At 48.6% G+C, this 70749-nt stretch overlaps 3 protein-coding genes across 3 annotated transcripts; 1 reads left to right on the top strand and 2 right to left on the bottom strand.

Annotated features, from left to right (window-relative positions):
• Positions 1 to 6151: 6151 nt before the first annotated feature.
• Positions 6152 to 6487, top strand: LOC127196975 (60S ribosomal protein L7a-like). The gene has a single exon (XM_051154671.1). It carries the CDS (start codon positions 6152 to 6154, stop codon positions 6485 to 6487), a length of 336 nt encoding a protein of 111 aa, XP_051010628.1.
• A 12370-nt stretch (positions 6488 to 18857) lies between these two features.
• Hmces (5-hydroxymethylcytosine binding, ES cell specific) lies at positions 18858 to 36822 on the bottom strand. Its single transcript, XM_051154870.1, has 6 exons — positions 36545 to 36822; positions 33056 to 33199; positions 29655 to 29783; positions 26881 to 27059; positions 23050 to 23242; positions 18858 to 19420 (listed from the first exon to the last, which is right to left on the bottom strand). The coding sequence occupies exons 1-6, from the start codon at positions 36725 to 36727 to the stop codon at positions 19184 to 19186; spliced, it is 1065 nt and encodes a 354-aa protein (XP_051010827.1). The 5' UTR covers positions 36728 to 36822; the 3' UTR covers positions 18858 to 19183.
• A 1982-nt stretch (positions 36823 to 38804) lies between these two features.
• Copg1 (COPI coat complex subunit gamma 1) lies at positions 38805 to 65445 on the bottom strand. Its single transcript, XM_051154869.1, is given in 25 exon segments — positions 38805 to 39271; positions 40948 to 41046; positions 41320 to 41458; positions 43189 to 43200; positions 43202 to 43287; positions 44431 to 44602; positions 44857 to 44999; positions 46802 to 46870; positions 47141 to 47266; positions 47977 to 48080; positions 48864 to 48939; positions 49785 to 50028; positions 54248 to 54343; positions 56690 to 56878; positions 57050 to 57117; positions 58664 to 58797; positions 58886 to 59043; positions 60114 to 60200; positions 60515 to 60607; positions 60810 to 60885; positions 63271 to 63350; positions 63514 to 63585; positions 63815 to 63895; positions 64207 to 64259; positions 65286 to 65445. Coding segments are annotated over 25 exon segments (2625 nt in total). The 5' UTR covers positions 65323 to 65445; the 3' UTR covers positions 38805 to 39140.
• Between the last annotated feature and the right edge of the window lie 5304 nt (positions 65446 to 70749).

Here is a 70749-nt window from a genome sequence, read left to right as displayed (position 1 = left end):
GGGGGCTGCTCCAGTTTGTTCACAGCTGGTAACGGCCCCTTGCCTGGTGTGAGGGCACATGATGTTTGTCAGCTGGGAACTGCCCCATGTGGAGGGGGCGTGGTCTTTGCCAGTTGGGATAAATATGAAAGCCCCGATGGGTGGGCGGGGCTGGAGGGGGTAGGGGTAAGGGGTAAGGGGACGGGTGGGGGGGGGGGGGGGGGGGGGGGGGGGGGGGGGGGGGGGGCTATGAAAAAAGGCTTGGAGGAGACTGTCGGAGGAGAAAGAGAAAGCTGCTGCTGCATCTGCTGTTGCTGCCTGACAACAGAGATTGGTGTTACCCCAAAGAACCCTATGACCCTAAACAGCAGGAAGTAGCCAAAGAGACCTACGTCCCTTCTCCCAACTAACCTTCTTTCTCTCCTTCCTACCTGGTGTTGGGGTGTTGGAAAGGGAGATAGAGGCATCAAGGAACCCCAAATAAAGTAGGTTTAAAAAAGTCAAAGCCTACAGGGTGTAGTACAGTCTTTTGGTGACAGTGCTATGCAGGTGAAGTGACACCTGTAACACACAAAGTGAAACTGTTGGAGTAACTATAATCCTACCCAAAAATGTGACTAAAACCAGCTGCAGCGGGGAGTGGGAACACAGGCCTTGAATCCCAGCACTCGGAAGCAGAAACAGGTGGATCTCTGTGAGTTTGAGGCTGCCCCGCTTTGCATAGTGAGTTCCAGGACAAGCAGGGTTATGTGGAGAGACGCTATCTTAATAAAACCAAACCAACCAACTCAACAAAGTCCAGCAGCTTCACCCTTTATTAGAGGAGGAGGAGAAGCAAGAAAACCATCTAGAAACCTCCTGCACCTGATAGCTGGAAACCCTGTGCTAAATGTACTACCAGGGAACGGAAAACTCTTCAACTAGCTAAAAGAATGTTTGCCTGGCATGGTGCCTTTAATACAGCAGTTGAGAGGCAGAGGCAGGCAGATCTCTGAGTGTTCAAGGCCTGCATAGAGAGGCTAAGTTCTCAGTCACCACATTCACAGGATTAGGTCTGGTCCCCCAGACACGAGTCTTGTGGCCATGGGTGATTGTACAAAGTAAAACCCGGGGGGATTTTACTTCCCTCCTGGTCTATCAGAGAATGGCTTCTGACCTTCCCCCAAAGAGAATGGGACCCCAACTTCACCTAGGCACAGTCGCTAGTGACCCTAGCCATCGCAGAACACAACTGATCTATGGGGGCAGGGCTTCCTGCTGGGATGGAAGGCCCAAGGGCACCATCACACTCACTGATCTCGCCTGTAAACACTAAGCATTTAATCGGGGCTGGTTTTGAGGTTCAGAGGTTTAGTCCGTTGTCATCACAATGAGGAGCATGGTGGCACACAGGCAGACATGGTGGCATGCAAGCAGACATGGTGGCATGCAGGCAGATATGGTGCTGAGGGTTCTACATCATGATCTGCAGGCAGGGAGAGTGGTGCCGGCCTGGCCTCAGCATGTGGAACCCCAAAGCCCACCCCTAGTGACATACTTCCTCCAACAGAGCCACACCTACCCCAGCAATGCCACATGTCCTAACAGTGCCACTCCCTAATGACCAAGCATTCAAATATATGAGCCTATGGGGGTCATTACTATTCAAACTACCACATGCCACATGCTGAAGGAAGCAGAGATACTTCTTGTAAGTCCAAGGGCTCCTCTGAGTGTTTAGTCTGTGTCGTGAAGCCAGTCAGCAGTTCCTTCCCACTTCAGATGGCTATGTAGTATCATATACGCATACTTGAAGTCTTTCATAGTTACTGTTCTACTGTTGTGAAGAGACACCATGACCAGGGAGACTTAAAAAAATAAAGCATTTACTTAGGAGCCTTTCTTAACTGTTTCAGAGGGTCAGTCCATGACCGTATGGCAGGGAGCATGATGGCAGGCATGGCACCAGAGCAGTAGCTGAGAGCTTACATCTGATCCCCAAGCCCAAGTCAGAGAGAGAGAGAGAGAGAGAGAGAGAGAGAAGAGAGAGAGAGAGAGAGAGAGAGAGAGAGAGAGATAGAAGACTGGGCTTGGCTTGGGCTTTTAAAACCTCAAAGCCAGCCAGATGGTGGTGGCCCACACCTTTAATCTACCACTCAGGAGGCAGAGGCAGGTGGACCTCTGAGTTTGAGGCCAATCTGGTCTATAGAGTGAGGTCCAGGACGGCCTAGGGCTTACAGAGAGAAACTCTTATCTTGAAAAAACAAAAACTAAAATTAAATACATATAAATAAAAAAACAAAGCCTCCAAGGCCCTCCTCAGTTGCACACCTCCTGATCCTAAACAGTTGACAAAGTAGAAACCGAACATTCAAATATGCGGGCCTATGAGGGTCATTCTCACCAACCCACACAGAGTCTATATAAATATTTACCTGTTCCCCTCACTGAAGATCAAAGCCCCTGTTAAAGCAATAAGCTCTGCCAATTGAGTTCTTGTGTTGCCTGGGAGGAGGCTAGACCCAACAGCCACTAATCTGGTGATCACCACATAGCCAACCCTCTGGGTTCCATTGTACATGAACTCCCAAACTCCCATCTGGGTTGTCCAAGGGTTCTTTAAGGTGAGGTCTGGTAGCATAAGCTCCTAGAGGCAAGACCTCCTGACATGAGTCATGGCATTCCCTGTCAGGAAGGTATGTCTCAGGGTTGAGCGAGGAATAGACCTTAAGGGTTATTTTAGGCCCTTCCACTAGGAAGGTCTTGATATTTTATCATCCTGCCATGTGATAGTCACAAGTGCTCAGCAGTTAGAAACACCAGTTGCTCTTGCTGAGGACATGGGTTTGATTCCCAGCACCCACATAGCAGCTCACAACTATCTGTGACTATGGCTATAGAGGATGTTCGTGATACAGAGACATATATCCAGGCAAAATACTTATACACATAAAATAAAAATAAATAAAACCTTTAAAAAGTTAGTAAAGGGGCCTAGCAGCTCTACAAACTAGCTCCCCGTGTCACCGGAAGGAACCCCCCAGTTGCTTTATAGTCTGAGGAAGGGGGGTATATTAGAACAGGCTGGATCCATCCAGAACTCAGGCTATGCTTTCCCCCCAACATTCCCAAATGTGAAACTGGAGCATAGCTGATTTTCCTGAGACCTTATGCACACACACCCCCTCCTTACACTAAGATGTTGAGAAGGGGACTCAATGCCCTGGGAACTTTCCTCTTCAGATGCCCCCACAAAGTAATGTCATCAACATACTGGTCTAAGGTCACATGGAGGCTTGGTCAGTTTGTGAGAGCCTGGGCCAGTGCCAGTCCAAACAGAGGCTGCCTCCAAATCCCTGGGGTAGGGCTGTCTAAGGGGCTCGCCCAGCCCTAAAGAGTTGGATCTTCCAAAGCAAATGAGGTCTGACTGCCAGGATGCAAGGAACACAGAGGAAGGTGCCCCCCCACCTCCTCCTTGGGATCTGAGTTGGGAGTGTAGGGAGACTGTGTATCACATGGTGCAGCCTCCCTCCATTGCACTAACTTCCGTTTATCAGGTCTCCTCTGAACTCCCTACATAGGGGAATTTTCAAGACTAGAGTCTTTGACTTTGTGTGGTGTGTGTGTATGTGGGGGGGGGGGGGGAGGGAGAGAGGAGGGGGAGGGAGAGGGGGAGGCCTAGTTATGATGAAACACCATGACTTGGAGAGGAAAGGGTTTATTTGGCCTATGCCTCCATATCGCTGTTCATATCGAAGGAAGTCAGGACAGAAACTCAAAATGGCAGGAATCTGTAGGCAGCCGCTGCTGAGGAATGCTGCTTACAGGCTTGCTCCTCATAGTTTGCTCAGCATGTTTTCTTATAGAACCCAGGACCACCAGCCCTCCCACATCAACCACTGAGAAAATGTCTTGCAGGCCTGCCTACAGCCCAGGAGCATTTTCTTTCATTATTAATATTAATATTAATATTTTATGGGTTTTTTTTCATACAGGGTTTCTCTGTGTAGCCTTGGCTGTCCTGGACTCGTTTTGTAGACTAGGCTGGCCTTAAAGTCACATCAATACACCTGCCTCTGCCTCCTGAGTGCTGGGACTAAAAGGTGTGCGCTACCACGTCCAGCGAGGAGCATTTTTCTTAATTGGGGTTTCCATCTCTCCAATGACTCTAGCCTATGCCAAACTGACATAAAACTAGGCAGCACACAATTCTCTCCATGTATCCCTATCTAGCCTGGAACTCTTATGTAGACCAGGCTGGCCTTGAACTCACAGAAATCTGCTGTCTCTGCCTCCATCTTGGGAGCACAAAAGTCCTGTGCCCACAGCTCACCAGAGAAAGCGGACATGTTAATGACACCGAGTTGTCTCCTCAGGGACAAAATGAATACCTATGTTCTAACTGGAAGGCTGGGCGTGGATGTTAATGATCTGGTGACCTTTGCTATCTATACAGGCAGACCTCATCCAAATCCCCCAGAATGCTTATTATAGGGGGATTTACTTGGACCTACCAGTGGATGAATAAACATATGGAAACACTATTTATAAAAGCTGAGGCACTATAGCTGGGCAGATTCTCAGCTATTCTTACCTGACTAATTCTGGCCCATGTCCCGCCCCGTGGCCATTACCTCTCTCTCACTCAGTCCTGGCATCTGTTCCTTTCCTGTCTGGAAGAATTCCAAGTCTGAGTCTTCTCACAGAGACCCTGTCTCTGCCTGGAAGCCCCGCCTTTCCTCTCCTGCCTAGCTATTGGCCCATCAGATCTTTATTAAGCCAATCAAAAAGTGAGAGAGGAAGAGTATTCATAAAATAGGATGCTGGTGATGACCAAAAGAATAACAATACTGGCCCAGGAGTGATAGCGCTCGCCTTCAATCCCAGCACTCAGGAGGCAGGGGCAGGTAGATCTACGAGTTCGAGGCCAGCCTGGTCTACAGAGCAAGTTCCAGGACAGCCAGAGCTATACAGGGAGATCCTGGGGGGTGGGGTGGGGGGATAACAATACTAAAGTCTGGACAGTAGTCAGTTCTCTGCTGGTTTAGCAATCAACTTTTGAATATCCAGAGACACCCTTCACACAGTGTACAAAAAATCACCCCAACAGGTTACCCCAGACCCCTCCCCCCCCCACACCTCCCTAGACCTTTCTTTTTAGTTTTGCCTCTCAGTCTGTAGATCCCATCCTTAAGGGAGATAGCACATGTACTTTATAGCCTGATGACCTCAGTGCTATTTCAGTCACAGAGACCACGCCTAATCCTAGGTCTTTAAGCTATATATCCCATCTCCGTGGCCACATGTTCTTTGTGTTGGGGGCTCATCTGTGTACTCAGATGCTGGTTTCTGTGCCCTGAGATCTGGCTGCAGTCCGGACTCAGGCATTATCATTTCTATGAAAAATCCCCTCTATCAATGTAGTGTAAACATTGATTCCCAGTTATCTCGGACTGGTTAATAAAGAAGCTGGTCAGCCTATAGGTGGGCAGGAGAGGACAGGAGGCAGGACTTCTCCTTCCAGTCGGGGGTCTGAGGTAGAGACCATGAGAGAGGGAAAACAAAAAAGAAGAGGGGGCTGGAGAGATGGCTCAGTGGTTAAGAATACAGTCTGCTCTTCAAAAGGATCCAGGTTCAATTCCCAGCACCCACATGGCAGCTTGCAACTGTAAGTAACTCCAAGATCTGACACTCTCACACCAATGCACATAAATTAAAATTGAATAAAATATTGAAGAAGAAGAAGAAGAAGAAGAAGAAGAAGAAGAAGAAGAAGAAGAAGAGAGAAAGGCCGTGGCTATAAGGAATGGCCTGATGGGGCAAAAACAGCCCAGATGAAACCAATATGGCAAATAATTCTGGGAAGTAGCCAGACTAGCATAGAGGCTTAGAATAGATTAATATCTGTGCAGCTCTGGTGCTTTAAAGCTTGTAGAATACAGGCCGGGCGTGGTGGCGCGCGCCTTTAGTCCCAGCACTCGAGAGGCAGAGGCAGGTGGATCACTGTGAGTTCAAGGCCAGCCTGGTCTAAAAAGCAAGTCCAGGTCAGGCAAGATAACATAGAGAGACCCTGTCTTGGAAAAAAAAAAACTTGTAGAATAAATTTATAGGTCTCTGTCTCATTGCTTGGGAGCTAGAACAGGAGATTAGGAAAGGAGGAAAGGCCCCTTGCTCTCTCCTCCAGCCCAGCAAGATGCCCAAGGGAAAGAAGGCCAAAAGGAAGAAGGTGGCCCCTGCCCACGCCATGGTGAAGAAACAGAAGGCCAAAGACATGGTCAATCGTTTGTTTGAGAAGAGGCCCAAGAACTTCGGCATCGAGCAGGACATCCGGCCCAAAAGAGATCTCCCTCGCTTTGTCAAATGGCCCCGCCACACCAGGCTGCAGTGGCAGAGGGCCATCCTCTATACACGGTTCAAAGTGCCTCCGGCCATTAACCAGCTCACCCAGGTCCTGGACCAGCAAACAGCCACCCAGCTGCTTAAGCTTGCCTACAGGACAGGCCGGAGACAAAGCAGGAGATGTAGATAAGGCTGCTGACTCGAGCTGAGAAGAAAGCTGCTGGGGACGTCCCAACTGAGAGACCAGCTGTCCTTCCAGCAGGATCGATACAGTCACCACCTTGGTGGAGAACAAGAAGGCTCAGCTGGTGGTGACTGCCCATGACGTAGACCCCATTGAGCTGGTGGTCTTCCTACCTGCCCTGTGCTGAAAGATGGAGGTTCCCTACTGCATCATCAAGGGAAAGGCCAGGCTGGGGCGGCTGGTCCACAGGAGGACTTGCACCATGGTTGCCTTCACACAGGTTAACTCGGAAGACAAGGGTGCTCTGCTAAGCTGGTGGAAGCTATTAGGACCAATTAAACAAACGGCGGATAACGATGAGATCCGCTGCCACTAGGGAGGCAACGTCCTGGGTCCTAAATCTCTGTGGCTCGCATCGCCAAGCTGGAAAAGGCAAAGGCTAAAGAACTCGCCACTAAACTGGGTTAAATGTACACTGCTAAGTTTTCTGTACATAAATATAATTCCAAAAAATTTAAAAAGGAGAGCTGGGCATGGTGGCACACGCCTTTAATCCCAGTACTCGGGAGACAGGCAGGCAGATTGCTGCAAGTTCAAGGCCAGCCTGGTCTACAAAGTAAGGCCAAGAAACTAAAAAAAAAAAAAAAGGGGAGGTGGGGCTGGAGAGATGGCTCAGTGGTTAAGAGCACTGCCTGCTCTTCCAAAGGACCCAGGTTCAATTCCCAGCACCCGCATGGTATCTCACAACTGTCTGTAACTCTAAGGTCTGACACCCTCACCCCAATGCACATAAATTAAAAATTAAATATAATATTAAAAAAATGTTTAAAAAAGAAAAAGGCTCCTCATATTATCTTTACAGCTTTGAGTAGGGTTTCAATGTAATCATGTCTCATGTCTCCTTATGCACTGGGGATTTTTGTTTTGTTTTGAGACAGGGTTTCTCTGTGTAGCCTTGGCTGTCCTGGACTTGCTTTGTAGACCAGGCTGGCCTGGAACTCACAGTGATACGCCTGCCTCTGCACCCCAAGTACTGGGATTATGGGATTAAAAGCATGCGCCACCACATCCAGCTCATGCACTGGGAGTTGCATTGTATCAGGAAAGTGCCTCCCCACCACCACACCACCAAGTTGTATTGTGTTTTAATATGTTTCAATAAACCACCTGGTGTCAGACTCCCTAGAAGTTTGAACCAGCACCAACTAAGTCGAGATGAACTGAGTTTTCCTTTTTGCTTCTCTTAGCTTGTTTCCCTGCCAACCTTGATGCTTGCAAGGGTGCCACCCCTCCCAACTGCTGGCATTAAAGGCATGAGGCAGTACACCCAAAGGCATAAGTTTCCCCTGCCTAGCATTTGGAAAGGATATCACTGCCCAAGAGAGGGGCAGAGATCTCAGTTACTATGAGGAAAGAGCACTCCCTCCTCTACTGGCAGGCAAGAGGTTGCATAAAACAGCATTTTGAATGTTGGCTGCATATACCCAGAAAGACCATAGTGTGGCTGGACTGTGAGCTGGGATAGAAAGGCAATGCTTACTGCAGGGCTACCATGGCCACTAAGAAATTGACTGTATGCTGTCCTACTGCTGGTGGGGCTAGCCTGGGCTCCTTGAAAGTTGGACTAGGAGCCTGGGGAGGGTCTCCCGGGACCCATCAATGGTCAAGTGAAGGAGCGTCCATCAGTGCCTTTGAGCTACAGGGATGTGTGGCCTTCTGGCAATCACCTCTAGAATTAGGGTAGGGTCTGGTGAGAGCCTGGCTTTCCACGCCCCCCCCCCCGCCACCGCCCATCCCCCACCTCGGAGACAGGGTCTCTCTGTGTAGCCTTGGCTGTCCTGGCTTTTCTCTTATAGCCTAATCTGAGGACATTCATTCCAGAAGTGCCTGGCTGTCTACAGAAGAAACAAGTCCTATAGGAAACATTTGGGATACCCCCCCCCCCATGTGACTCTCATGACATTATTTCCTCCTCCTCTCCCTCCTCCTCCAGAATTATGTATTGAATACTTTGCCTGCAGAGGGCAGAAGATATCATATCCTCTGGAACTGGATGGAGTTAGGGATGGTTAGGACACACCCTATGGGTTCTGGAAATCAAACCTGCATCATCTTCAAGGGCACACGTGCTCGTAACTACCGAGCCATCTCTCCAGTCCCACATTTGTCTTTGTTTCTCTCCTCTTCCGGGTCTCAGTTGTAATATACAAAAGTGTATATTAGACCAATTGGTCCACAATCTTGCCTGGTTCAGCCACCAAGTTTCAGTTCTGTGGATAATGTATGATTGGACAGAAGTTTGTTTCTCAGAAGAACCTCCTTCTTGAAACTCTAGGACCTAATGTGTGTCCTAACTGCCTCATTAAGTCTCCAGGGGAAAGCACTAGGGGGTGTCGTCTCCTCCAGGCAGACAGTAGCCAGCTGGGAGTGTTGAGGGGCTTCTTGCCTATCCTCAGAGGCCCTCCCTTATGCAATAGGGAAAATGCTTCCAGAGCCAAGCCTTTACCTGATATGAATTATCGCAAAAGGGGTTTGGCTGAGGGTACCGTAGCTTGTGTGCCATCTGACTTCACTGCATCTTGATTGTCGCTATGGGGCACAGGAAGCCATTGCCTTCTCTGCCGCCTTGTTTCTCCACTGACGTCAGGATAGGGTCCAGACCTGGCAGGGCACCCCTGCAAGTTAAGTCATAGGGGGTGTTCAGCTGTTGGAAGGTTTCTAAATATTCGTCCAAATCTTCAGCGAAGCCCCTTTAGTTCCTTGTATATCTTAGTTTAGAAAGTAAAAATGCCACAAAGACAAAGCCAGGGCCGTTTTTGCTCTGTTCTAACCTACAAGGGCACTCTGGAGGGGTCTAAGAGCCTCTGAGTCCTGGAGCCTCGCAGGATATAGGACTGCCTAAGTGTGATATAGACTCTTGGGGGATGAAGAATCTGAAATATAACAAGTGTCAGTTGACATTTCCTGACTAATTGAGGGTAGTCCCAGAGAGTGAAAAATTATGCATGTGCGGCACCTTTGACCATTTTCCCACTCTTGTTGCAGAACAAAATCTAGTTGCAAGACAGCACAATTGAGTTCCCGCTGGGAGGCCATTTCTCACTTTCTCACACTCTCCTTTAGGGAATACTGAGGGCCAGCTTCCTAGCAGGAAAATATCATAGAAATTCTTAAGGTTTTGGGAGTCAGCCGGGCAATGGTGGAGCACACATTTAACCCCAGCACCCAGGAAACAGAGGCAGGCACATCTCTGAATTAGAGGCCAGCCTGATCTTCATAGTGAGTTCCAGAACAGCCATGGCTATTGTGAAAACCTGTCTGGAAAACAAAACAAAACAAACAGAAAAAGAGTTTGGGGTTCTAGTTTCTGCTTAGGAGGCATCTGAAAGATTGCAGAGGAATTCACTCAGCCTGCTCTCTCTCTCTCTTTTTTTTTTTTTTTTTCAGCCTGCTTCCTTCTAGAACCTAGTGTTAAGTTGCAGGCCTCTGGCTCTCACAGCTCAGGAGTAGTAATCAAGTAATAGCAACTGATTAGACGTTTGGTTTGAAGGTGTTTTGGATATGCTGTTGAAGAAATCTAGACAAGAAGTTTATAATGCACGGTGCATCTAGTAGGGTTAAGACAAGGAGAGGTGGGTGAGGAAGAGCAGTGTCCATGACCACTGGCCAGAGGCAACAAGCTGTTTCTAATGTCTTGTTTTTTACTGTACCCAACTGTTGACATAGAAGCAACATTCCCCCACCCCCACCCCCAAGGAAGAGGCAAAAAGACCACTTCTCTCTCTGCTGGAGGAGGATGAGGGAATGGTTGGCAAGAGCCTGGGGTCAAGCGGGTAGAGGGGACAAAGGAAATAGAGGTTCCTGCTTTGGCTAAAATGTCCATTCTCAGCAAGGCGACAGGACGGGTGGGTACCAATAGCAAGGAATGGGTATGGTTAGTACCCCTAAAGACACAGCTAAGTGGTGGGGTGTGGTAGGACTGGTTAAGGCTCTCCCCTACCCTGAGAACAGGGGAACAAGGATAGGTCCCCCCAAACTCCATCAGGACTGAGTAGGTGGCCCCAGTGTCCAGAAGGAAGGAGAAGGGTCGTCCTGATACTGCGCTTATTACCCAAGGCTCCCTGTTGGACAGGAAGATGGGCAGGCCAAGGGAGCCTAGGCTCCCTCAGTTGTCCATGGCCAGACCTAGGATGCTGACTTGAAAGTGATTTGGACTTGATGTCCCCATGCAGTGAGGGCCACAGGGGCAATCAGCATCCTAGTGTCCTCCTTGATGGCATCTCGGACATGGTTAGAGGGGTTTGGGAGGGTTTGGGCTGACTGGGGTCTAGTGACCCTCATGACCACATCTGAAGCTGGGACCTGAAGGTTCCTGGACTTTGGGAGGCCAGGGGACCTGGGTAGTTGCTATGGCTGGCTGAAAGGCCTGAGCCAAGCTCAAGTATTTTTTTCTTTTCGGGCTTTTTCCATCTCTCCCATGCTACACCTTGAAGACCACCACTAAGACCCCACCTGAGGAGTTAGGGGCTTTCTCTCTAGACGCTGTAAGTTTGGCCCCAATGTCAGGGAAGACTCTGGGAGACTGTGCTTTAAGGGCAGGCTTACGGAGACAGGCCAGGACGCAAGTTATCTGGACGTCATCAGCTTGTGCTCCAGGCTGGTCCCAGGCTCACCTGCGCTCCTCAGGGGAGGCTGTTGTTGAGAGTCATAGAAATGTCCTGGAAAGGAAGGGCTATGAGGCTGGGTAAGACATAGCGATTCTTTGCTCAGGTAAAGAGCTAGCAGACTAGGATCCCAATCCTTTCTGACTTAATGAGGAGGGGGAAATGTATCCTGACCAAGCCACTTACCCTGGCAACTCCCCGCAAGGAGCAAGCCATGGTCAGTGTAGGTGGGTTGGGTGGGGTGGGTGAAGGGCATCCTCCTGGCAGAGCAGGATGGGTAGCAGGAGGACTTGCAGCTGCTGGTGGGCTGAAAACGGGCACCCAAGAGGGTTGATTTGGGCGGCCTATCCCTGAGGAGGAGAAAGGAAGACCCAAGAGCCCAGAGAGGGAGCAAAGGGGACTCCGTGTTGAGGCCATTAAGGGGGAGGCTTGTTAGCATGATCAAAAATAGTGGAGGCATCCTCTGGTTTGGCCTTTATGACTAAGAGGAGTGTTTTTGTTGTTTTGTTTTCTCCTTTGGTTGGCTTAATACCATGTGGTTACTTTTAGTCAAGATGGGAGTCAAGTGACATGGCCAAAATCCATCCTTTCCAACCTAGCAGCGATGGCTGTCTGCACAGCGCCTAATATGGCTGCAAGCCACATGTTTCCTTTAAGATGACCTATGTTTAGATTTTTAAACTATCAGTCCCAGTGTTATGAGTTTTAAGTTACCCCTTTTGTTACAGGTTTATTCATTCATTCATTTATTCACATTTTGATTTTTCGCGACAAGGTTTCTCTTTGTAGCCCTGGCTGTCCTAGAACTCACACTGTAGACTAGGCTGGCCTCCAGCTCAGAGAGTCGCCTGCCTCTGCCTCCTGAGTGCTTCCACTAAAGAGGTGCACCACCGCAGCCCAGCAACTTTACAGATTTTAAATCAGACCCACGATGCTTACAGATCTTGAGGTACAGAAAGTTCACATAATAGTCTTACAAATCTTGAGGAAAGATTAATATCTTAGCATAAGCTCTAGAGAGTTAAACCCAAACCAAAAGAGTGTGAGATGAATAAAAACAGTCCCTATTTGAGTACAGTCTGTTTCTTCCTTTATTTTGGTTTCCTCTCCTTTCTTTGCCTGATATGGGACAGGGATTTTGGGAAAAACCTTTATTTATTTATTTATTTATTTTTGTATTTTTGTTTTGTTTTTTGAGACGGTTTCTCTGTGTAGTCCTGGCCATCCTGGACTCGATTTGTAGACCATGATGCCCTCAAACTCACAAGAGACCCACCTGCCTCTGCCTCCCAAGTGTTGGGATTAAAGGCGTGTGCCACTATGTTGAGCTTGGAGAAAATGACTGGTTTCAGTTTCACAGGACTCAGGTGTCTTTTTGGTATGAGTGGTGTTAAGGTTGTTGTCCCACTTCAATTAAAAGCTGGCTCTGGAGCTGGAGTCTGGCTCCCTCCTCTAGCCCCAGGCATGCTTGTTCGGCGGCGTACCTAAAAGCCACCTGAATGCCTATCTAAGCGAGTCCAGTAAGCTGAGAACAAAGGTGTGTGTACTCTGCAGCGGGGCTCCTGGGCTCCCCCTATGCAACCAACTTACAGATCTACCAACCCTGACTTAAAAGACAGGACATTCACACGGTGGGAAGGCTTGAGTACTCACAGCTGTTGTAAAGGTCTGGAGTATATTGGGGTCTAAGCGCCACTAACGTCCATTTGGACTGCTTATCTAAGGGGTACCAAGGGTGGGTGGCAGGTGTAGGAGCTAGAGGTTTTCTAAGAGGCATCCCAAGGGGAAATGCAAGGGTGTGGATGAGAGAGAGGGCAGGGAGGAAAAATGTCACTGCAGCCTGTAATTGAGAGAGCATCTTCAGGACTCAGGAAGGACCAAAGGAAACACAAACCTTTCAGTGGATCATTACTGCACTCCACAGGGGCCAGGGGTTTAGCCTGGCTGAATCAGAGCAGAGACTTGGTATCTGTGAAGGCCAGATGTGAGGAGGTCCCAAGGAAAGGACAAAAACCAAGCTCCAGGAGGGGAGGGGGTCTCATCCACAGGAAAGGGCTGGGGACGGGGTTGCAAAGGCCATGGGGACCTAGAGGAGCTGTGGGATCACGGGCGGCTCTGAAGGGAAGGTGAAAGACACTGGGAAGGAGCGCAATAGTCCCGCTGGGCCTAAAAAGAAACAGAAAACCCTGCAGGATTGCAGCTCCACAGATGAAGGGATGGGGTCCGTGAAGAGGGCCACAGCTGGGGGTACTTCTACCTCCAAGAGTACCAGAGGGGTGTTAGATGCTCAACGGTCAGGTCTTCAGACTAAGGGAAGCGTTTACCCTAACTAAAGGGGAAACTCAACCCAAGTGTTGCTTGTGGATGGGGTACCACGTGATCAGTGGGCCAGAGGTGAAGAATCTACTGTGCTTGACTGGAGATGACAAGTAGGGTCTAGTGCAGCTTGGACCTCGACGGGGAGTGTGAGTGCCAGTGGAGCCTGCCCAGGCCATGGCACTAATGTGTTATAGCTAAGAGGAGGGAAAGCATCCTGGCAGTCAGGAGCCAAGGAATACCAAAGTCCCACTGAACAATGAACTTCACACAAGAGGCTTATTATTTAGGAGGGAAAAATACAGGAGGTGTGGCTGCCTCTGCTGGGGTGAGAGGCATCATAGCAGGAGGTAGGCTTTATATAGGGTTTCCTGGGGACTGAGTGGTGGGGGGGGGGGGGGGGGGTGGAGAGCTTTCCACGGTGGCCTAGAATTGGAGGGATTATATGGCCTCATCTTGGGGCAAGCTCAAGGATTGGTGGGATTTTGAGGCCTGATGTGTGGGTGTTTGGGGGTGGGGCTTGGCCATTCTCCTGCCTCAAGGGGCTGGGAATGGACCCAGAGTATTTTGGGGACAGGGCCTGGTCCCTTGAGGGCCTTGAGGGGCTTACATCTAGTATCACCAGCCCAGGGGGAGCACCACCCCCGATGGCCTAGGCCCTCCCATAGTCAGTCAGTCACTAAGAAAATGCACAAGCCTGCCTACAACCCAAGCTTATGCAAGCATTTTCTCACTTGAGGTTCTCTCCTCTCTGATGACTCTAGCTTGTGTCCAGCTGACATAAAACTAGCCAGGACACTGGGCAAGCCACAGGGAGTGAGCTATCAAGCAGTGTTCCGCCATAGTCTCTGCCTCAGTTCCTGCCGTTAGTTTCCTGCTTCCTCAATGATGGGCTGTGGTGTGGAAGTGAAACCAAATAAGCCGTCTCCAAGGTGCTTTTGGTGAGGATATCTGTTTTGTTTTGTTTGTTTTTTCAAGATAGAGTCTCTCTGTGTAGCCTTGGCTGTCCTGGACTCGCTTTGTAGACCAGGCTGGCCTCGAACTCATAGTGATCCTCCTGCCTCTGCCTCCCGAGTGCTGGGATTAAAGGCGTGCACCACCACTGCCCAGCTGGCTATGATATTTATCACAGCAGCAGAAATCAAAGTAGGACAAACGGCAAATTTTATGAGCATTTTACCACCATTTAAAAAGACTTTCTGATGGAGTTGGCAACCACCTGCAGCTCCAGTTTCAGGAAATCTACTGCTTTCCTCTGGCCTCCGCAGGCCCCAGGCATGCACATGATACAGACATATTTGCAAGCAAAACATCCATACAAATTAACAAAAAGCAAAACTAAAACACTATGAGCTAAATATATTGTGTGAACTGACAGTGTCTTTCATTTCTCAAACTTTCTTTTCTTTTCCTTTTCCCTCCCTCCCCCAAGACAGGGTTTCTTTGTGTAGTCCTGGCTGTCCTGGACTCACCCTGTAGACCAGGCTGGCCTAGAACTCACAGCGATCCGCCTGCCTCTGCCTCCTGAGTGCTGGGATTAAAAGTATGTGTCACCACTGCCCTGCTGCAGTTTTCAAACTCTTAGGTCTCTCAGCCTGATCTGATTTTTCTCTTCTGGCTTCACCAAAAGACAAAAATTAGGCCAGTAAGATGGTTTAGCAGGGCGGGGCGTGGTGGCACACGCCTTTAGTCCCAGCACTTGGGAGGCAGAGCCAGGTGGATCGCTGTGAGTTCAAGGCCAGCCTAGTCTACAAAGTGAGTCCAGAACAGCCAAGGCTACACAGAGAAACCCTGTCTCGGAAATAATAATAATAAAAATAAAAAGATGGCGTAGCAGGTGGAAGTACTTGCTGCAAGGCAGGATGACCTAAGCTCCATACGCAGGGCCTGTATCTTGGGAGAAGTGAAGCAGCTCCCTGGGGCTGCCCTCTTTCACAAGCTCACTGTGGTATGTCTCCATACACACATGCACGGACACTCGCATATGCGCGCATAATTTCCAAATGAAAAGTAGAAGTCCCTGTGGTGATGTCTTGGAGGAGTCACCAGCTCAGGGTACGGTCTTATTTGTCCTGCAGTGACGCTTTCTCCTTCCAGAGTGCTCCTAAGGACCTGAGAGTCACCTGTATTTATGATTCCAGACACCGGTTTCCTGATTACTTCAGCCACAGGCCCACTACCTTTATAACCGGTTATCCCTCCAAACAGACCTGCTGAGAATTCTCCACAGAGCCTGCAGCATGCCTCACCTTTCTGCTGGCTGCAAGAGGCCGTCCCTCAGGCATCTCCATGGGAGGCATGTCACTGTGAAGGTAGGTCCTGAGTCTCCAGGGCTGGCACCTGCTGTCCTTGGGTGCTGACCCAGGTTGTGAGTACATGCCCGCCCTCTGCTGTGGTTTCCAGGGTCTAACTGAATCCTGAGAGGGCAAAGGCTTTTCGAGCACGCAGGCCAAGTTGCTCTTCCCAGGGAATGAGGTCCCAGCATTTCCATCCCTTGCTCCATCCTCCGAGCCCAGAAAGGCTGTGCAAGCCAAAGGGGAGAGAGGAATCCCCCTAACCTCAAGTGAGCCTTTGGCGGGGTCTAGAACTCAGTGCCAGCGCTGTTGGGAGGAAAGCAGCTGTGTGTGGTGGCCCCCACGCCTCAGAGGGAAGCCGGTCCCTGTGAGTTGTTCCAGGCCAGTTTGGTCTACATGGAGTGTCAGGACAGCCAAGGCCACTTAAGCTGTGTCTCAAAAGCATAACAAAACAAGAGCAAAGCTTAATGTTAGTTATTCACACATCCACGGTGTTCTTTATAACAGTGATGGCCGAGGAAACAAAACATGATCTGTCATACTTTTGTATAAGAAATTTCTGAAAGACCATAGCTTGGGTCTGCGGCTGCCAACAGCTTGTGACTCCTTGGCTGCGGGCTCGGTTTTAGAGATGTTCTGTGCAGTCTGCTTCCCCCAAGGAACCCCCTAAGGCTGAGTGTCACGCCCTGGTTGCTGCTGGGGTGTTGGGCACAATCTGGGAGGCCAGCATGGGGCCCAGCCAGACACACCCTCCTGAGGCCCACCTGCGCCAGTGGATGCCTGTCACGGTCCCCCATACCACAGCTGGACTGGCAGACCAGTCTGCCCTGCTTGGTGTGAGGTTTAGCTAAAAACAAAGGACAAAGCCTTTGCTTCCCTGCCCCCCACTGGCTCTCAGTACTGGTTTTGGTGGTTTTAATGAAGGCAGGGCATATTGCAGCTGGTCTCCCAGTGCTGCAGTCGGCTACAGACAATGCAGGCCATATCCAAACAGGCCTAGGTTCTCTTTGTAAAATCTGAGAATTAAAGGGATGGGTGTGGAGCTCTGAGCAGTTACAGCACTTGCTGACTAAACACTCACATGTTTCTTGTCTTTAGTCTTTTGCGTTAGGTAACTAGTAAAAGGGCCTCCATCTGTGATTTCTTGTCTACAGCTGGAAAAGTCACGGGAAAGAAGGAAGGGCAAAAGAACACTCTATAGGCAGAAGCTCTTGGCTACTGTCTGGTTTACACACCTGCAACTGGATCAATCAGGCCTTTTTTTCTTCTCTTTTTTGAAAAAACAAACAACAGATGTTCCCAGCTGTTGAGATGGCTCAGTGGGTAAAGAGTGTGCAGCACAAACCTTACAACCTGGACTCCAGCCTTGGAAGGAGGGAACCGGCTGACTCCACAGTTTTCCTCCGACTTCCCGTGTGTGTGCGTGCGTGAGTGTGTGTGTGTGTGTGTGTGTGTGTGTGTGTGTGTGTGTGTGTGTGTGTGTTTATATATGAAAGGATCCTCCACAGTTCAACAGGATCAAACAGTGGTAAGAAGACAGGAAAAACAGGTCACAGTCCTCTGCAATAAGTGAAAATTTGGTGAGCAATTAGCAATGCCCAATAAAACTAATGGCTCAAAAAGTTAAAAATGTGATGCCTGAGGTACAAGTGCTTACAAATTGTACAGGTAATAAAACTATGTTCTCATAATATATAAAAACGTAGGCTCTTATATAGGCTGGTCTTGAATTCCTGATCCTTCTGCCAACATCCTCCCTTGTGCTAGGATTACAGTGGGTACCAACAGGACAGGATAGCATGCTATTTGGATGAAAGTGCTGCTTGAATCAAGTTACTCATACGCTGCTGCGTAAAGGTTAAAATGTAAAGGTATTTCACCATAAGTAGGACGGGAGACAGTAATAAAAACAAAGGCAATTCAGTACATGATGCAAATACGACAATATGTAATTCAGTGAATGTTCTAGTAAGTTACCTGAATTTAAAACAAAGCAAAAACCTCATTGAAATGAGACCACTCCCTACACCACAGGCAACAGCGGCAGCACAGGGTGCCTGGACTCTGATCCCTAGGGTCAACCCACGACTTCCCGCGCACTAGCTCAAGGGGAAAGCTGGGGGTGGGGGTAGGGGGGAGGGAGGCAGCCTGGGAAGGCCCGGGTGGAGGGGCCTGCACGCACCTGGCTCCGCCCCGCAAGGACCCGCCTGAACTGGGTGGCCCCACTGGAGCGCTCACACATCACAGGATCGGTGCGGGATTGGTGGAAACCCCGATTCCTTATTTGCATAAGGCCGGAGGCCAGCGTCTGCCTCTGAAAGAGCAAAGTGAGCTCTGGTTTTTTTGTCCGGATGTATATCTGAGAGGTCCTTCGGTGAGCTCTCCCTGCCAACTGCCTTAGTCTCACTTCTCTAGGGCTTTGCAGAGACACCACCCCTTTTGGCAGGTGTACTCTTCCCAGGTACCTGTACCTCGTGCTTTATAAGGTGAGCTGCTCTGCAGGCACACAAGGAGCGCTCACAGGCACTGAATATGTGCACCTGCGCTCTCTTGGCAGCAATTATATTAAAATTGGACCAACACGGTTAAACGAACAGCATCAGGTCAAATACTCTAACCTTTAGTTAACAGGAGAAAAGAGTAGAAAAGTCCCTGCGTTCAGGGAATTTACTTGAGAAGGGAAACATCACAGACATTAAGTGATTTGGTGACAAATGGCAAGGGGCCCCCCAGAGCAAAGCGACTCTCAGGCTGCGGTAGGTGGGAGCCACTTGTCCACCTCCTGCTGCTAGACTCCTGCGCTGCACTACTGGCTGGGAATATGCACAGGGAGTGGGCTCCTCACTAGATCCTTCACTGCCTGTGCTAAGGGCAGCATCCGGAAGGCCTCTGTACCCAACTCTTCCCCAAATCAGTTGAGTATGGCAGGTTGACTTTAGACTCTGAAGTATTAAAGAGTGAAGTGAAAGGCTGACCAAGGGCTGCCACTAAGCTGACTGATGGATTTCCCCTCAGAAGGCCCAGCGGCCCACTCCTTTGTGGTAAAAACCATTCTTTAAATACCAGGAAAACTGGGTAAGAACCAGAACTCTTGCCAGCTTATCAAACGTCATTTATTTAGAACAAAATATATTTTGAGAACTTAATTCTAAAAGAGAAGCCAGAGATTGAGAAGACAACCAGGAACAGGAAAGCATCCAGCAGGGAGGCGAGACTACCAGCCGAGCCAGGACGGCTAGCTGGGCCCACAGGGCTGACCACGGCAGCCAGCCATCTTCTTAGGCTGTCCCACAGCAGCCATGTTCTCCTAGGCCCACAGCTGACACTGTGCCACCACCTTCCCAAGTAAACGAACACAAATCCAGTCAGCTGGTGACAAGAGTAATTTGCTGTATCAGGCGGTGGCCTGGGATGGAGGGGTCCGGTCACTAGCTGTTGGGCCGCTTGGCCATGGGCTCACCGTCCTTCTCCTGCTTCAGCCATCGATCCAGGAGGCTGCCGGCGGCACCTCTCTTAGCAGGCAGTGGGCTCTTTTGTAGAAACTGGCTGGTCCACTGGGGTAAACCGGATTCTTCCTTTTTGGGTGGTTCAGGGACTTCCTTTTTGGGTGACTTTGTAGCCAACCACTGCATCATCCTTTGACTACTGCCACTTGTCTTGGGCTCCTATGAGAGAAAAAATGTCACAGCATCCACACTTGGTCTTGAGAGGAAAGACCAAAGTGAAGAAGCACGCACTCTCCCACCCCCAATCTCTGCCTGCACAGTGCTACTATGGGTGCAAGTGAAAGAGGGGTGAGTGCTCCCAGGGTAGGGGAGAAGCACTGAAAGCGCAGAGGTCAGTCTGGCGCTGCAAAGTCTTCCAAACATGCAGGGAACGAAGTGCCTTGGCTGGGTATGGGAGGCCGGGAAGTGAGGCTGCCGTCACAGTCAGGCTCCATGGTTCCCCTGCTCAGTATGTCCTGTTACTGCTCCCTCTGCTGCCTGAAATGAGAGGTTCTCTACGAGCAAACAGCACAGAGTATAAACCATGATAGAAAAAGATTATTATAGCTGGACAGTAGTGGCGCACTCCTTTAATCTCAGCACTGAGGAGGATCCCTGAGTTCGAGGCCAGCCTTGTCTATAGATCTGGCTCTAGGATAGCCAGAACCACAAAAGAGAAACCTTGCCTGGAAAAACAAACAAAGCAAAAAAGTAGCTATCTAGTCCAAGGTGAATTATATAATTATATTTATTTTTAATTTTATTTATTTTTATTTTTTGTTTATCGAGACAGGGTTTTCTGTGTAGACCTGGCTGTCCTGGAATCACTCTGTAGACCAGGCTGGCCTCAGAACTCAGAGATTGCTTGCCTCTGCCTCCCAAGTGCTGGGATTAAAGGCAGGCTCCACCACTGCCAAACTGTATTTAAAATTTCTTACGTTATATATGTACACATGTGTGGGTATGCACATGACACTGCATATGGAGACCAAAGGATAATTTGCAGGAGTAGACTGAGAAAATCATGTTTGGGTTCTGGAGACACAACTCAGGTTGTCAGCCTTGACAGCAAGTATTTTTACCTGCAGAGCTCACTCTATAATTAAAATGTTATTGCCGGGCGGTGGTGGCGCATGCCTTTAATCCCAGCACTCGGGAGGCAGAGGCAGGCAGATCATTGTCAGTTTGAGGTCAGCCGGGTCTACAAGGCAAATCCAGGACAGCCAAGGCTACACAGAGAAACCCTGTCTCAGAAACCAAAATCAAAACTAATTTTTTTTTTTTTTAAAGAGAAAAAGAATTCCGTGTTAGGATTGCAAAGTACTTCAGAGACGTTAGATACAAGAGAAGCAATGACAGTGACCATCAGCAAGGCAAATAAGAACCTTTAAGCAGAGATGCAGGTCAGCTGGGCCTCCGTCCTCTGAGTCCTGTACTGTGAGCATGGCACCATGCTGCTCCTGCTCCCCCACGCCACAGAGAGCTGCTGCTCGCTGTCAGCGGGCCAGCTTTCTCATGTGGAACTTCCCTTCCCACTGCAGGCATTGCCCATTCCTGTTCCTTCAAAACACGGCATCTGGACCCTTGCTGAATGCTGAGAAGTTACAGAGCCCTGCGAGAATGCTCTCAGATACTCTGGGGGAGAGTGAGGCCTGGAGCGCCTCCACCTTGTAGCTGTGAAATCAAACAGTCCATGAAAGCCATGGCTGGGAGGCGGAGAGACTGTAAAGCACTTGCTTTGCGAGTGTGAGGACCAGTGTTCAATCCCTAGCATCTGCATAAATATGCTGGGCATGGTGGCACACACATGTCGCCCAGAGCTGGGGATGCAGACAGAGGCTCCTTAAGGCTCTCTGGCTAGTTATTCTATCTTAACTGGTGAGCTCCAGGCCAGTGGACTCAGTGTTTCTGAAGATGGTATCTGAAGTCATTCTCTGGCCTCTACACATATACATGTACACTTGAACACACACACAAACATTAAGAAAAAATCATAGCTGGAAACATTTAAAATTCCTTTCTTGCTGGGCGTGGTGGCGCACGCCTTTAATCCCAGCACTCGGGAGGCAGAGGCAGGCAGATTGCTGTGAGTTCGAGGCCAGCCTGGTCTACAAAGTGAGTCCAGGATGGCCAAAGCTACACAGAGAAACCCTGTCTCGAAAAACCAACAACAACAACAACAACAACAACAACAACAACAAAAAAAAAAAAAAAAAAAAAAAAAAATTCCTTTCTTACATTTACCCTGTATACTGGGTCCTGGACTCATCAAGGAGATTCTTAATGACATAGAAAGCCAAATTTTTGCCCTGAATACTTACTCTATATATTTGAACAGGGTCCAGCATATAACTGTCCAGAACCCAGGGCCTTTTAACATGGTAGACAAAAAAGGACTCCATCACTGAACTATACTCTAGCCCCAGCAGTTTCTTGTAAAGAGTTTTCTGTCAGGGGTTGTTACAGTAGGGCCTAAACATCACTGTTCTGCTTATCTTCCAAAGAGCATGAGAGCTCTGGGTAGTTTAAAATGAACTAAAATTCTGCTCAGACATGGTGGTGCACACCTTTAACTCCAGCACTTAGGAGGCAGAGGCAGGCAGATCTCTGTAGGCATAAGGTTATTGTGTAATTCAAGTGCTGATTTCCATACCCCAATATCTGGTTGCATTCCTTGTTCTGAGAATCTCCTGTCTCAATGTTGTGTAAACACAGCTCCCCAACTGTCCCCTGATATGTCAATAAAGCAGCTTACAGCCAATCGGTGAGCAATTGGGTTAGACTTCCCGCAAGCCAGAGGAGGAGGCGTTAGAGGAGGAAGAAAGTCCTCAGGTAGAGGTCCAGGAAAGAGGAGGAAGATTAGCTGGAGCAGGGAAAGAGACAAAGTGCAAATATCTCCGGGATTTTGCCAAAGAGGAAGACAGATTAGCTTAGATGGTTAAGAATAGAGTAATAACTGCTCGGTTATTGCGTTGTAAAGCTTAAAAACAAAAAATTAATGGAGTCTCAATTATGTGTGTGATAGCCAGGATAAGAGAGAAACTAAGAAGCAAACACAGTTTTATAAAAATAACTGTAACAGACCTCTGCAGTTTGCAGACACCTAGTCTACCCAGCATGCTCTAGTCCAGCCAGGACTACACAGTGAAACGCTGTCTCAAAACAAAAAAATTCTAACTGTGGGTGCTAGAGAGATGACTGAGCAGTTATGAGCACTTTGCTGCTCTTCCAAAAGGCCAGGTTCATTTCTTAGCATCCATATTGGGCAACTTACAACTGCCTGCAACTCCAGCTCCTGGAGATCAGGTGACCTTTTCTGGACTCTGCAGCCATTGCATTCATGTGTACAAACCCAATTTTATACACATAAATAAAAATAAATCTTAAAAAGAAAACTTAGAAAAATAAAAGCCAGGCACGGTGGTGCATGCCTTCAATAAATACCAACAATAAGTAGTAGGCTGAGGCAGAAGGATCTCTGACAGTTTGAGGCCAGCTTGGTCTACAAAACCAGTGCTATAATAGTGAAAACCTGTCTAAAATTCAAATCACATGAAGTCAAATGAATAAACATTAAAGTTCGGACAATGCAGGCGGGCGGTGGTCATGCATACCCTTAATCCCAGCACTCGGGAGGCAGAGGCAGGTGGATCGCTGTGAGTTCAAGGCCAGCCTGGTCTACAAAGTGAGTCCAGGACAGCCAAGAATACACAGAGAAACCCTGTCTCAAAAAACAAAAAACAAAAACAAAAACAAAGTTTGGACAACGCAAGGGCATATTCTGAACAACAGGTAGTCACACTTCCTACCTTCTTAATCACCAAGTCAGCAGGAACCAGACACTCAGGACTGTTGTTTCGGGAGTTGTTCACCACTGGAGAAACTGGGTGGAAGGTGATATTGTCTATGGGGTGGATTAACTTCAGAGCTTCCTGAGTGGCGACCTCACCAAAGTCAAGCCATTTGGAGACGGCCTCTTCTCCATCTAGTATGGCAGGCATCCTGGCCAGGGAACAGATTAGGGTTGGTGGCAAATATCTTTCCCCACTGAGCCATCTTGCAGGCCCAAAGATACAGCCTTGGTTGGCTTCAAACTCCTGACCCTCCTGCCTTTGCCTCTTCAGCATATCTTACTGGCACGTGCCACAACTAACTCATCTTTAAATTTATTTTTGCAGTACTAGGTATTAAACCTATGGCTTGGGGCTGGAGAGATGACTCAGAGGTTAAGAGCCCTGTCTGCTCTTCCAGAGATCCTCAGTTCAATTCCCAGCAACCACATGATGGCTCACAACCATCTATAATGTGATCTAATGCCCTCTTCTGGCCTGTAGGTGAGCACTGTATACATAATAATAAATAAATCTTAAAAACAAAACAAAACCCTAGGGCTTTATGCATGCTAAGCAAGTAGTCTCCCACTGAGCTACAGTCCCAACTTCTCTTTTCACTTTTCTTTCTTTTTAATTCTTTGAGATAGGGTTTCTCTGTGTAGCCCTGGCCATCCTAGAAACTTGCTTGGTAGACCAGGGTGGCCTTGAACTCAGAGATATGCCTGCTTCTGCCTCCAGAGTCCTAGAATTAAAAGTGTGTACCACCAGCACCTGGCCCCTTTTTCTAAGGCAAGGTTTGTTAAGTTGCCTAAGCTAGACTTGAATTCAAGATCCTCCGACTTCACTTTGCTAGTAACAGGAATGACAGGCCTGAGCTATCAGGCTCAACTTTGTTCTTGTATTAGGATTGCAAATCTACCTAGGCCCCCTACACATACATAACTGATGGGCAGTTTGATCTTCATGTGGGTCCACAGTAAGTTAAGCAGGCGCTGTCTATGACATGGACTCTGTCGCCTGCTTTCAATCACTTTGTCCTAATGGGGCTGCCTTGCCTAGCCTCAATGGCCAAGGATGAGATCAGTCCTGATGCAATTTGATGTGCTGAGGTGGGTTGGGGGGGGGGGGAAGACTCCCCTTTTCTGAGGACAAGGGGAGGGGATGGGGAAGGGGAGAAGAGGGTAGGAGGGAGGGACTGGTAGGAGAGGAAGGAGAAGGCTATGATAGGGATGTAAAGTGAATATACAAATTAAAAATAAATTATAAGCCTGTATGGTGATACACGCATGTAATCCCAGCACTTGGGGAGGCAGAGACAGGCAGATCATGAGTTCAAGGCGAGCCTTGGTATTCAAAGCGATTCCAGGACAGCTAAGGCTACACAGAGAAACCCTGTCTCAATAAAACCCAAAATTATAAAAAATAAATAAAAATAAAATTGCAAATCTGTTTCCAGTGCTTCTTATGTATCAGTAAGTTTTACATTTGCTTATGCAAAATCTCATCTGTAAGAAACACTGGGTGGGAAGTGGCATGGTGGTGGTACACACCTTTAATCCCGAGCACTCAGAAGGCAGAGGCAGGCGGATCTCTGTGAGCCTGGTCAGTCTGGTCTACACGGTGAGCTGTAGGACAGCCAGGACCAGGTAGAGACCTTATTTCAACTTCCTCCCTGGCCCCTCCCCACCTCATCCTGCTAAAAAGAAAGAAACACAGGGTGGGGACTGGACACTTTGATTATTGGTTGTTGACTTTGCTGAGGACCCAGGCCTTCTTCCTAGCACCCACAGTGGCTCCAGTCCCAGAGGATTTGACCCTCCCTTGACCTCAGCATGCCTATGTAGTGCACAGGCACACATGCAGGCAAAACATTCACACACGCTCTCTCTGCCTCCTACTTTCAGATTAGGATGTGATTCTCCCGCCCCCCCTCCGCCTGGTTTTTCAAGACAGGGTTTCTCTGTGTAGCCTTGGGTGTCCTAGACTCACTTTGTAGACCAGGCTAGCCTCCAACTCACAGTGATCCACCTGCCTCTGCCTTCCTGAGGGCTGGAATTAAAGGCATGTGCTACCATGCTTGGCTAAAACATTGGGTAAATCTGATATGTGAATTCTTCATGAGAATAGTACACTGCACATTTCAAAATATTTGTTAACATTGTCTGAGCAGACCAGAGATTTTTGAGGCCAACCTGGCCTACAGAATGAGTTACAGGGTAGCCATGGCCACACAGAGAAACCTTGTCTTGAAAAGACAAAAAATTTGAAATTTTTCTCAAACATAAAGTACAATTTACTTATTTAACATAACAACCTTCAATACCACAACATTGGCTCCTTTTGCTCTAGTATTGATTGGTTTTGTGGTTTCAAATACAGCTACATTTCCCAAGGCTTTTTGAAGGGGGAAAAAGCCACAAATGCAGATGAATATGGCACTCAAGGAAGTCTAGCAGCAACACAGGAGGTAAATGAAGCTGACCATTCATTTGATCAAATGTTCAATTTGCTCCACTGATAGCTGTCCTGTCTGAGATAGGCTCTTGCTATGCAGTACTAGCTGGTCTTACTGTGTGAGCTTCCCGCCTCTGACTCCCAGTTCTAGGTTCATGGGCCTGTGCCACCACAACTGGCACTGGCACTTCTTAATCTTATTTACCCTGTGCTGGTTAGTTTTTTGTCAAGCTGCTATAAGCTAGAGCCTTTGGGGAACCTGGAGGGCAAATTGAGAAAATGCCTGAGTCAGACTGGCCTGTAGGCATGTCTGTGGGGCACTGTCTTGACTACTGGTGGGTGGGAGAGCCTAGGCCTCTGTGGGTGGTCCTACCCGAGCAGGCGGTCCTGGGCTGGGTAAGAAAAGTACCTAGCACACCAGTAAGCAGCATGCCTCTATGGCTTCCGCCGACTCCAGGTTTCTGCTTGAGTTCCTGGCCTGACTTCCCTTCATGATGGACTAAGATTGGGATGAAACCCTTTCCTCCTGAAGTTTCCGTTGGTCATGGTGTTTATCACAGCAACAGGAAGCAAACCAGGATGTTAGCTTCCAGTTTTATAACCCAGGCTCACATTTTACTGATTGATTGTCACAACTGATTCTAAAGCCAAATGTATAAACACTTATATTAACAGGCAAATGCTTTAAAATTAAAAAAATAAGGTACATTGATTTGTTAAGGTTTGTTTTTATCACCTGTAATTATGTGTAGATGTGTGTGTCTGCATGTGTGAATGTGCGTGTGGCTGCAGGTGTTCGTAGATGCCGGAGGAAGTGGATCCCCAGGAATTAAAATTATAGACAACTGTAGGCTGCCTAAAAATCAAACCTGGGTCCCTTAGAAGAGCAGCAAGAGGTCTTACACACTGAGCCAGTGAGCTGGGGGTAAATCTCAATGACACATCCCTGGCCTACTAAGTCCACGGTCATGCTAAGTACATATTCAATCATGAGCTATACCACTGTCCCTAAAAATATGTTAAGGTCTCAGAAACCCAAATCGCTTCCGGCGGTTTTCACTGCATAACTCTGCAAGCATGTTGGTAATGTTTTGGGAAAAATGATTATAACTTGCACGTTAGTTTCTTTTTTATTTTTCTTTTTTTGGTTTTTCGAGACAGGGTTTCTCTGTGTAGCCTTGGCCATCCTGGACTCACTTTGTAGACCAGGCTGGCCTTGAACTCACAGCGATCCGCCTGCCTCTGCCTCCCGAGTGCTGGGATTACAGGCGTGCGCCACCACGCCCGGCTCACGTTAGTTTCTTACTCTCTAAAATCAGAGCACACTCTCCCCAGGAAAAAGCAGTGACTTGCCTGTTGTGGATGTCACTCAACCCTCTGCAGGACTCCACAGTGATGACGCTGTAGGAATACAGGCGCTCTCCCCCTGGGGGCTCCCAGCAGTCAAAGATCCCTGCCATTGTCAGCAGCCTCCAGTTGTCCCAGTCCTTTTCCTTGCTTTCAGGGGTGTCTGCAGCATCGTCCCCGCCTGACTGGAAAGAGCAGGCTGCTTCAGACCCGACAGTAGCTCAGCTGTTTTGAAGCCATTCAGCCCACTCTATTTTGATCCTATCTGACCCATTTTCATCAATGCCAAGAGGCTTCATGGCAAAAGGTCAATGAAGCGGCAGACTATGGCCTTTTTTCCCTTTCTTTTTTCTTTTTTTGAGACAGGCGGATCTCTGAGTTCGAGGCCAGCTTGGTCTACAAAGCAAATCCAGAACAGCCAGGGCTACACAAAGAAACCCTGTCTCAAAACTCACCGCCCCCCCCAAAAAAAATCCAAACAAAGAAGAAAGGAAAATAGTAAGGCTGATGGCAGGAGAAAATAATTAAAGGAAAGAAAGTGAAGTATTCAGTTCAATTTGTTTTAAAATGTCTGGCTAAGGCCAGGCGTGGTGGCACACGCCTTTAATCCCAGCACTCGGGAGGCAGAGGCAGGTGGATCACTGTGAGTTCGAGGCCAGCCTGGTCTACAAAGTGAGTCCAGGACAGTCAAGGCTACACAGAGAAACCCTGTCTCAAAAAAACAAAAAACAAACAAACAAAAAAACAAAACAAAACAAAACAAACAAACAAAAAAGTAAAATGTCTGGCTAAATATCTAGGGAGAAAATAGTTAAATCTCTATATCAAGAAGAAAAAACAAAACAAAACAAAAAAAAAGATCAATGAGTGACTGAACACCCTTGCCTACCTACTCTTCTCCCTAAAATTTCAAACTTATTATTTCATGTGCATTGATGTTTTGCCTGCATGTATGTCTGTGATAGTGTCAGATCCTCTGGAACTGGAATTACAGACAGGTGTGAGTTGCCATGAGGATGTTGGGAATTGAACCCAGGTCCGATAGAAGAGCAGCCAGTGCTCTTAACTGCTGAAATAGCTCTCCATCCCTATTTTCAACTTTCTAATGCTAAGATGTGAGCCATTTATGGGTTTTACAATGAGAGTTCAATGAAGGAAATATTAAATACAGAGAATTACCATGTGAATTAGAAACTGTACTAAATATATATCCACACAAAGCCCTCCTGGCATGTGAGTGTTCACAGTAGCATCATTCCAACCACAAGGTGGAAACAGTGGTTTTAAACAAAATAACTGTTCAAAACTAAAATAAATTTGCCTGATAAAATGAGATATGACCTGTTTGGTGTGTTTGCTTGCTGAATACACCATGCATTTCAGAAACAAGGACGGAAGATCCCTGGGTAAATGTCTATTCCTTTAGGGATAGCTTTTATGGGGAAAAAAAAGGCACTGTGCAAGCTTCCAAAGGAGGGAGGCAACCAGTAGTCTACCACACCCATGACCAGCATGGCATGGTAACCCTAAGGCTGCAGCAGTGGCACACAGACCTTGGTGGTAATCAATAGCTCTTTAATTGGACTTAAACCCCCTCAGCAAGAGGAAAGCCATGCCTGGTGCTGGACACCTACTAATTACTAAGCTAACTACTCAGGGCTAGTGAAGGCACAGGTGTGGGAGGAGGATGTGCAACCACTACTTACTAAACCAGTGTAACCCCTAACAACAATCTAGGCATGTGCCCTCACACCACAGGTAAGTGCAGTCTTCACCCTCATCAAAGAAACTTGTTTTTCCAACAGAGACCGTTACAGAAAACCATAACCAACCAAAATGAGGCATCGTGGAAAACAATCTTATGGGCGCATCTGCAAAACAATCCCACACCTGAGGCTCAGAGAACACTGCAGAAGAGAGGATGGGAAGATTATGTAAGAGCCAGAGGATCGCGAGTTGCCGTGAGACTGTGTCTCCTAATCGTGTCAGAAGCTAACCCCATCGTCTCACCAACATGACTGCCCAAACATGGACTGAACAAGGACATCAACACACATGCCAAAGTACATGGGGGAAAGTCCACAAGGCCTCAACCCTACACAAACACTACAGCAACTGACGGATACTGGGAGGGGGAGAAATCATCATCCCCAGGGCACAGCACCCCAACTGGCGTCCACTGTCAGGTGCTTAGCACTTAAAACATACACCCAAGTTATATTCTATGGGCTGAGCAGGTTATGCTTAGGAGTGTGTGTGTGTGTGTACACATTTATGTATGCAATATCAATGAAAAAGAGGCCAGCTGGGATGCCTTTAGTCCCAGTACTAGGGAGGCAGAGGCAGGCGGATCGCTGTGTGTTCGAGGCCAGCCTGGTCTACAAAGAGAGTCCAGGACAGCCAGGACTACACAGAGAAACTCTGTCTCAGAAAAAACAAACAAACAAACAAACAAACAAATAAATAATAAAAATAAAAAAGTGGCCAATGAACATGAGGGAGTATGTGGGAGAGTATGGAAGAAGGGAAGACATGTTGCAATTATAATCTCAAAAATAAATTACAGACATGTATTAACTTAATGATGAGATAGTTCTGAGAAATGTGGCATTCGGCAATTCTGTTGTATTAACAGTGGTGGATACTTAACACACCCTCGATTATACAGCAGTGGGCACAGTCCCCACTATATTGTACCCTATTGTTTGGAGAAACATTGCTATATGATCTTGATTTGTTTTTCTCTTTTCCAAACATACCGTTCACACAACTGTTCATACCTTCTCCGTCCTGACTTGAGGGAAATAGATGAAGTATGGTTGCCTCTGGTTTGTTCCCCCCTGACACCGCTGCCACTCGTAGAATCCATCTGCTAGAACGACACATCGGCGTCCTTTCCCCAGAGGAACCTGAGAGAATTAACAGTGTGGTCATAGTGACAGGATTCCATTACATGGACTCTCATGTTTAGCACTGTACTTTGGTGGTAGAGGGCTTGCCTAGCAGAAGGCCCAGTTCCACCTTCAGAACCATATTACGTGTGTGTGTGTGTGTGTGCGCGCACATGCACGCGCTCAGGTCTCATGTGTGGCCCTCAAGGACTTATCGTTTATCTTTTTAAAGTGCTGGGTAAGGACTGATTTCAGGCCAGTATACTTCCACTGAGCTATATACCCAGGAGTTCTCTGCATCTCAAATCTCCTAAGACAAAAAAAAAAAAAAAAAAAAAAAAAAGGCACAGGGACTCACTATGTAGCACTGGCTGTCCAGAAACTGTGTGGATCAGGCTGGCCCTGAATTCACAGAGATCTGTCTGCCTAGCTTCAGAGATCCATTTGCCTCTGCCTCCCAAATGCTGGGATTAAAGGCATTCGCCACCACCACGCAGCTTAGACATTCATTAAAAAAAAAAAAAAATTGTTCAAAAAATTTTGTTTCTGTGTATGGCAGTACATCATTGTAGATAATAGGTAAAAGGACAATTTGTAGGAGTCAGCTTTCTCCTTCCACCACGTGGGCCCCAGGGATTGAACTCTGGTCCTCGTGCTTAGTGGCAAGTGCCTTTACCTACTGAGCCAGCTAACAGACTCCATAGCACTTTTCATATATATATATATATAAAGTTACCACTCAACTAAACAGATGTTGAGAAGATTAAATGACATCAAGTAAAAAAGCTCTTTCTCACTGAACAGGTACACAGGGCAGCTGGTGTTGTGTAGCAGTTTTCTCCAGGAGAGAAGGGTAGACTCAGGAGGTGAAGGAAGCATAGCATGCCTGACTAAGTACAAACTTGCAAGATTCTAGAAGGCCCCTCCCAGCTTTATAGGAGTAAACAGCTGCTCTCCTAGGGAAGGAGACGGACTGGTCCAGCTGCAGAGAGAGTCGGAATGGCAGCTTTCGAGTGCTGAAGTGACTTTCAGTGGTGAAGATACTGTTGAGTCATCCCTGCTCCTGTAAGTGACCCCATTCTCACACTCCTCTTAGTAAACCCAGTAAAAACCCACTGGCTCACCAAGCTGGACTTTTCTCTGTCTTGGGCTCCGCAGTTAAAGGTTTGCCAGCAAAGCTAGTCTCCAGTTTGCTCAAGTGGACCCTGCTTCCCAGTATTCTGGGTGTGAGTCCTGCAAAGTATCTCATCCTTTCTCAGACTGAATTAGGCTGGCTCTGAACGACAGCAGTGCTGAATGACTGACAAGACCACGTCACAAGGCTTTTGTAGTTTCTGTTCTGCCTCCCTGAATCATGAGCCTGCATTAAATGAGGTGCCACATCAGAAGCGTGGCTGAGGCACATTCATGCGGGGCATGTAGAAAGACTTCTAGCTGTTCCAGCTGTGCCGGCCATGGCATCAGCCACATATGATGAAGCCGTTTGTCCTGGTTTGCTTTCTATTGCTGTAGCAAAATAACATGGCTAAAAGAAACCCGGGGAGGAAGGAAAGTCAGAGCAGGAACTCAAGGCAGGAACTGAAGGAGATGAGCCCAGTGTGGTGCTTTAATCTCAGCACTCCGGAGGCAGAGGCAGGCGGATCTCTGTGAGTTTGAGGCCAGCCTGACATAGTGAGTCCCAGGACAGCCAGGGCTACATGAAGACCGTGTCTCAACAACAGCCACAAGATGGAGACAGAGGCCTTGGAGGAATGCTGTTTACTGGCATGCTTCACGCGGCTTGCTCAGCTTTGTTTTGTTTCCATATAACCCAGATCAGCTGCCTCCGGGTGGTACTGCCCACAGTGAACTGAGTCCTTTCACACCGATCACTGATCAAAACAATACCTCACGGACCTGCCCACAGGCTAACCTGATGGGAGTTTTTCCTCAACTGAGGTTCCTTCTTTCCAGCTGACCCCAGCTTCTGTCAACTTGACAAAAAAGTAACCAGTACAACTACTGTAGGTATCTGTCCTCGCCAGGTAAGTACATCAAACATTCCCAGTAAAAACTGAGCACAATTGGTCCACAGTATACGAGAGATAGGTTTTTTTGTCTTTAAAATTTTATTATTTTTAAGTCGGGCGTGGTGGCGCACGCCTTTAATCCCAGCACTTGGGAGGCAAAGGCAGAAGCAGGCAGATCTCTGTGAGTTCGAGGCCAGCCTGGGCTACAAAGTGAGTCCAGGACAGCAAAGGCTACATAGAGAAACCCTGTCCTGAAAAGCCAAAAATAAAAAATAAAAATAAAATATTCTATTACTTTTATTTACTTTTGGTGGGGAAGGGGCTGATCATGCCACTGTGGGCATGTGGAAATCAGAAGACAACATGCGGGAAAAGCTGGTGCTGTCCTTCTATCATGTAAGTTCTGGTAGTTGATGGAGGTCGCTAGCTTTGGTAGCAGGGGCTTTTACCCAGGGAACTTGCTATCTGCTACCTCCACCCTATTTTGGGATTTAGGTCTCACAGTATACCTCTGCTTGGTCTGGAACTCACTATGTACACCAGGTTGGCCTGGAGCTCACAGATCTGTTGGCCTCGGCCTCCCAAGTGCTGGGTTGAAGGCATGTGCCACCACACTGGACCAATTGTTTTGCTTTAAATCACTGTCTTAGTTACTTTTCAGTTGCTGTGATAAGACACCATGGCCAAAGCAAGTTGAAGAAAGCGTTTAGAGTTTCAGAAGGTGAGTCCATGACCATTATGGCAGGAAGTATGGCAGCAGGCAAGTAAGCAGGGTGCTAGAGCAGAAGCTGAGACATTATTACAGTTTGAGGCAGTCACCAGATAGAGTGAGAGAGCTAGCATCATGGGCTTCTGAACCCTCAAAGCCCACTCCCCAGTGACTCCCACAATGCCACACCTCCTAATCCTTCTGAAACAGTTCCACCAACTGGGAGCAAGTATTATGAACTTATGGGAGCCATCCACGTTATAACCTATAAGTTTGGGCATTGCTGGCCTGGAACGTAGCAACATTAACAACTGGGAATATCTCAGCCAGGTGGTGGCGGCCGCACACACCTGCAATCCAGGTATTCCGGAAGCAGAGGCAGACAGATCTCTGAGTTTGAGGCCAGCCTGGTCGACACAGCAAGTTCCATGACAGCCAGGGGTACACAGAACACTGTCTTGAGAAAAACCAAACCAACAATAACAAAACCCCCTGGGCATATCGTTTGGAACTATATTTCTCAGGTGTGCAATATTAGAAAGAAGTGCCTTTTCCCCAGACAGGCTACATACCTTGAATGACTGCTTCTCCATTATGGTATCACTACGACAGTTGGTAGTGTTGAACTGCAACTTGGAAGGGTCACTTTCCTTGAACCAAGATGGGACCAGGCCCCATCGCATGGGAACAATTACCCGCTCTGATGAGTCTGCATCCTGCCATAGAAAGAAGGTTCAGATTAAGCACCTGGATTGGTGGTGCACACTTGCAATCCCAGCACTCTAAAGGCTGAGGCAGTAGGATTGCTGCTGATGTAAGGCCAGTTTGGGCTACATAAAAACTGACTCAAGTGCTGGGGAAATTATGCAGTGGTTAGGAGCACACACTGCTTTTCTAGAGGACCTGAATTAGGTTCCTAGCACCCATGTCTGTCAGCTATAACTGCAGCTGCAGGGAATCTAAGGCCCTCTTCCCACTGGCATGCACACAAGCAAGTGCATGAGCACACACATAAATTAAGACAAAAAGTTAAGCAAGACACAAAAATACAATTGAACAGGCTCAAATACAGCAGGAAGACCGTAATTACTATATACAAATAAGGTTGTTAAGAGGGAAAAAGTCAGCTGGGCTCTGTATTACATCAAGGAGGCAGATGGAGATGGAAAAAAAAAAAGATGAAGAATGGTGGGTAAAGCTGGGCATGGTGGCGCACGCCTTTGGGAGGCAGAAGCAGGCAGACTGATGCGAGTTCGAGGCTAGCCTGGTCTACAAAGCGAGTCCAGGACAGCCAAAGCTACACAGAGAGACCCTGTCTCAAACAAACAAACAAAATGAATGGTGGATATAAAAACACCTGCAGTCCAAATACCTGGAAACTGATGCAGGTGTGTGTGAATTCTAGGCTAACCAGGGCTACTGCCTGAAGGAGGTCATATGCCCAAGGGTACTGTTAGTCCTTTTGATTAATGGGCACGGTGTCAATGTATGCTCAGAGACCAGTGCTGTTCCCAGAGAAGCTTCTGAACGCAGACGGCGATGAATAACACAGAGGCTCACAGCTGGTCAGAATACCGAGTTAATGACTTTTAAAGTGTTCAATTCCATTTTAAGTTTTGGGGTTTTTGTTTGTTTGTTTTTGAGACAAGGTTTCTTTGTGTAGCCCTGGCTGTTCTGGAACTTACTCTGTAGGACCAGGCTGGCCTCGAACTCACAGAGATCCACCTGCCTCTGCCTCCCTAGTGCTGGGATTAAAGGTGTGCACCATCACTGCCCCGCCTGTGTTTTAAGTTCCATTTAGAGTTTTAGGTTCCATATTATCCCTGTTAAGGCACAGGGAACATCATGGAAGAGAATGCAAAAGTTGGAGGGGGAAGAGAGTAGAAGGATAAAGAGCAGCAGATGTGGCTGAGAATAATGGGCAAGTTAGAATGGTCACAATACATTGTGTTCATGTATGAGATTATCAAAATATAAAATATAAAAGTGGAAGACTAAGCTGGGTAGTGGTACACACCTTTAATCCCAGTAACTTGGAAGGCAGGTAGATCTCTGAGTTCAAGACCAGTCTGAGCTACAAAGAGAGTTCCAGACTGCCAGGGAACAAGGCACAGAGAAACAAGGTGGACTGACTAGAAGGAGTGCTGTGAAACTGTCTTGTGGAAATGACACAGCTGCTGCACCCATGAACTCAAGAGCAGCACTAGATTCTTGCCCCAGACCTACTCTAGAACGGACCCTCAACATTCAACATTCCACCATGAACAGAGAGTGCTCAGAAGGCCTGGCCCTCCCTGAGCAGCTGTGCGCAGGGAAGGTTGTTGGGGGACAGAGTCACGCCACATGCATACAGTGTGTGTGGAGGGCAGAAGAAGGCACATAGATGTTCATGCAGGCAAAACCACTACACACATAAAAATAAATATAGTCCTTTTAAATGTCAGTGACGTCTTGGTTGAGAAATCCTGCTCTACAATTCTACTGGTCACCTTCGAGTGTTTTTGTCACTGCACAACCCAACCCCAAACACAAGAGTAATGACTACAAAGTGGCTGAAAAGCTAAGATACTGAAAGTATTGCTCGGTATTACTCATCTTTTCCTCTATGGGGTCTGACTTCGGAACAGAACAGCTGGTGGCATTGTGGTGGATGAGGAAGTAGTATGCAAATCAGCGGTTTCAAATACAAATATTGCTATCTATACATATATGTTGGCAGTTGAACAGCTGAAATGCTCCTAATTTTGTTTTAGAATTTACAGGTTTGAGAAAAATGAAGTATCAAATACTTATCAAATTAATAAACCTTAGCAATCTAAACAAATTGTATTACAGATGTGCAAACTTGAATGACCCAGTGGAGGTCTGTGTGCTAGGGGCTCCATCTCCTGCTCCCCAAGATCAACAGGGACCATGGTCAGTTCAGCAGCTAAGGGTACTCGCTGCTCTTGCAAAGGACCGGAGTTCGATTCCAAGCACTCACAATGTGGCCTCTTGTAATTTCAGTTCCAGGGGACCTGAAGCTCTAACTTCTGAGAGCACTGAGGCACACACCTGGTACACACACATACATGCATGCAGGCAAAACATTCCTACATATAAAAAAATTGTTTAAATTTAAACAAATTTCTTGTGTGCTAGGACTGAACCTAAGGCTATGAGCATATGAACTATGTTGTGCATCAGAGTAATGTCACCAGCCCCAATCACGGTTTTTTTTTTTTCATTAATTTGTGTGTATGTGTCTCTTGCACACACACCACAGACTGGGAATGGAATGCAGAGCACGCCTTGCAGGAGCTGGTTCTCTCCTTCTACCACACAGATGTCCAGGATCAAATTCAGGCTGTCATGCTTGGTAGCACCTGCTGCCCATTGAACTATTTTGCAAGTTCCCTAATCACTTCTTTTTTTGAGATAGTTTTACTGTGCAGCCTTGACTGGCCTCCATTTGGTTGTACTGATAATTCAGTAATATCTGAAGGCTGCTATTTAAAAAAAAAAAAAAAGAATTCAAGCTAGGCAGCATGCACACACTTGTAATACAGGAGTCTGGAGACAGAGGCATAAGGTTTGTTGCAAATTTCAGGCCAGTCTGGCCTATATAGTGAGTTCCAAAACAGCCAGAGATATATACATAGTAAGACTGTCTTGAAAGAATTTTTAAATAAAAATATTCAGATATGAGGTCCATATAAAATTGGGCATACATTAAAACCGTCTAATTGAGCCTGAAGAACACTGACTTGCTCCTTATCGAGGCCTAGACCGACTTTCTTTCCTTTTCTTCTTCTTCTCAACCCCCCCCCCCCACCCCTGCGACAAGATTTCTGTGTAGCCTTGGCTGTCCAGGACTCACTTTGCAGACCAGGCTGGCCTCGAACTCACCTGAGCGCTGGAATTACAGGAGAGCACCACCAGGCCCAGTTCGATTTTCAACTAGTTCCTGACTCCGTTAATGGCTGCCCTCATGGTCATTGTAGCCTCTTGGCTGGGCAGACATGAAAAGCGTCCAGAGAGTGCGGGGCCAGGAGCCAGTCCAGTGCTGATGCAAGCCTTACCTTCTCGAAGTGCAGTCGGGAGAGAAGCACCGGGCTGCTGGACTGGGGGCTCTTGTTGTACGAGGGGCAGTACTTCTCAGCGTCCCGCCACTGCGGGAGCCGCCGCCTGCCCTGGCCATCCCGATAGGCACAGGCCCTGGTGAGGGCGTCTCTAGGCAAGTGACAGGATGTTCGCCCGCACATTCTTCAGCTGGACAGAAGTCACGACACGTAAGGTTTTAGTCCCTGGGTCGGCGCGTCCTCCCAGCGATCCCCACAGGAGCCTCCGATGGATGCCCTAGCTACCGTCCACGGAGGCTCCGTTAGGACAGGGTCAGCCCCGCGCCGCCACTGCAGGCCCCGCAGTCCGGAAGCGGAGGCTGAGCAAGCCGGTCCCCGAGGCGCATCTCGGGGGGCTTAAAGGAAGGATTCGGCAAAGAGAGGCCAAAGCTCTCCGCACTCACACCCGCCACCCGCACGCACTACCCCCTGCGCCCACCCGCTCCGCTCCGGGGACCGAGGGGCCTGGCCGTCGCCGCGTCTCGTGCGAAAACCCAGGGCGGTTCTCCGCTCGCGTTCCCTCAGCCAGAGCCCTCTCCTCCTCCCCGCGCCTGCTCGCCCGCGCCTCCTCAGCGCCGCCCTCTCTAATGCCCGCCCGCTCGCCCGCGCCTCCTCAGCGCCGCCCTCTCTAATGCCCGCCCGCTCGCCCGGGTCCCCCCAGCCGGGCCCTCCCCACCCCCTCGTCAGCGCTGCCCTCTCCTCCACCCCACCCCACCCCACCTCCTCGTCAGCGCTGCCCTCTCCTCCACCCCAATCCACCCCCACTGCCCGTTGGCGGGCGGGTCCCCGCGCGTCCCCGTCTCCTCACCGCCAGCGAATTTCGTCCACTCTTGCGTGCACCACGCATTCTCCTAAACGACACTCGCCCCGCCCCCTCCGTGACGTTGGCGCCAACAGGGTTTCCTGCTCACAGGTGGGGGGTGGCTAGGAGATGAGCTGAAGCGCCACACGTGCTGGCGCTGAGTTCCACTGATGCACCGCCTCAAAGCAAAACAGAACACACACACACCCGAGCCACGCACTCCAGGAGGTCCCGTGCTCCTCCTTGCCAGGCCAGACTCTAAACCAGAAGCCCTCTGCTTCCCAGCCCTGCCTTCCAAGACCCATTCGAGTCACCCTCAAACATGGATGGCCACCAGAATGAGACTTTCTAGCTCTCCACACAGAGCTGGTTAAGGGTCAGGAAGGCCCTCCTTGTTTTCTTGTTAACATCTGCATTGTGTGTGTACACCGATAAATAAAACAAGAGGGAGGTTGACACAATTCGCTTTAGTTGGGTTTATTAGAATGGAATTCGGGATAGAAGGGGAGGGGATTAGGCAGAAAACACAATCATGGAGGTCTATAGGCAAGACGGGGCCTTAAAGGAAGGCCTTTCCCTTAAAGCCTGGAGAGGCCGTTCACTAAGGGCTGGAAGGAAGGAGGGAAGGAGGGAAGAGAGGCCAGGCAAGGGCAGCTGCTCCAAAGAGCCCCCAGAAGAGAACCTTCTTTAGGAAGCAGCCTTCAGGGCGCCTCCCTGAGCAAACCCCCACCCACCCACAAATGAGAAGTCTGACTATACCTTTTAGGGGTGACAGGAAACCACATCTGAACTGATTTAGTTCAATAAAGCAGGCACGTTCAAGGACATGGAGGAGGCAGGAACGTAAAACATGGGCTACTGTTAGGCCACAGCAAAGAGGGCCTCTTAACTATGCTCGAGTGTGGCCTCATCTCTTCAGGGTATGGGATTGGCCTAAAGCTGCAGGCCTATACTCTAACATGGGCATGTGTGTGCACAAGCATCTCACAAGGTGTGCATTAGGCCAGAGGACAACGTTTGAGAAATGGTTCTCTCCTTCTACCGTGTGATAGTCAGTCTCCTGCTGAGCCACCTCAGGAGCCCCACAGAGGTCCACTTCTTAAGAACAAGTGTTGCTGGGGTTTCCAACAGATTAAAACCACCTGCTTTGAGTTTAAAGCCAAGACCCTTGAGGCATACCCTAGGTTTCTTACTCCCACCAAAAGACTCGCAGACTGACCCAGAGCAGAAACTCTGGACCCTCCAGCCCAGAACTGCTCAGGTAACACACCAGTGAAGGACCGCATCGCTTTGGAGACCCATCCATCTACAATGCCTGGTGATGAGTGGCTTATCAAACGTGCTGGCTGTTGTCACTCAGCTGGCCTTCAGCCCCACGCTAAGCTGGGCACTGACACAGTCCCAAGGGTTATATGCATGCTCCACTTGGTGAGCAAGGCCTCCAGGAGAGGTGGGGCCCTGAGCCAGCGCCTGCATGAGAAGCAGTTATTCAAGAAGCGCATGCTGACAGTACAGGGATGAGACAGTTTCCTTGGGGATAAATATCCAAGAAGATCTGAACATTTTATTCATTTGTGATGTCTCCTTGCAGGTGACAAAATCTCCTCCAGCATTCCTGAATGATAGGATGGAATAAAAAAATCTGTACTGATTCCTGATTGGTCTGAATAGGTGTGGGGAAGGGTTTCCACGGCTTCACAGGGAAGAAGCGACTCTGATGTAGCGTTGGAGAAGGCGAGGGCTTAGGCTGGACCTTTAGCCCACAGATGCCAAGATGATATCTACTGGCAGCTCCTCTGAGCTTCTGGCTGTCACCTGCATTGTCACTGTGTCCAAAAGCAGGAGCCGGGAGCGCACAAGGATGTCATGACCACCCCGGAACACACCTGGAAAAAGAGCTCTGTGAGGCTGAGGGCTGTGGAGGCTATGTGGAGGGTGACACATGTGGCAGCTGCTCAAGGCAGCAGAGGCACAGCTGGGGGGCCTGGGCAAATCTCACTGCTTCTCTGAGCTCAGAACCCTTAAGGAAGAAGGGTGCAGTAACTATTTCAGGCTCCTGCCAGACTTGAGTGAATGCTCCCGTGGCTGGGAGCTTGGTTATGTAAGGCTTACACCTCACGTTAGAGGCTCACACATGGTGGCTGAATCTGAGACTGCTGAGGAGGCAGTGGGCCCTAATAGGAAAACCACAAAGCAAGTGTTTGACAGACCCAGGGGAGTTAGTTGCCTCATCAAGGCCAGAGGGACCAGCCTGGCAGTAGTGAGCTGTGAGCAAGAACACCTCCCCAACCCAGTTTGTAAACACAGCCCAACCCCCTCCCCCCAAAAAACCCCCACCCCACCCAAGGTTGGGTGTGTCTCAATGGTAGAACACTTGCCTTGCTCACCAGGCAAGAGGCCCTGGGTCTGGTTATCAGCACAGGAAAAAAGCCAGGTGTGTGGCTCACTGAAGGCTGAGGCAGGATTACTTAAAAATTCAATGAATCTTGGGCCACACAGCCAGACTCTGGCGCAGGAATCTGCCTAGCCTCAGTCACTGAGTTTCATTGCCAGCTCCATTTCCATAACTGTCTCAGGCAACACAAGCTATGGCCCTTTTTGAGTTAAACACAGGATATCAAGTATTTACATATGAATTACAAAATAATTTGCATTAAAATGCTCTAGGGAATAGAGTGGGCACAGGTGCTCTGACAGAGGGAAGGAGCAGTTAGTGTTTGAAATTTTCCAAGATAAAATGTAGATGGTCACTTAAAAAATTTTTTTTTAAATTTTATTTAATGTGCATTGGTGTTTTTCATGCATGCATGTCTGTGTGTGAGGGTGTCAGAGCCCCAGGAACCGGACTTACAGTTGTGAACTGTCATGTGGGTGCTGGGAATTGAACCTGGGTTCTTTTGAAGAGCAGCCAGTGCTCTTAACCACTGACTCTCCCTTTTTTTTTCTTTTCTTTTTGGTTTTTCAAGACAGGGTAGCTTTGTAGACCAGGCTGGCCTCAAACTCACAGAGATCTGCCTGCCCCTGCCTCCCTGAGTGCTACCGAGCCATTCTTTTTATTTTTTATTTTTTTCTTTGCCTAGCCCCTTGCCTTAAACTTACACAAAAGTTCCTGTCTCTGCCTCTCAAATGCTGAAATTACAGCATGAGCTACCAGGCTGGGCTCCACACCCAATCTTCTTAGAACAAAAACAAAAATCAAAAGAATAACCAATAAGGTTGATATTTAGACAAAGGAACACCAGACAAGTCACTGAAAAAGAAATAGGAATGGAAGACACTTACCTTCATTCAAAATGCAAAAACTTACATTAAAACCACATTGGGGGCTGAGGAGATGGCATTGCATCCCCAGTTAGATCATGGACTGGCTGCTTTAAGAGACTAGCAGCCACAGAGAACTGCTGAGCCATCATGACACACCCCGTGCAGCCAGTGTCATAGGATGAGGGACAAAGCCCTGCAGGACTATTGGAGCACACGTGGCGGAGGCTGGATGGGGGCAGACAAAACCCAGTGGCATTCCCACCTGTAAGCTACTCAGATCCCAGGAGATGGTTCTTACCAGCTAGCAGCAGCGTGTGAGTATTCTTGTTTTCTGGCACTTTGTCTGACCTCTCACAAGGATGCATTCCCAAGAACTTCACAATATTGCCCACAGCCTCTGTAGGGAAAAGTCCCAGCAAGGTCAACAGGTGTATTGAGTATTTTTGTGTGTTTATTTTGTTGGGTGCTAGTGAAATCCTGGGCCTCACACATACTAAGCATGCATTCAATATGAGACACAAGCCCAGTCCCAAAGCAGGGCCCCTCTATACCACTCAGCGCAGGTGCTGTGGGAATGGCCTGGACTCTTGGTGGGAAGGGGGAGCCAGCTACAGTATAGCCCAGGGTTCTGAGAGGCAGCCAGCCAGAGAGGCTGTCACCAGCATTTTACCTTCAAGTGTCTTGATGGTAGACAGGGTGAATGTTTCCTCTTTCTCAAACTCATCCCCGACCTCATCCCAGGCTGCTTCAAAGTTCACCTTCATGACTTTTTGAATGTGATCAGACACAGTAACTTCTAGATCCTCCAGCTGGAGAAAAGGACCCCGAGTTAGACTTTAGGCGAGGCCTGTCCCACGTTTCTAGGCCTCTGCTGGGAACTCATCTACTTCTCCCTTCCTTCCTGCTGCCTCTGTGCGCACATGGTGGGCTGCAGGACACAGAACAAGCCATGGCAGGACCCAGCAAGGGTCTCAGTGAAAGGGCCACTCTTTCAACAGGCAGCAGCCAGTTCTTCAGCAGATTCTGTATTTCAGCTGTGTCTTCTAGGCACAACACGGGCTGAACCCTACTGTCATCTCAGCTGAGAACTTGACAGTTAGGTCTTCCATTCAGCCAGTGTGGACTGACTGTGTTCACACATGAGGGCTCTTTTTTTTTTTTTTTTTTTAAAGATTTTATTTATTATATATGATGCTTTATTTGCATGTGTACCTATATACTAGAAGAGGGCATCAGATCACATTATAGGTGGTTGTGAGTCACCAAGTGGTTGCCGGGAATTGAACTCAGGACCTCTGTAAGAGCAGAGAGTACTCTTAACCGCTGAGCCATCTCTCCAGCCCCCACATGAAGGCTCTTTTGTTCATTCTTCTAACAGATTCTCACAGAAATCTGTTCTTGCAGGAGTTTACAGTGCACACAGCCACTACTACTGTGAGGGTGCCTCAACCTCAGCTCCCCAGAGGAGGAAAGTGTTAAGGCAGTCCCGGCCTCAGCCATTTTGGCTCGGGAATGTTCATTCTCTACTGTGGCCCTTACCCTACACAAGGGTGAAGGTCAGATGCATTCTAGTGACTAGGGGACTCTGCGGCCTAGCAGAGAGCAGAGGGCCCAATTGACATAGATAAATAGTAGGGTAATCTTCCATACACTGTGTGAAGGTTGTCTTTGCATAGTCAATGTTGATTGCTAAACCAACAGAGAGCTCAGTAGTGTCTGGACTTTGATACTTTCTTTCTTTCGTTTTCTTTTTGGTTTTTTTGAGACAGGGTTTCTCTGTGTAGCCTAGACTGTCCTGGACTCATTGTGTAGACCAGACTGGTCTCAAACTCACATCAATCCACCTGCCTCTGCCTCCCAAGTGCTGGGATTAAAGGCTGCGCCACCACTACCTGGCTTGATAGTGTTATTCTTATGGTCATCACCTGCCTCATAGTTTGTAAACACTCTTCCTCTCTCACCTTTTGATTGGCTTAATAAAGAGTCTAGGCAGGACTTCCAGGCTGAGAGATGGTCTCTGGGAGAGGAATCAGATGTAGGAAGATTTGATATCCTGACACCGGAAGGTAACAGGTGCCCAGACTGAGAGAGAGGTAATGGGCCACGTGGCAGGAAGGCCAGAATTAGGCAGGTTAGAACAGCTGAGAATCTGTCCAGCTATAGTGCCTCAGCTTCTACAAATATCAGGAAGTCTTCGTGTCTTACTTAAAGAGCTGGCAGGTCCAGAAAGTCCCAGTATAGAAAGTAATTTGACAAGAGCAATTGAAGTCTTGCTTGTCTTTTGAGCCAATTAGGAATTTATCCTAAGAAAATAATCAGAAATGCATCTGTAAAAATTCGTGCACGTGTCAATATGTCTGTGCGCCACAATCATACAGTGCTTGTGGAGGCCAGAAGAAGGCAGGTGACCCTGGACCTGAAGTCACAGACAGTTGTTTTGTTACTATGTGGGTGCTAACAATTGAAGTTGAGTCCTCTGACAAGCACCAGTGTCTCAGCTGCTGAACCACCTCCCCAGTTCCTGACACTGTCCTCTTACCACATACTCGTCCCTCATAGCCTTCTTCATCAATCTCTCCCGTGTTGGGGTCACAGTCCTTCACAGTGAACTTCATCACACAGCTGAACGTGCATGCCACTGTGGAGAAGAAGGGCTGGATGAAGACAAGTCCTTCATGGTCAGATGGCTGCATTCTGCCCTTCAGGCAGCATCAGTACCAGGTAACATGCTGGGCAAGGAAGGCAACGCCTTATAAGCCTTATAGGACAGGTGTGAGAGGTTGGTCTGATGTTTTTTGATGCTAATTGATGCTTGCTGTCTCTGTGACCCACCTTGTCTAAGAGCCTAACCTGTTTGACCAATAACAGGCCATCACACCTAGGCAAGGCAAATGGGATAGGCGTGCTTAAGGTTGGAGGGCGGGGGAGGCTTGGGGAGACAGACAGAATCTTGAGAGGAGAGCCAGGAGGAGAAGGGAGAAAGAGGCTCCCCATCATGGGTTAGACGGAGGAGAAGCACATGGCTGGCGTGGATGGAGACTTGGCCCAGAGGAAGAACATTAACAAGTATCTGAGATTATAGATGGGAGGACAGAAATTATTAGAAGCAGATGGCATGGGATGGAGCAGGGATTCCATACCTGCCCCACTATGGGAAGTAGTTTAGGAGATTAATATCTGCCCTGCCCCACATTAACTAAGGCTATTTTAAAATATAACAGGTGTCTGTGTCTTGATTGATTGCTAGCAGGTTAGACATTACTGTCGTAATAATAATTATAGGCCTAATAAAAATTATTAGGCCAAACTGGTAAATTAACCACAACAGACAGGAATGTCAAAGTACATGTCCAAAGAAAAAGCCAAAGAAACAGAGACAATGCAGTGTGGCTGAGCCTGTGCCACAGCTGGAGGCCACTGTCTATGGTGGAAAAAGAAAGCTGGTGATATCACTGGAGAAATGAATTTGAGATGTCTGGGTGTTCGTGCCTGTCTCACCAGGGACTCTGTGCTATAGTGAAAGAGTACTAACTTGTCTGAAGACCAAATAGGCCTTAATTCTAAACTTAATACAACCCACCTAACCAGAGCCTCAGTTTCCTCATCTATGAGCAAGAATAGGCAGCACTTACCCACAGAGTTGCTGTGAGAATGAAACAAGATAGAATATGAAAAGAACTTGGGCCTGAGCAATTATTCTCTCATGCCTGAGTCAGGGAGTTTCTGTGCCGTCCTTGATGCATGAACTCCTGTGAAGCCTGAAGGTGTCTAGAGCGCTCACCAGCTGTGGGGTCTTCCTTGGGCAGAGCCACCAGTGTGTAGCAGGTCCCAGGCTGGTTGTAGGGCAAGCTCCTGGCAGGCACATAGGCGAGCACTTCGTATGCCTCGGTAGGCTCCATTTGCACTGTGACATTCTCCAGGGTCTGGTCATTGAGGGTGTTTGTGCAGTCAAACTGGATAAGGCAGAGTGGGGTTCAGATGCTGCAAAATCCAGGATATACGCCCCCCCCCCCCACCATACACCCACCTGCTCCCAGGCCCCTGACCCAGCCCTCGGCCTGGTTGGACATTCCCAAGTCTGATGGTTCATGTAGGGTTTGGCATGGAGTCGGTTGGACACAGTTTGATGTGTGTCTCATCACTCTTTGCCCAGGACTTCTCTAGCCTGTGAGCGCTCAGCACCTGGCTCTGAGGCTGCCCTGCTTACCTGGAACACCAAGTGGTCAGAGAAGGTGTGTTTGGTGCAACGGATGACATACTCAGTCTCCGACTCGGTGAGGGCCACTGGCTCAGGTGAGGACTTGAAGAGGGGTCCTAGCCCCTGGAACTCAGGCACCGCTGCTAACTGCTCTGAAATTCACAGGCCACATTTACTTGGTTTCTGGATCTTCACACCAATTCGTGCTGATTTCTAGTAAAGCCCCTGGCACTGTACCCTCCCTGAAAGGAGGACATGTACATATCCAACTGGCTGCTCCCTTGTCCTCAGCACATTCGTGCACCTCTCAGCTCAGGTTCAAGTTGGAAGGTTCAAGAAAGGAAGACCCTTTCTGTCTTATGCACTAAGTGGAAAACCCCAATGTCCCAGCCTCATGCATCTAAAGGCCTTTAGTTCATCAATGATTCTCTGTCTCTCCTGTTCCTGACCGCCCATCTGTCTCTTTCTCTCAAGACTAGAGGAGATAGCTGTTAGCCACCTGACACGGTGACAGGAGCTGAACTTGGGTCCCCTGCAAGAGCAGCATGTGTACATAACCGCCTTCAGCAAGTGTTCTTAAAGGAAGGTGGCGATTAGGAAAAGGCTGCACGGCTGAGGTGCATACTGTTATAGTTGCCAACTCAGGCGAAGAACAACGCACCCTAGGCCCTGGCCAGTTAAGACAGGTGGCCAATGATGAGCTATTTCTTTGGAGGGTCTAACTCTGTAGCCCAGGCTAGCCTCAACTTTGGGACTCATCTGCCTCGGCTTGCTGAATCTTGAGATTATAAGAGAGTGCCATGACGCCCAATGAAGAGTTGCTTTGGAACGCTGCAGAACACCACACACGGTAGCACGGACTTGGAATCCCAGCTACTCAGGAGGCCAAAGCAGGGGAATTCAGTTCGAAGCCTGCCTGTGGTATACAGGGTAAATCCAAGGCCACCTGTGCGCCTCATTAAGATGTTGTCACAGCATTACAGTGATAATAAGAGCTATAGTTCAGTGCTAGGGCACTTATACCCAGTACGCTTGAGGCCCTAGGTTGAACCCTAGCCCCCCAAATAAATAAATAAATAAATAAATAAATAAATAATTAAAAATCTTTCTTTGGAAAACTTTAGTATGGCCTGGGGTAAGACTCCTCCCTACGCACCACAGCAGGTCCTTGCCCAGGGTTACCATGACTGAACCAGGCTAATTCTGGTATTCTGATAGGCTGAAAGCAGTAATGCAGGCGAAGAGGCACATGCCAAGTCTGTAAGAGATGTCTAACAGCTTCCACACTGCTCTCTTCCTGCTCTAGGGCAACATTTCTCCCTGGTGGTCACTGGGCCGCTATGTTCGGTCACAAACAAGGCTTGAGACACTGTTAGAGCAGCAACAGGGAACAGATAGAAGACAAGAGGTTTGGAGAAGGGCTGAGTTCAAGTTTCTTGACACTAGTGTCTATGTTTCCAAACTAGTGTTTTAACAGCAGACAAACCTTACAAGGCAACACAACTGAGCACATAAAGAATCAAAAGCATGGCTGGCGTGGTGGTGGCGCACACCTTTAATCCCAGCACTCGGACGGCAGAAGCAGGTGAATCCCTGTGAGTTCGAGGCCAACCTGGTCTCCATAGCGAGTCCAGTACAGGCAGAGATACACACAGAGAGACCCTGTCTTGAAAAAAAAAAAAAAAAATCAAAAGCACAGCGCCAGTGTCTCTGACTCCAGCTACACTCCATGAGACATCCTGGGACCCAGGCCACGAGCACTCAGAGTCTAGTAGGAAAGAAGCCCCAGGACGCTCTATCACCCAGCGCTCAGGAGAACCAATAGACTTCTCGCTCTCTTTAAAAGATGCTTGGTGCTGGGCTGAAATGCAGGGCGCCCAGCACACAGGCAGGCACTCCACTTCCACCGAGCTCTGAAGTCACATAACTACTGACCATACCGACCATTACTCACCCTGGAAAATCTCCTGCCGAGTGGCTGCCACTTTCTCTGGCTGTTTGACAGCTGCGGTGGCAGTGCTTTCTGCAAAAGCAAGCAGAGCTGGTGACCCACAGCTCTAGTCACAGGCAGCATGGTGCTGCTGACCCCATGTTATTACTTGGATGTTATAAATGCCAACTTCCCTGAGAGAAGCATACAAGGAAAGAGCAAGCTTGTCACCATGACTGTCCCCACTGCATGAAGCAAGAGGTGGTAAGGGCTACTCTTCCCTCTTTTCAGCACACCCACCTGTCCCTGTCCATTCTACAGCCAAGGGAAACACATGGGCTTTGGGGACAAACAGGACCTTACCTGCTCTCTGCTCTGCCATAGGGGTAGTGGCCAGAGGCACAGACTTGAGGTCAAACGGCTTTTCAGATGGTTCTAGTGTATACTGTTGCAGGGCTCTTTCCAGGCCAGGGATTGACACAGTCAGACCTAAAGTCAGTAGAGAGATCATCCTGCCTGCCTGGCACAAGAGACAGGCTTGGCGCGACTAAGGAGGACAGAGGCCTGGGTCCCTACTGTAAATGCTAGATGTGTTGATGCTGAGAAAGTCATGGAACCTCTGAGCTTTACTCCTCATCCTCATCTTCCTTTCCACAGGGTTGACAGGTAGGTAACTACAAAGTGACTCCAAAATGTTCTATAACAATAGAAGTTTCCACTTTAGTTATTATTGTGTTTGTTTGAGATGTCATTTTGCTATGTAGGCTAGGCTGACTTGGAATTCTCCATCCTCCAGCCTCAGCCTCCTCAGAGTACTGGGATGAAGGCATAAGCCATCACACCAGGCTTAAAAGATTTTACTACTGAGTGTTTTGCACTCTGGACACTGAGCAAAGAGGATTGTCATAAATTCAAGGGCAGCCTTAACTATGCAATGAGACCCTATCTTAAAAGAATAATAAAAGTTTTAGACTGCGGAAACAGCACAGTAGTGGCAACTTGCCAAGCATGTGCAAGGACCTGGGTTCAAGCCAGAGTAACACACACAAGAATACTTTATTTTGCTATTGCCACTGACAGCTCCAAGCCATGTGACCCTGGGCCCTCTGAGGTTAAATCATATCAATCCAAGAGGTTGCTTTGTAAGTGCAGAGAGCGTGTGGTGTGGTCTTAGATGTCCTGGTACAGAGAAGACTTACCATTTAGGATATAACCTGCATTGAGAGCCTTTTGCTTCTGCTCCAGGACGTTCAGGTAGAAGGTGGCTCTGTCTCTCACTTCGTTGTCATCATCCATCACACACCTGCAGCGGGGACACAAGGAACTCCCAAATGAGCCTAGCATGGGATCAAAGAGACCCTGCAGGGCTGCATGGGGATGGCAGGGCAATGCAGAGCTCTTAAAGCTCGGTGCCAAGGATGGTGGCTCTTTTTTCTTTTCTGAGACATGGTTTCTCTGTGTAGTATTGGCTGTCCTGGATTCCCTTTGTAGACCAGGCTGGCCTCGAACTCACAGACATCCACCTGCCTCTTGCCTCTCAAGTGCTGGGATTAAAGGTGTGCACCACCATGCCTGGTAGGTGGTGGCTCTTGAATGACAGTATAAAACACAAGGGGCTGATGCAGCTCAGTGGTACACCTCCTTAGTAAAGGTCTCACTCAGCAGGACCAGACAGACAAACAAACAAACAAACAAAAAGACAAAACACACAGAGGAGCTCAGAGGAAAGACACTTATACCCTCTTCTGGACTCAACAAGTACTAGGTACCACACACACAGTTCACAAATAAACATGCAGGAAAAACACCCACATAAATAAGATAAAAATAATGACATCTTTGCTGGGCATGGTGGTGCACACCTTTAATTCCAGGACTTGGAGGGTAGATGCAGGTGGATCTCTGTGAGTTTCAGGCCATCATGGTCTACATAGCAAGTTCTAGGACGGCCAGGGCTATATAGAGAAATCCTGCCTAAATAAATAAGTAAATACATTTAAACAAACTTTTTTTTAAAAGGGCAAGAAAAGTGGACTGGGCCAAAGGGAACAATGTTGCGCACTCTGGCTTCTGGGCAGAGACTTACCTCTTCAGTAGCACCAAGATACTCGGTAACATCTCTTCATTCTGGGCTCCAAACTTGGCCAGCGCACTCACTGCACCTAGTTCCAAGGTAAATATGACTCACTGACAGCCCCTCAGGCCCACTTGCCAGAGCGCTGAGGACACTCATGCACAAGGGCTAATGGGCTGTACTGCCAACACGCTAGAACAGCGTGGGCAATCCAAGTGGCTCCTGCTACCACCCAGGCCCCAACTTCCTCTTCCAGTGACTGGAGAAGGAGGTAGCTAGCTAGATCAGCGAGTCCTCTCCTAGGGCTCGAGGGGCGGCTTTCCACTGAGTAAGGCCACAGACACTATCACCACTATCAGGCTATTTACTTCTGAACAGCTTCATTTGTAGCTAAGCCTGGGAGTGAAACAGGAGAAAATAACCTATCGCTCAGTGATTAACTGCCAAAAGAAGAAAATCTGCCCACAAGGGGAACAGAACTAAGGGGGGGGGGGGGAGGAAAATAAGATGAATTAAAAACAAGATAGTAGACTGCTACACCATTGACTTAAAGAAAAAGGTAAATTTTATGGTACATTTTATCTCTAAAGTTGTTTTAAAAAGAGCCAGGTACTGTGGTACATACTTGTGATCCCAGCACGCACAAGGCTGGAGCAGGAGGATTTCAGGTACGAGCCAGCTTGACTATATAACAAGACCCTATCTCAAAAAACAACTCTAAGCACCAATATACAGTGAAATTAAAAATAATAATAAATTGTAAAAAAAAAAAATCACTGATTCAGATGGCATCCAAATTCCTTCTGACAATGTAAAAATGACAGCTCACAAGGCCATGTCCCCAGTGTGCTTGTTCCCCTGGGGGCTTAGGTCCCTTTTGCAAATTCACTGCAAAAGAAGCCAAGAGCCCAGGTCACCGCAGCCCAGACCTACCTGCCCGAACCTCCTCGTGCTCCAAGACCACACGGTTATAGATAAAGCGAATGTACTTGGAGGGGTTGGTGGTCTTGGGCCCCTCCTGGCCCAGCAAGTGCAGGATGCGGGTGGCCAGCACAGTGAACTCGCAGTCTTCTATGAACTCGCAGAGGTGTGACAGCCCCGTCTCTTTGCTCTCCGCGTTCTCCTCAATGATGCTGATGATGCAGTCCACGATGGCACGCTTGTACTCAAAGCCACCCTGCGGCAGCGAGAGAGCTCTAGCTGAGCAACCGGCTCACATCCTCTGGAGACCAGCTGAGGCCCAGCGCCTAGCCAGGCCCACACACACTGCTCCACACACACGCAAGCCGGAGCCTAGGCTACTGCCTCTTCTAATAAGAGGACAAAGTTTAATGGAAACATTTCAGACCTCAAGTCTCTCTTTTTTTTTTCTTTTGGTTTTTCAAGATAGGGTTCTCTGTGTAGCCTTGGCTGTCCTGAACTTGCTCTGTAGACCAGGCTGGCCTCAAACTTGCAGCAACTGCCTGCCTCTGCCTCCTGAGTGCTGGGATTAAAGGCATGCGCCACCAGGCCCGGTTAACACGTCTCTTGTTGAGTATAAGATACATTATATTAGTGAACTGCCTGTGCTGTTTAAGCAGGCTCCGGAGGAAGGGCTGCTCCCTACCCCAACCCGACCTCCGCTCCAAGCATGTTTTCTTTCCCAGGACTTCTTGTGTCCAGGAATGACTGCCATCTGCCCTGTGATAAGAGGAAACCTCAGCAGCAATACAGCCCAAGGGTGAAACAGCACCTTGGAGTAAAAGCACTGTGTCCCCAAGGACAGCTCTGCAAATCAATCACAGGCATCTTCCCAAAGCAAAACACTCCTCACTGCTGCTCTCACAGTGGGAACACCGGTGGAGGGGATGGCCAACTGGAAGTGTCACCTAGCAGGAGACAGTGTGTCACAGGGGCCTCAGATGTCTCCTTCTTCCCACCACTCCTGCAGGGTGATGTGTGTGACTGTGTGTTGTACTGTCCACATGCAGTTTGTTGCTTTCTTCCTTTACTCCTGCTGGCTATATACCTAACGGACTCACTCACTTGAACTGGGAGCGAGTTCTCCACACGGACACCGTGTGGAACGGGTGGTATGCCACAACATCAAGCACAGAGCTATCATCTGATCCAGTCATTCCATTTCTGGGTACCAGCGACAGGACAGATCACAACAGTGACAGTACAGAAGCAACCTGAGTACTCACAAACTGTAGTCTGAACTTTAAAGGAATGTTACTCAACATTGAAAAAGAAGAAAATCCTGATACATGCTACAGTACAGAAGAAACTCAGAGACACTTATAAGTGAAACAAGGGAGACAGAAAAAGATGAACACTTCGTGATTCCCCTTAAATAAGGTAACTGGAGCAGTCAGATTCATAGACATAGAGAGAATTATGGGTAGAAGAGACTAGAAGAGGCAGATGGGAGCTAGTGTTTAATATATACAGAACCCGGGGCTGGAGAGATGGCTCAGCGGTTAGGAGCATTTGCCAACAGAGAAGACTCAGGCTTGATTCCCAGCACTCACAGGCTCACTCAACCATCCTTAACTCCAGTTCCAGGGCTCTCACGCCCTCTTGTGACCTTTGAGGGTGCCAAGCATGCACATGGTGCACAAACATACATGCAGAAAAACTCACACATAGAATAAAATGAATAGGTCTAACTGAAATAAAATGTTAAGGGGCTGGAGAGACAGCCTAGTGAGTAGAGCACCTGCTATTCAGTTCCCAGCGCCCCATCAGGCAGCTCACAGCTGGCAGTCAGCTCCAGCTCCAGGGGATCTAACAGACGCTCTACTCTGCACAGGCATTGCATTAGACACACCTATATACACGTGTGCACACGCGCACACACACACACACACACACATGCTCGAAAATACACACATACAACTAAAGATAAAATAACTTTTAAAAAATTACAGCAGTCGGGAGGCAGAGGCAGGCAGATCTCTGTGAGTTCGAGGCCAACCTGGTTCCAGGACAGCCAAGGCTACACAGAGAAACCCTGTCTTGAAAAGAAACAAACAAAAACCACAAAATTAAATAAAAATTTAAAACTACAAATTATGAGATGAGCTAGACATAGTTGTGTAATCCTGTAATTCCAACTGATATGCATATACCCCAACACGCCCCATATATACATTTATGTAAAAAAATATCTTAGATCAGATAGGGTGTAGGTCAGTGAGTGATCCGATTCCTGACCATCTTTTCATGCCAGCTTTCTGTTCTGTGGACTGTGACAGCACCAGCTGGGCTGCTGTTAAGAATATGTGCCATCTCACCTGTGTGTGCTCATGAGCACGCACTAGGGCCTGTGGAAGTCAGAGCACAACTTGTAGATGTCAGCTCTCTCTTTCTGTCACAGCTCTTTCTGCTTTCAGAGTTTCAGGGAGCAAATTCTGGTCTCTGGCCATCAGACTTGGAGGCAAATGTTTTACGAATTTCTCTGTGCCCTCACTTTTTTTTTTTTTTTTTTTTTTTTTTGGTTTTTCGAGACAGGGTTTCTCTGTGTAGCCTTGGCCATCCTGGACTCACTTTATAGACCAGGCTGGCCTCAAACTCACAGCGATCCGCCTGCCTCTGCCTCCCGAGTGCTGGGATTAAAGGCGTACGCCACCACGCCCGGCTCACCCCTCACTTTACCTTTAAGGGGCTCAGCCATTTCTGTGCCTGCCTCACGAGTAATTCTGAAGAACAAAGAAAATGGGATGTGAGCCAGGCACGGTGCCTGCCTGTAATCCCACATTCAAGATGCTGAGGCAGGACAATCCTGGGCTTAAGGCCAGTCAGGACTACATGGTGAACCAATCTCAAGAAGGTGTGTCTGCTAAGTGAGTCAGTTGGTGAGGCAGCCATGGCAAGCCCTCAAATGCTATTTAAGTCCCACTGCCACAGCCAGCCACTTGCTCTGACTAGATGACAGATGTCAGCAGGCACAAGGCCAGTTCTCAAGTCTGAGTGCTACAGCCCCTCAGTAAAGGCCACTCATACCTTCACTGCTACAGCAAGCATGGAGCTTTCTGGGAGGAAGCCAGAAAACTGAGGAGACGGTGCCCGTGTGTGAGGGCCAGAGGCGCCTGGGCTCCAACATCACAAAGTGTTCTCCTTGCTCTTCACGGTAACCCGAGGCAGCTCATTCCACTCAAAGTGACACTAAGCCTCAGCATCCATTCTTCTATGACAGGTCTAGTGTATCCCAGGCTAACCCCAAAATCACTATGTAGCCAAGGATGACCTTGATCTCTGACCTTCTTGTTTCTACCTCTCAATTGCTAGGAGGTACAGTACAGGCATGTATCACCTACCCAGTTTATACAGTACTGGAGTCAAAATCAGGCCTTTGTGGATGCAAGGCAAGCATCCTAAGAACTGAGCTACACCTCCAGTTCCCAGAATCCTCTTCTCTTTGTTTCTATCATTTTCTTCCAAAATGTGATGAGATGTGATATGTGTGTGTGTGTGTGTGTGTGTATGTGTGTGTGTATTTACACGTGTGTGTATGTGTGTGTGCATTTACACATAAGTACAGATACTCATAGAGGCCAGAAGATGGTGTTGAATTCCCTGGAGCTGGAATTACAGGCAGTTATGAGCTGCTAAATATGAGTCCACAGTTGGGTTCTCTGCAAGAACAGTATGTACTCCTAAGCTCTCTCTCTCTCCAGGACTTCTTTTAAATATGTACACACACACACACACACACACACACACACACACACACACACACACACACCATTTTGTGTATATGTTTAATATGTGTGTGAGTGCAGGCATGACACAATCCAAACATGGAGGAGAGATCACCTGTCAGGAGTTGGTTCTCTCTTTCTACCACGAATTCCAGGTATTAAAATCAAGTCATTAGGTTTGCATGGTAAGCCTCCAGAGTGCTGGAATCAAAGGCATGCACCACTGTGCCCAGCAGAAGTTCACTTCTTATGATAAGCACCCTGGAGGCAAAGACAGGTAGATTTCTGCCAGTTCAAGGTTAACCTGATTAGTAAATTCCAGGACAGCCAGAGCTATATAAAGACTGGTCATAAAACAAAATACCGAAACCCAGAACAAATGTCATGTTTTTAGCACAGTTTTCCAAGAGCTCCTGAATGGCACTGCAGCCTTCTATGCCAGACTTCATAACAGAACCATGCACCCTCCTTCTGCACAAGCATGGCCGTGGGCACCTGCTGGACCAGGTGCGTGCTGCTGAGTCATCTGTTATTACTGCAATTACTAGCGGCTGTGCTGTTGCATCACCTGTGCATAGAGTTTAAAGTGCCATGGGCACCAGGAAACCAGCCGTTTAACAGTATTCTGAGCTAATACCAAGAGACAGATCTTGGCAGCCAGGCCACTCTCTTCATCAGAAGAGCTCGCAGGACCCCAGTGGCCCCACTCACCTCTTCCCTTAGCATGGTGAACAGGAAGTTCATGAGCACGGCGTGTTTGCGAGGATACTTCTGGCACAGGGCGCTGATGGCCTGGACAACCACCACCTGGGATAGAGACACACATGAGCAGCAGCCCCCGACAGTCCTGGAGACTTGCTCACTAAATGTCAGAGTCCCTCCTTAGGCAAGACCGTGCCCTAGGTCCAACACAAGAGCAAGAAGCCAGGAGGAACACCTCTCTGTGCTGGGGCACAGAGTCCTGAGGCCACCCAAGGCCGTCTCAATAGCTCACGTGAGAGGGTCTGCGTCCCCAAACCTGGCCAGCCCGCTTCCCTGCTGCCTTTCATATTTTCACTCGGCATCCCATGCTGTTCTCTTCTCAGGGTCTCTTTGGCATCCTTAATCCCTGCGGTTTATCCTCCTTTTCCTCTTTAACTGGCTTGTCCTTCCAGAGCTCTGATGTCACCCCTCTTGCTTGCTAAGCCAGTTGTCTTCTGAGATACAAGTCCCCTAAAATTCAGCTTCCACTGTCCAGAAGGATTAGTGTTATTTGTAAATCCAAGCACACCACCACTCACTGTGCCTTTATATAGCCCGCAGGCAGAGGAGGTTTCTGCCCACATTGCACTATGCACGCTCTAGAACTTCTCCTGCTATCGCAGAAACTGTTCCTACCATTACCTGCTCTGACGGACACTCTCCAGTGACACATTTCCTGACTCGGTTTATAGAACACTGAAACAATCTAACTGTGCAAAATAAGGAATGAGCTGTGATCCTCAAGGATCAGGGATGAGGCGCTGGAAATGAAGTGCACGGGTGACGTCTAGTGATGCCAAGTCTGACTGTCCAGCATGAAAGGCCTCCCATGTGCACCTCAGAACCAGTGAGATAAATCTGCGCAAGCTCTCTAGATGGCACAGGTGCTGGTTTCTTCATTGGCACTAGACTATGCCTATGTGGGATGTGGGCATTGGAGTCGACAGAAATGCGCAGGACCTTCCTTCTTATTTATTTGCAACCTCCTGTGAATTATTTTAAAGTAAAGTTTAAAAAAATATGCCAGGTGATGGCAGCACATGCCTGTAATCCCAGCACTCGGGAGGCAGAGGCAGGCAGATCTCTGTGAGTTTGACACCAGCCTGGTCTACAAAGAGTTTCAGGACAGCCAGGGCTATACAGAGAAACCCTATCTTGAGGAGGGAAAAGAAAGAAAGAAAGAAAGAAAGAAAGAAAGAAAGAAAGAAAGAAAGAGAGAAAGAAAAGCAGGCAGAGAAGAGAAAAAGAAAAGAAAGAAAATTACTACAAGGCAGGCATGGTGGGATACACCTGTAATCTCAAGCACTTGGGAAGCTTTGGCAGGAGGACTGCCTGAAGGTTGGTGCCATCCTGAGTTCTACTGAATTCCAGGTCAGGTCAGCCTGAGCTACAGAGTGAGGCCCTGTCTAGAAAAAACAAAAACCAAAATAATAAAGAAGGACATCAACAACAAAGCAGGTAGGGTGATACACACCAGTAACCCCAGTAGCAATGAGGGGCTAAAGCAAAAGAACCTTGAGTTTGAAGTCAGCATGGGCTACATAAGGAGACCTTATCTTTCTTGATTTGAAAAGCAGAAGGAGGGCCGGGCATGGTGGCGCACACCTTTGATCCCAGCACTCAGGAGGCAGAGGCAGGCGGATCACTGTGAGTTCGAGGCCAGCCTGGTCTACAAAGTGAGTCCAGGACAGTCAAGGCTAACACAGAGAGACCCTGTCTCAAAAAACAAAAAACAAAAAACAAAAACAAAAAAAAAAAAGAAAAGCAGAAAAAACCCAAACCACCACCTTTCCAAATGTCTCTTTACAATGAAAACCTCAGAGTCGTAGGCCTGTCAGTAAGCAGCACTAGCCTGTTCTGCTTTCCATGTCTGCTCATTTGTTATAGCTCCTCTCCCACGCTGCTGACCCCTCTCCTGAAACTCTAGAACAGAGAGCAAGAGCTCAATGAGAAGGGCAGGAGTGAATCAACAAACCCCTTCCTGACCTAAAAAGTACTTTCGTTTTATTTTGTTTTAAATATTTTATTTAATTAATGTGTGCTGGTGTGAGGGTGTCAGATCTTGGAGTCAAAGACAGCTGTGAGCTGCCATGCGGGTGCTGGGAATTGAACCCGGGTCCTTTGGAAGAGCAGGCAGTGCTCTTAAACACTGAGCCATCTCTCCAGGCCCTTTGTTTGTTTGTTTGTTTTGAGACAGGGTCTCTCTGTGTTAGCCTTGGCTGTCCTGGACTCACTTTGTAGATCAGGCTGGCCTCGAACTCACAGTGATCCGCCTGCCTCTGCCTCCCGAGTACTGGGATTAAAGGCACGCACCACCACGCCCAGCAAAAGTACTAGTCTTAAGGTCCAAAGGGACTTCAGGTTGAGAATTTCCCTTGTCTTGGGGTCGCAGGTGATGAGGGTACTTGGTACCTTGAATTCATCTGAGATCTCTGACATGAAGGAAGAGATCTGCTTCATAAGGCGGTCGATGCTGCTCTCACTCCCTGTCTTGAGGAGGGTGGTGATGGCCAATGTGGCAATGCTGCGGTTCGAGTCTGTGACCAGGTTTTCCAGATCCAGATTGCAGGCGGTCACTGCCGAGGGGTGCTTCATGGCCACCTACAGAGGGAGGACAGACACACTGGGCAGCACCCCACTCTCTCCTTTCACCTCCAGGCTAGGCCTGGCCAGAGGTCCTTTGGGGACCATGTCTACCCCTTACCCAGACCATTCACAGGGAAGAGACACCACGGACCAGCCCTCCTCCCCTCCCCTTCCCCCACCTCTTACCTTATTGAGGGTGCGCACGGCAGCGTAGCGAAGCGCAGCCTTGGGAGAGCTGCAGAAAAGCTGGAGCACTGTGGAGACAGACACGTGTCAGGCTCCCTCAGTGCCAGGCACTGGAACACCTAGGGTCCCGGGGAGCAGCATGGGGTCAAAGGTGAACAAGCTCTCAGGCCAGTCACACACACACACACCCTTTGCCTAGCAGAGGCCAGCAGGAGTGTCTTATCCTCAGCTATGTCAGTGAAGGCCCCATGGTGTCAATGGTTGTTATATACTAAGCACCAGTCACGTGCTAGGTCCCTGCTGAGTGGGTGACAGCCTGCTGATTCTCCCAACTCCAGGGAACAGTGGCAAAGCAACTAAAGTAACTACCAGTTAGCAGCACCTGACGGAAGCAGGGTCCACAGCTGCCGCCTAAGCACTTAGCCACCTCTCTCCTTCCATGCTCACAGGACGCAGTGGAGCATATCCCTCAGCATCCAGCTAGGGAGCTAAGTCCTCCCTCAAGGGCCAAGTTTATTTCTCTCTGGAACAGTGGCAAAAAGCTGACCCCTACTGTGTCTATCGGGAACCACACCATCCCCTCAACCTGGTTGCCCAAAGCTCCCAGCTAAAGCCTGTGTTCACGCCTAGTCTTGAACGGGACTTCCTTTCTTTAGAGCTTAGCTTTTATTCTCTTGTCATATTTTGGAACTAACACTTTCCTTAAGATAGGATAACTATCTTTTACAGCCTCTACTTCATGTCTTCCATCACTCTGGAAACACGGGGCTATCACAGGAGGACATGAGTCCCCACACGGCGAGTGAATGCACGTGTTTGTTCCCGAGGAGGAAGGGCAACTACAACTTCCAATTGAACCCCATCTGTCTACCAGCTTACCACCCACTGTGGGGGCCTCTAGAAAAACAGCGCAATCACCGCAACTCTCCTGTCACACTTCTTGCCTCTGGGCTGGGCCTGGGCTAGATGCTCATCCCTCTCTCCTACTCGTGGAGTCCAACATAGACCCTTTTTGAACTCAACACAGCCACTGTCCTGCACCAGCTCTGGGGTTTCAACCCCTGGGTACGTACTCTCTACTCCCATCCCAGTGCTGGCACAGGGCAGGGGGACAAGGCATGCTTTGATGGCTAGAACAGAAACAACTCAAAGCTGCTGGGTTCTCCTTAGTAACACACAGACTGTGTCCATATATGTGTCTCGTACTAGGCTGAGTAGCTTGTACAGATCCAGCCTTTACCGCCTACAGCAAGAGGGTCATTCTTGTTTCAGAAGGGCTGTGAGGCCTGGAGAAGAAGGTCAGAGGACAGGTGCTTGCCCACCTGCTACGAGCAGTGCCAGTCAATCTGCTATGAGCCCCAGTGCTACCCCATGAGCACACTAAGCTTTACAGGTCCCGAGCCCCACCCCCGGTCCTCCTCTGGAGCCAGCTGGCCCAACAGTGCTACTATGGACCCCATACCTGCCTCTCTAGCACTGAAATGGAACTGCAAACACTCCACCTCAAAAGCAATGCCTGTGACAGCCCTATGTCACGACCTATCTAAAGACCTCTGGTTCAGGGCCTATGCCCTGCAGGCAAGCCATGCAGCAGGGAAGGAGATGTACAGAGACCTGACACGGCAGGGGCCAGCTCTTTGGCACTGCAGCCTGGCAGGTTGACAATGGCTGAGGCAGCTTCATACACCACCATCTCATGCTTGTTACGCAGGCAGCTCTCAATGAAGTCAAAGAGCGGGCTGTCACGGCTACAAAAGAAACACAGCAACAAGAAGTTGGGGACAGCCCAGCAATGCAAGGGGCATCATCTAGCTGGCAGGAGACCAGTGTACTCACCTGCCGTCTTCTTCTTCCAGCTGCTTGCTGGCCACTCGGATCATCATGCAGTAGGCAAAGGGGGACTTGAGGCCGTGCCGGGTGAACTTACTGATCATCTTACTCACGGCCAGGCGGTCATTCTTCCGCACATGGTACAGAAGTCCTAGGGCATGGTACTAGAGGACAGGGGCAGCATGGGAAACAGACACATAAGGCCACGTCTGCTGCTGTGCAGCACTGGCAAGGCCACTGTGTCTCTCTGGCTTCACCCTTCTTGTTTAGGAAAAGCGTAGCAATCACATGCACATGGAGGGGCTGCAACAGCTTCCCCAAGCACTGTGCGTGACCAGCTCCAGCGTATTGCTGACACACCACAGTCATGATGCTCTCACTTGTACCAGCATTTTGGCAACGACCCTGCAGGCATCCTGACTATGAGGGAGGAGACACCAGAACAGAAAGAGCCGCAGCAGCAGCTGGGGACAGGACCTGAGGAGCGTGGTCCTGTGGAGCATAGGACGCAAACCCTTCCAACACCCAGAGGGCTGGCCTGCTTGTCCCATGCTAGCTCTAAGAGGTCTAGAAGCCCAGGGATGCCACTTTTAGAGATGTAAGTTACCAGGCTCACTTCCTGTTCTTCCTGGCATTTGAGGGCCAAGGTATGGCAGGCGTGTGTGCTGTCCATGTGGCTAAGTGTCTCTGACCCTTAGAGGTGTGCTAAAACATCATTGATGACCCCAAAGGCAAGATCCAGGCAAAGAGTGGGGAGAATGACAATCACTGAAGGAAAGGGACAAACCTGTCTCTCCCATCCCTCATCACCTGCGGTTTCTCTTTTAACCCTTGTTCTTCCAACTTTTCAAAGAAACTGAGACTCAGAGGGAGGCTTAGGTTACAGAGGAAAGTTTCTCAGATGAAAACCTTCTGTCACTAACATAGCCTGCTCAGCAACGGTTTGGACCGCAATGGTCATCGGCCTACCCGGGCCAGGTGGCCTCTAACAGCCTGTATTCCAAAACATTCTCATCTGCCTTCCAACACACTCGGCTACTTCAGCAGCACCCAGTAAGAAACTCTTCCACACACTCCATGTGCTGCTGCCCTGGCTGCTTCTCCCAAGCCCCCACCTCCCTACACCCAGGGACAAAAGGATGAAAGCCTGTTCTGCCCAGAGGCCATCAGCACTCGTGGAGAGTGGATAAGGACGGTGTGTAGTGCGCCTGCGTGCTTTCAGCATCATTCTCACCTGTACCATGATGTTATCACTGGACGCTGCTTCCTGGGCCTCGTTCACCCAGCGCTTGACCACATCAAAGCTGCATTTCAGTAGATGCTGCAGACAGTGGGACTTGCTCAGGGGTCAAAAAGAAGGGTGCCCTTCTTGTCACACCCCTGTCCTCTCTCAGATGCAGGCAGGGGCTCCTGACTGTCCTGATCCCAAGACCATGGGCAGACAGTATGGCTGCCACCCTCACTCTCCCTGCCTGATGCCAACCCTAACAATCTGCCATGTAAGGGACGGGTCTTCTCTAGGACTTCAGTTACCCTAGTTCCTCCCAATGGACCCCGAGTGTCTTCTGACAAGACTCTCAGACATTTTATTCTACCTTCCACCCACCCCTGCACTCCCCAGTCACAGCTACGTACCAGGGAAGACACGAGGGCAGAGCTGGAGACACTGGGTACCTTGTCCACAATCGCTTGCTTCATATAGCGCTCGACAGCCTGCAGCATGGGGCTCTGTGGTGGGAGAAGGTGAGCTCAGGCGTGGAAGTGACGGGCGGGGAGGAATGCAGGCATTTCAGAAGATCCTAACACACACACACACACACACACACCCTCCTCCTCCACCTGGTCCTGAGAGCTGCAGACAACCTAAAGTATGCTTGGGGCGAGGCCTCACTTGAGAGCCTGGGAAGCAGGCAGAGGCGGAAGAACTCACATCAGTGATCTGGCAGAGGGCCCGCACAGCTGGACCACGGTAATTATCCTCTTTTCCAGTCATGTCTTTTGTCAGGCTGCCGGGGAAAGGAGACCCTGTTGACATGCGGGGTCCTAGGACATCCCAGTCCTCCCCCCACCCCACCCCTGCCTGCATGACCCCACCAGTCTAACTACTGTTTCCTTCTACTCTCACCCCTCCAGGCCAAACTCTAACCCGAAGAGCAGCTCGAAACAGAGCCGGGCATAGTGGCACACACTTGTGATCCCAGGCAATAGGATCACCATGAGCTCAAGGCTTCCTAAAGCACCAGACAGATCGGCTTCTTGGTGAGCTATACTCTCGTCTGCAGGCCATTCCACATGTAGCTGCTCAGCCTGGACCTTACTCCTTCAGAATCCAGACCATTCTGAGGCCTTTTCTGATTCAAAGCCAAGCTGTTGTCCAAAGGGACGCTGGCTGGCTTGGGTGTGGCCAAGCATGGCTCTGCAGGCCTTGCCCTTCTCCCCATCCCCTCTGCCTTGATAAAACCCATTAGACTATATCCCTAAAGCCAGCCCCAAGGTCCATTCCCTTTTTTGGCCACTCCCTCCCCCTGAGGCCGACTACCAAGGTCCAGCTATCAAAGAATTGAAGTCCAGCAATGAAAAGCCCCCTTTGGCTCTCCTACTTAACATGCCCTACTAAAATTAAACACCTATGTGGGTTTTCCCTTTTCCCTTTATAAACTACCGTTTTCCTGTAGGCCATGTCTGTCTCCTCTCTATCCAGAGGCCATCTTTTGTCCATCCTTCCCCTCCCTCTCCCCGTTTCCCTCATCCTATGTCTCCTGTCTTTGTCCCTTCTCCTTGGCCTCTGTCCCTCTGGGGCAAATATACCCCCTTTATGATGAGAACTTGTCCTTCTGTCCTGCTTTCCCAGCCCATTCCAGAGCCATAAGCCATGTTAGCCCATCGTAACAGCCCAGCCGCCTGGCTATTTGCTTGTAACTCCTGGGGCTGCAGAGGCTAGGCGTAGTTGAACAGTCTCCTCCAGGACTGATGCTTTCCATCCTGCAGGAAACCTCCGTAAGCCGGAAATAGCTTCAGGAACTACCTAAAACCAACCAGATTCACTAGGTCTCTCCCTGCCAGAGTAAGCAATAAAAGCTGAGGGTCTCTCAGACCAAGAGCTGAGCTGCCCAGAAGCAGTTTAGACCAACCGGGACAACTGGAAAGGACACTCTCCATCCTGTAGAGCTGCCTGCCGGCTGTGCAGTGCACTCCAGGTTCCCGGCTTTGTGAGCCGTCACCCACGCTGAGGTGGGCTTTGGTGATGCAGCTATGTTTGAGTCCTTTCTGCTCCTTACGTAGAACCTCACCCCTATTAGTGTAAGTACCTGAATAAAAGTCATGGTTCACCAAATTGGACTTTGGTGGCATATGTACTTTGGTCTGTCGTGGGTCTATCTGGCGTGAACAGATGTGTGTGCTTCATCTTCCCAGGGAAAGTTTGGTCACACAACACCATGGCTTTCTTGTTTGCTACCATATTCCCACCACACACAGACTGATAAATATTCTATATCATCTTTCTAAAAAACTATTTTTTTTTCCCCCAAGACAGGGTTTCTCTGTGTAGCCTAGGCTGTCCTGGAACTCACTATGTAGACCAGGCTGGCCATAAACTCAGAGATCTGCCTGTCTCTACCTCTCAAGGGTTAGGATTAAAGGCACGTGCTACCACTGCCTGACTTTTTAAAAAAATTATTTTTGGATTTATTTTGATTAATGTGTAGATGTCTGTGCCTACAAGTGCCCTCCAACTCATCAGACTCCTCTGCAGCTGGAGATGTGCCTACTGACAGGGTGCTAGAAACCATACTCAGTCCTCTGCAAGAACAGCAAGTGCTCTTAACCATGGAGCCATCTCTCCAGCCCCAGTAAATGTCATCACAATGTACCTGAAAATGGCTGTATGGACCCTTGCATAGCAGTGTCAAGAAGAAACGAGAATTGGGGCCCAGGGTATTTTGCTCTAGTGCGTTTTTGTTTTATTTTGGTTTTTGGAGACATCTTGCTATGTAGCCCAGGTAGATTCAAACTAACAGCAATCCTCCTATTTCTACCAAGTGCTGGGTGTACAAGTGTGCACCACCATGTCCAGCTCTGACTCCCAGTTTTCAAAAACACAGACTATGTATTAGTGACGTCTGCCCCTAAATGACTCAGGCTGATGCAGAAGCCAGGACTTGGCCAGTAGACTTGATCATAAACTTCTTTTCCTTTGCACTCACTAAAGACTTTCAGAATCTTCCATGCTGGTTGTGCTGAAGGGAAAGGAGGAAGGGAAACAAGGCCAAGGAAATGAGAAGGCAGCAGAGCACCCTAGAGGCTGGCATGGCATGGCCTAGGAGGAAAGGGCGCTGGCCACATGCCGAAGGTGTGGATCCCACCAGGAGCCACCCCCACCCGAGACTCGCCTGCTGGTAACAATGATGACATCCTCTGCAATGCAAGACATCTCCTTGATGGTCAAGTAGCACATGCGACGGAGTGTGGGCTGAAAAAGACACGGAGAGGACCCTATCAGTTGTTCTCAGTGGGACAGTCAGGGTTGGGAGAAGCCTGGCGCCTGTGCAGGGCAGACCGCGCTGACAGGTAGCCCTCCCGCCACCCTGTCACAGGTGTCACACCTCCAGAAATGCAGGCATTGGTGTACTTACATCGTTGGACTGGAAGAGCTTGGTCATGGCAAAGAAAGCCTCGGTTGCTTCCGTGGTCCCCAGGTGCTCCCCCTGTGGTAATCATAAAAGCCTCAGCTTTGGACAGGAGGACAGGAGGCTAGACCTTTGGAGCATGCAGGGTCAGAAGGCTAGACCTTTGGAGCATGCAGGGACAGTCAACAAACAAGAACTGTAAACTCAAGAGCACCCAGGATGGACTGCTGGTTCCAATTACACAGCTTAAGCGTCCACCCCCCGTTTAACAACCCCCTCCATTCCCCGCCAAGCCTCTTCTCACTACCTGGTTTATGAGGTAAAGGATCTTGGTGAGGATGTGGGCACATTTCCGAGGGTTGATAGGAGTTTCGTTGAAGACCCGAGCCTGGGAAGAAACAACCATTACCTTCCAGAACTGTCTCTCATTTCACGAGGGGCCTGGAGAGTCACGGGGTATATTAATAACCAAGTCCAGATAAATGTATTCTCGAAAGGAAAAGAGTTTGTTTTCCTTGTCTCCTAACCATACCTGAAGACTTTGCCCTACTGACTAGCCATGCTTGGCAAATATACTGAACAAAGGCCCTTCTTCCTGGGCCGGGGATTTTAAGACCATCACTCTACACATATGTTAGTATTCTGACAGCGTGGCTGGCAGGCACTCCTGACCAGCCAGCCAGGAATGCTGGAACTTGCCTCTTGGAGGACCGCACTCTTCTCCAGGTGCTGGAGGGGGTTGGAGCCTCCACCTGCAACGAACAGAGAAGACTGATTACAGGCTGGGACCCTGCATTAATCTCTTCCCTTCTTTTTCTCATGTATCCCATGCTGGCCTTGAACTCGGATGGAAGCAGAGGACCATCTTGCGTGTCTGATCTTCCTGCCCCCCGCTTCCTGGCTTATGTCTTGCTACGGATCAAACACAGGACTTCATGCATGCCAGGCAAGCGTTCTACCAACTGAGTTGCATCCCCAAACTGGGACGCTAAATGTCAAGATTCTGCCAAACTCTGGGAAGGGAAGGAAGTCTCCATCCTGTCCCAGTGTCACTCAAGGCTCCTCTGTGTGTAAGCCCTGCTGAGGGACCTCCTCTCTTCCCCAGACCAACCGCTCACAGCCAGCCAGCACCCTTTCTGTGTCTCTCATGGTGCCGTAGTTTGTGGTCATTCTTGCAACCAGAACGTAAGTGAGTCTATGTGCCAGGAACGACCAGCGTGAACTAACCTGTGACTGAGGTTCCCTGACAGCAGATGTCACATTTCTAAGTAACCATGCTTGTGAGTATCTGGTTACTAACATTCTTCCTAAAGGCATCGAGTGTCCCACTTGCTCTACCTACTGCCATTATCAGGATCTGTAAGGTGCCTGATGTTCAGTAAATATACTTTATTGAATGAATGAAACGGTCAGGGATCTTAGCTGCGGGATCGGTTACATATGACTGGCAAAGAACCGACGCAGCTCTGGCCAATACCAAGAGATCTGATGGAAATACAAGGAAACATCCACCCTGGGACCCTCCTCTGACAAGATGGGCAAAGTGAGGCCCAGAGAGGAACGTGACCCGCACAAGGTCACGCAGCAATCCTGGCCAGAGTTGGCGAACGCGAATAGCATGCCCTCTCTGAGGACAGCTATGGACCTGCGCACAAGCCCCTGGCCCCTCTTGTGCCTGGGCTCTGGTTCTGACAGAGGCCCGGAAGAAGGAAGCCCAGCAAAGTTCCGGGATTCTGCGCGAGGGTTTGGCCTCCTCAAGCCTTTCAAGGGTCTCTTACCCGACTCCTCGTCCTTCTTGTCGAATTTCTTTAACATGGTGCCAGCGGAAGCTCCAACGCAGCAGGGAGATGATGCTCAGAGTAGTGGCGAGAGCAGCTTCTCCCAGCGGCTTCCGTACTCCCGCCCGCCACGTCGCCCTGAGCGCTGCTTGCACATTGCGCATGCGCACTCTGTAAATTGAGCCTGCGCATAACCGCGCCCACCTTACGCTCAGTGCCGGGTCACAGAAACTACCAAAACCTAGCTGAGTGGAAGAGGGCGGAAGGGGAGGGCTGGGACCACAGATAAAATGGGCGTGGCCTGGAACTGGGGGCGGGGCTCCGGGCCTGCGTTGAGGATGCTCCACCTCTGCGCCCCCGTGTGTTCCTGGTGTTTGCAGTTGCCCCTGGCCGAATTTAAAGGACGTTCTTATATGAGAGTTGCAGCATACCAGCCTCATGAATGGTCCCTGTTGTTGTTTATTGTCATTCTCTGGAAGACTCACTAACTGCTTTTCCCTGTCAGTCCCTCTCTTCTGTTTTTCCTTTCTCTCTTGAGTCACTGTTCAATATCCTGTATTTTTAATTTCTTGCTTTATTGACATTCATGCACTGCCTTGGATAATTTTGGGCTCAGTAATTGCTCAGTAAGTTCTTGCCGAGTGAATTAGTGCAATGAATTGCTCTCCGATTCGCATCTGCTTCTGTCCTGCGCAGGTTGCCTGCACTGGGCTAGCTGTGGGAGGACCGACATCGCCACCCCGCTGCTGTTTTTGGACGTGGGTCTTTAACTGCGCCTCCCTGCTTGCTCAGGGAAACTCAAGTGAAATGAACGGTGTCTTTAATACAGAGCGCATTCCTTATCTAGAAGAAAGCACCTGAAAGAAGAAATCAGAATTGTTCGGCGCTGCGATTCGATAAAAGAAACTATGGCACATCTACACCCTTTAAAAGGGATCCTGTTAGTTGGGCTTGGTGGCTGGTTAAAGCCTGCAATCCCGAGCCTGGCGGTGGTGGCGCACGCCTTTAATCCTAGCCCTTGGGAGGCAGGGGTGGGTGAGTTCAAGGCCAGCTTGTACTACAGAGAGAGTTCCAGGACAGCCAGAGCTGTTATACAGAGAAACCCTGTCTCAAATAAAATAAAATAAAAATAAAATAAAGCCTGTAATCCCAGCACTCTCCAGGCACACCTAGCAGAATTATGGATACTATAATGGGCACCCTCATCTATATATCAAACGCCGTCTCAAAAACAAGCAGATACTTTGCTTGGCTGTAGGGGAGCAGTTATGGTTTAGTGTAGTAGTGTCATTTGGGTATGTGAAGGCTCTGGATTTCTGTTCCTTAGCCAAGACCATGCCAGTTTGTCTTTCAACCCCAACTGGGTTGAATTGTGACAATTCCAGTAGGGACAGTAATCTGGTTTCTAGAAGTAAAGTAACTTCTTTCTCTAGATCCTTGACTACCCTTCCCTGTGGACCCCAGTAATAGCCATCACAAGAGATGCTAATTGACCACCCAACAGTCTTTAGGTGTTTAGTCACTGGTTCCCCTAGCAATGGCTAACTGTTGGTCCCTAATGAAAACTTTTCAAACCAGACTCCATGGTGGAAGTATCATTCAGGCCCTAGAACTCAGCATGTAATAGCACCACCTGCCAAAACTAAAACAAAGGCCATAGTTCTGGGAAAGTCTTTAAGTGAACTAATTTTGCTTGGGAATTTTTGTTTTGTTTTGTTTTGTTTTTGTTTTTGTTTTTTTTGTGTGTGTGTGTGGGTTTTTTGTTTTGTTTTGTTTTTGTGTGTGGGTTTTTTTTTTTCTTCTGTAGTTTCCTTTCTGGCTAACTGTCCTTGTTAACTGAAGTATGTCAACCCAGGACACGGCTTTTGTGCTTAAAAGCTCACCCTGAGAAAGGCTTTGCCTCCCGAGTGCTGGGATTAAAGGCACGTGCCACCGCTGCCTGGCTCCAGGCTTTGATTCTTACAGGGACTCCACCACCATAGGTTTCCACCCCAAAAGAAAGGCCTTGTCTCCTTGCCTGCCTTTCCTTCTCACTGAGCTTTTACTGTTGTGTGGCTTTTCTTGAGGAAATGGGGACAAATGTCACTATTAGAATGATCACAATTTAACCAAAACGGATGAGGTTTAAACATAAATTGCTGAGGCTCTGGCTAAGGAACAGAAACCCAGGGCCTTTGCATGCCAAACCACAGCTCCACCCATATAACAAGCTGTGTATTGTTTATTTTTGAAATTGAGTCTTGATACCCAAATCAGGCTAGCCATCATAACACCCATGGTTCCTCCTAGGTTTGTCTGGAGGGTGCTAGGGTTACAGAAATTAACTAGCCACCAAACCATTTGTCCCCAGAAAGGGTACCTGTTGCCGGCCAAGGAAACAATTCCGTCTGAGTCCATCATGTGAACCGATGATACTAGAGTTATGTACGTTTTTGTCTTAAAATTCAGATATAGGCCAGGCAGTGGTGGCGCACGCCTTTAATCCCAGCACTCGGGAGGCAGAGGCAGGCGGATCACTGTGAGTTCGAAGCCAGCCTGGTCTACAAAGTGAGTCCAGGATGGCCAAGGATACACAGAGAAACCCTGTCTCAAAAAAAAAAAAAAAAAAAAAAAAAAAAAAAAAAAAAGAATAAGAATGTGGTTCCTGAGCACACGCTCAGATGGCGCAGCGCACACCTTTAATCCAGCACTTGGGAGGCAGAGGCAGGTGGATCTTTGTGAGTTCAAGGCCAACCTGGTCTACAAAGTGAGTCTACGACAGCCAAGGCTACACAGAGAAACCCTGTCTCGAAACAAGCAAACAAACAAACAAACCCAACACCAACCAAACAAAACGATGCAGTTCCTGCCTCTGTACACTTGTTCCTGGAAGCACATCCTTTTAACCAAGATTAAAGTTTGCCTTGTCAAGACACCTCAATTACAGAGGTGGTCTCTTTCTTTGCAACCCCTAACTTATTTCTAACAAATCCCTGAAACTCACATAAAGGTGGAAGACAACCTGCTTTACAGCTGGCTCCAAAAGTGATCTCCATACATATGCCATGACATTTGTGAGTGTGTGTGTGTGAGTGTGTGTGTGTTTATGTGTGTGTGATATACAAATAAAAAGTTGATTAGGCATAGTGGCACACGACTTTTATCCCAGTACTTGGCAGGCAGAGGTAGGCAAATCTGAGTTTGAGGCTAACCTGGTCTATAAAGCAAGTTTCTAGAACAGCCAGAGCTACTCATAGAAAACCTGTCTCAGGCAGACGTGTTGGTGAATGCCTTTAATCCCAGTATTTGGGAGACAGAGGCAGGCAGGTCTCCATGAGTTCAATGCCAGCCTGGTCTACAAAGCATGTCCAAGACAGTCAGGGATGTTACACAGAGAAATCCTGTCTTGGAAAATAAAACAAACAAAGAAACAAAAAATCATCACTTGAAGCCAGGCATGGTGGCGCAAGCCTTTAATCCCAGCACTAAGGAGCCATAAGCAGGCAGGTCTCTGTGAGTTTGAGGCCAGCCTGGTCTACAAAGAGTGTTCCAAGACAGCCAGGGCTATTACATAAAGAAACTGAGTCTGAAAAAAAGAAAATCACTTCATCTTACAATTAATTAAAAGTTCTAATAAATTAAAAGTTAAGCTTGTAAAAGAAGTTTCTTAAGGATGGAAACCCATGAATTATGTGTCTTCTTTCCTTACAGAATGTTTCATGTCACACCCAAGAATCACTGCTAAAGCCAAGATAAATTTCACCCCTGGTTTCTTCAAAGACAGTTACACTCTTGTCTCTTACATTTAATTCTTTGATCCATTTTGATTAGGTTTTGTTTTTTGAGACAGTGTCTCTCTGTATAGCCTTGGCTGTCCCGGACTCAATTTGTAGACCAGGCTGGCCTTGAACTCACAGCAATCCACCTGCCTCTGCCTCCCGAGTGCTAGGATTAAAGGCGTGTGCCACCATGCCCGGCTCATTTTGATTAGTTTTGATGTATGCTATGAAGTGTGTGGAAGTATTAGACAATCCTGGGAGAAGTGGGAAGAGATTTGGTATGATTTGGTATGAGCACCATACATTGCATACATGTATGGATTTGTCAAAGAACAAATAAAAACAGGGGTTCCAGAGATGGCTCAGTGGTTAAGAGCAAACACTTGCGGCTGTTCCAGAGGACCATATGGCTCACAACTGAATGTAACTCCAGCTCCAGGGGATTTAGCGCCCTCTTCTGGCCTCCAGGGCACCCATATACATTTGTGTACATACTTGCAGACAGACACATAACAAATAAAATAAAGTCTGAAAAGTAATGGTTATTGTTATAATATTTTATCACCATAGTCTCCAATTTAAAAACAGAATCTAAAGTGCATTGCAGGAATTTCAGGCCTTCCTCTGACCTCACCGAATCTTAGTCTTGTTTTTTTAGAAACCAGAACATGAGGTAGGAAGTTAGGCCCTGCCAGTCCACCAAAATGACCTGGAAAGAGCCTGAGTGTCCACTCAGTGTAATGAGGAGGCGCAGGACCACCCTTGCTTCAGGAGCAGTCTCCAGTCTTATAAGATTGATGCTTTTTATTATTTATTTTATTTTATTGGTTTTTTGAGACAGGGTTTCTCTGTGTAGCCTTGGTTTTCCTGGACTCACTTTGTAGACCAGGCTGGCCTCGAACTCACAGCAATCTGCCTGCCTCTGCCTCCCAAGTGCTGGGATAAAAGGCATGCGCCACCACCATCCGGCTTGATAGATGTTCCCTTAGCATGCATGAAACCCTAAGTTTGATCCTCATTATCCCATAAGCTGTGGATGTAACCCCAGTACTTGGGAGGCAAAGGCAGGACTGAGAGGTCAAGGTCATCATTGCCTATGTAGTGAATTTGAGGCCAGCTTGGGATACATGAAACTCTAAAACAAAACAAAATGAAAACGAGAGAGAGAGAGAGAGAGAGAGAGAGAGAGAGAGAGAGAGACAGAGAGAGAGAGAGACAGAGAGAAACAGAGACAGAGACAGAGACAGAGACAGAGAGAGAGTTTGGGCATTGTGATAACACCAGTAGTACCAGAAACTTGGAAGGTTGAAGCAGGAGGGTTTCTGTGAGTTCAAGACCAGCCTGGATTCTACAATAAGTTCCAGACTAGCCAAGACTACACAGCAAGCAGTGAATGTAAGAGTACAGTTGACAGCACAGACATCCTCACCTGTCTGTCTCTTTCTTTCTGGGCATTGGCTTTATTTCTAGCTTTTTATTCCTGCCCCCTCCACCAAATGCTGCAATGAGTGTCTGTCTTCTGATGCAGATGCTCAGCATTGCTGCTTAAATAGACATCCCAAGGATGCTGCTTACATATACAACCATTCCTGACATCACAGATAGTTTTCCTAAGCATTTCTCCCAATTTATACACCACCAAGCATCTATATGTTATCCTTCTTCAGCATATATGTATATATGCCATATATGTATGCCATATATAT

This window comes from Acomys russatus, chromosome 13, assembly GCF_903995435.1.
Source record: "Acomys russatus chromosome 13, mAcoRus1.1, whole genome shotgun sequence".
In the NCBI taxonomy this organism is placed as follows: domain Eukaryota; kingdom Metazoa; phylum Chordata; class Mammalia; order Rodentia; family Muridae; genus Acomys; species Acomys russatus.
This window is presented reverse-complemented; position numbering and strand designations above follow the sequence as displayed.

Coding starts and splice junctions, on each gene's coding strand:
- LOC127196975 (XM_051154671.1), top strand. CDS start 6,152: ATGCCCAAGGGAAAGAAGGCCAAAAGGAAGAAGGTGGCCCCTGCCCAC.
- Hmces (XM_051154870.1), bottom strand. CDS start 36,727: ATGTGCGGGCGAACATCCTGTCACTTGCCTAGAGACGCCCTCACCAGG. Junction 33,200..36,544: donor CCCGACTGCACTTCGAGAAG/GTAAGGCTTGCA, acceptor TTTCTATGGCAG/GATGCAGACTCATCAGAGCG. Junction 19,421..23,049: donor CTGACTTGGTGATTAAGAAG/GTAGGAAGTGTG, acceptor TTTCTCTCATAG/GAGCCCAAGACAAGTGGCAG.